Source organism: Acipenser ruthenus, chromosome 13, assembly GCF_902713425.1.
Source record: "Acipenser ruthenus chromosome 13, fAciRut3.2 maternal haplotype, whole genome shotgun sequence".
Lineage (NCBI taxonomy): Eukaryota > Metazoa > Chordata > Actinopteri > Acipenseriformes > Acipenseridae > Acipenser > Acipenser ruthenus.
In genome coordinates this window covers 1727116-1790383 of record NC_081201.1, presented here as the reverse complement: position 1 = coordinate 1790383, position 63268 = coordinate 1727116, and the positions used below count along the sequence as shown (strand labels likewise).

The window sequence follows — 63268 nt, the reverse complement described above, 5'->3', positions numbered from 1 at the left end:
AGCAGACAAATGACTTTAATATAGAGTATAATAGCGTGGGACCTCCACCCACTGCGCATATATATATATATATATATATATATATATATATACCCAATAGTTTTTTAAGAAAATAAAGCACACTGTATTATATTTATTCCACTGAACTATTAAACTACCAGTAGCTGACTACAGTGTGCTATCTGGTTAGTGTTTTCTACTTAATTCCAAGCAGTCACAGACACACACACACACACACGACTACTCCCAATAAACTATAGAAACAGACAATATTCGGCAAACGTGCCAATTCTGCATCCCCGTCTCGCCTTTTTCTAATTTACCCCAGTATCATTGAGAAGACTTACAGTAATTCATTTGAATAACACACACACACACACACACACACACACACACACACACACACACACACACACACACACCAAATCGTCTAATTGCCAATTTGCTGGCTTGTAGTCGATAAAGTTCCCAGTCAGAGCTCTAGGCCAAGAGGATAGTGTTCTATTTGGGTCAAAAACCTTTTGAGCAGGAATGGCTCATTACGCCTGCATTTAAATAATTCTGCTTTTCTTTCTGTTAAAGACACTTAAATGTCACTTTCTTAAGGTTGCACTGTTTGTTTTCTTTGTGCTAACAATGCTGACCTCTAGAGACCAATAGGTAGCCGTGTATAAAAAACTAAAGATGATCAAATACACCAAGTCATATATTTTATTGTTCACAAAAGTTTAGACAACACTGTTCGCTGTACAGCATGCAAACACAAATGTTATCAAGCCACATTACTGCTTTCATGAAGGGGATGCATTTGACCTGTAAAGCGTGTTTGAGAGAATCACATCCTTGGCTCTTCCAGGAAGCTCGTTGTTGTTTATCAGCATGTTGTAGGAAGAGAGACCCAGTGGGATGAGATGAATTGTCACCAACATTTGCAAGCAAAGTCATAGACCTGATCTGCCCTCTGTTTCTGAAATACCAAGAGAAAGCTGTTGCACACCAGCAGATTCCCTCACACTGTTAATAAGAATGTTTACTGGATCCTGCTGTATATTCACACCAAAATAGATTCATTGCAGGACTCTAGACTCACTCTTCCTGCAGCCTAGGGTTATTATATTATTGTTAGTTTCTGCCAGCTGGTTGCCAGTTTAACAAAGTCAAATCTAGCCTAGTTTACAGTAATGGAGTACTGTGACTATAATGCCACCATATGTCTTGCTGTCTCTGTCTCTTTGAAGAAGGGTTTTTTTAAACAGCAAGCACCTTTTCAAGGTGTTCCATTTCTCACCAATGGAGAATGATTCCTTGGAGTCTGTTCTAGGGATCTTGAAGTTTTTAGTGTTTTGTGTTACAGTAAATATTAAGCAAAATGTACTCCATATCTAATCACACCCATATTTGTAATCATGCTTACCTGCTTTCTATTGTTTAAAAAGGAAATTCTGCCACACCCCTCTCATCGACGGCAAGACTCAAAGCAGCATTTCAATATCTGTTGGTCATGCAAGATCTAAATTCATTCTGCATGTATTTCATCACAGACTCTTTTCATGTCTGCTGGCACCCAAATGCAATGTTTAATGAGGTACCCTGGCACTAGAATCTAGCGCCATAGCTCCAAATTTTCACCCCTGTTTTTCCCCCAGTATTTAAGTTATCACTACCTGCACAGTAAGTTCGGTTCATCTCAGCATGCATTCTAAAACAGAGCCTGAAATCCATCAAGCAGTTTTGACTGCTGTACTTGCCCTCCTAAAACAAAACATGTGAATTTAATTGTTTTTCCGGACTGACACATTCTTGTCTCCTCCTCACATGTCCTGTATGTTTTTGGGGAGGAGAGCAATGGTTAATGTTTTGGAAGTATTTTAATGAGGTATTGTTTGTATACAAACACATTGGTGTCTATTACTCCAGGGTCCTGCAAAGTTCATGACATTTACAGCATCTCGGCTTGCTCGACTGGTATTTTCTTTTGAAGGTTAAACTGGCTGGTGTGCGTAATTGCATTGTTACTCCTGCCTATAATCATAACAAATCAATACAAGATCTCCTGGCTTTTTGCAAGCGCAAGGCACTGGAAATATTCACCCCGACCACTGCGACGTGCATAATGGGAAATTGGTTGAAAGCATGAGAGAGCTGAGAGGAAATATACAAAAGGGTGAGGTGCAAAAGAAGGTAGACAGCAAAACGAATGAAATGCTTTCGAGAAGGGTTCTTGGGGGTTGTATATTCCCATTACATCCCTGAATATCAAAAACATAATCGCTATGAGGTTGGACTAGCCAGCGCATGTGCTGTTCACAAGACTGCTGTGAAGTGTGATTGAACACACAATCTGATTGATTCTGGAGCTGCGAGGTGTGATTAAACACGCAATCCGATTGGTCCAGGCGCTGTGAGGTGTGATTAAACACACGATCCAACTGGTTCAGGAGCTGTGAGGTGTGATTAAACACACAATCCGATTGGTTCAGGAGCTGTGAGGTGTGATTAAACACACAATCCGATTGGTTCAGGAGCTATGAGGAATGATTAAACACAATCTGATTGGTTCAGGAGCTGTACTGCAGGGTTTACTGCACTACAGCACATAATAACAAGTTAAGCTTTTTTAATTGCTTACAGATCCCAGTTTGCCACACAGACCCTGCTTGAATACACACGCGCGCACACACACACACACTGTCAATCTGATTTAACCAAAGTGGCGTGCCATCAAAGCGCTTAGCTTCAAATAACAATCTCTCTTCATTATTACTGCCTGTAGCGAATATTCTCATTGTCTCTTAATTGTGCCTCGTCTAATTAGTTGGCAAAACAACTCACTTAAACCTTCAAGCTTTTTATTTTTGGTTTTTATTCACTGTTAATATTTTCTCATTTTACTGTGTTATAGATTAACCAAAAATGCAAAAGAAAAAAAAAAGGTCAACAGCTTTGGTTGTTTGGTGTTGCATCTTTAATATTTAAACAGAGGTGCAGCACAGCCATGACATTCAGAAGGATGAGGGAGGGGGGTATTGGAATCACACCTTATAAGTCTTTACTTGTTACAACTTCAACATTGCCATTGGATTGCAAGTCTAGGGTGAACTGACCTGAGGCTGGGCAATAGGTGCCAGTTGGGGCGGTTGTTTGTTAATTGGTTATGAGTCCTCAAGCAGTCGAGAAGGCACACAAATTCCCTACCCCTTGGAATGAAATGTTGAACATATATTTGATGTTGCATTTTGATTTATAATTTATTACCATTTGCATGCAGTACAAGTCTGACCTATTCCCCCTTCCCCTATATGGCATGCAGGTTAACCCTGGAGGCCCATGCTGTGCCAGAGAACATATTTTAAAGGTACAGCAGCATTTTAATGAGGTTCTGGCAGCCAGAGGCAGTGCCTGTGGTATCTCAGTGGACAGCGGATTGACAGCACAGAATTATTTTATAATTTTGACTCGTTCTGGATCAAAGGGAAAAGTGTTTCACAATTCTCCACTGCATGTAAAACCACAGAGGCGCAGAACACGAAAACGTTTCTACAAATTCTATTTATTACTACAAATCCCCATTACAAGAACAATGCCCCTGTCTGGGATGTAGGCAAAACTTTGTGAGCTACAGTATATATTGAAAAAAAAGTTGATTTGAATCTGCAATACTTCCACGTAACAGTAACAGGGATAGTATTTTAACCTGATCTCATTCACAGGGGTCAGAATCCATTACAGCTTGGATCAGCTACACTATATCAGGCCCCAGCATCAATCACTATTACAATTTGTGTAAACTTGTACATTTCAAATGGCCAGGGCCCCCTAAAAAGAACAGCGACTCCACAGGTTGCACTGTAGAAATACTGTAGTGTTATAAATATTCTTTCATTCCCTTTTGGATGTGATCGTACACAAAGAGTTAAGTTTCAGTCTCTCACTTTACGTTGACACAACATGCTTAAAAAAAAAAAGGAAAAAAAAATTTGTAGTGATTCCTCAAAGACCTCCCTAAATAAAGCATTCAGCGTCTGACAGACGTTGTCACTTTGTTTTTAAATCAAGCACAGCTTCAGGTTTAATTAAGTCCTCTGTTAATTGTATGCTGTGAGCTGAGTTTCAGGGACAGATGTTTCCCTTTTAAAGAGTGTCTTTGAATATTTCATATTTTCTTTAAAAAAATAAAAAAACATTAATACTGCCAACGGGAGTTGGGTATCGCTGCAGGATAACATCCAGGTGCGCTCGGCAGAGATATGGGGATCTCAGTGAATATCCCAGATGGATTTATTCAGAAACTGCCTTTTTGTTGGTTCCATTACTTCACAAAGGTTATTCAAAACAGACAGCAAAGCTAAAGAAGAATTACATTATTAGCACAGCACAGGGTAGGCCCTTTTGCACAAGAACCCTAGATAGCTGGCAACTAAATCATACAAAACAGCCGATGAATGGTTTAAATCGATTTTAATTGGGGAACTGAAAGTAGGCAAGTGTCAGGCTTATACTGTACTTTGGAAAATGGAATCGGGCTGATCTCATTGATGTGGCTCTTCATTTCATTTTCCATTTGTATATGTTGTGGCTGAAGGCTCCTTTTTCGTCATGCGCTTCTTTCATATGGCTGTGGTTAACAACAAAGGGCCTTTCTTTGAAACGTGACAGAATTAAAACGTGGAATGGGAAAGCAACTTTGTAGCTCAATTACCTCTAAAATGAAGGCTGACACTCGGATTTTGCTCACGTCTGTACAAAACAATGCCTTTCCGAATCAGTCTCCCTAAGTGTTCGTTATTAGTGTCTTTTTTTTTTTTTAGAGATCGCAACCCTTTCCTACATTCATTATTAACAGTTTACATATGCTTATTAGTTTGTAAAATGCACTAATAAGACATGCTTTTAGTAACATTGTTTACAAGTTCAATATGAAGTTCAATATGAATATGAATATGAATTTAAAATATCACTTTCTGTGGAGTCACGTCTGAGTGTATTTATGGTGGGGTGGGGTATTTGGACCCGCACATTAAAATGACCCCTGACACCACACAATAATCCCTGTGGTCACAAGCATATATGCAACAAGGATTTCTGGTTAAAATCACAGCACTTCACTGACGGAGCATTGCATAAAAACATGAAAAGGAAAGATCCTGGGTGTCTGCTGCAAATAAATCCAAGGCAAGCAGATGTGCTCGTCACTCGTGCTCTAAAGGACAGAATGATCTTAAGTAAGAGCAAGGTGGAAAAAAAAACCTGAAAGCGAGAATGCTGTGAGATGAGCTATGTATTAGTATATTGGATACAATGGCGTACTTCTTTTGTACTGCTTCATGGGCACAGGTTGGGGTTTGATTGATCTGTTTCTAAATACTTGTGAGTTTCATGCTGTGTTCAAGTCTTTTTCAGGCTTCAACATGTGCAGCAGGTCACAGTGACTTGTTCACAGCTCCTGAGAAGTCTACTGAATGCTACAGCTTGGGGTTCCAAAGCCGCAAATCACAACCAGTGGCATATAAATGCTGGACCTCTCAACATCTGTTGTATACATTACTTTAGAAATATTACAACATGTAAGGGCTTGTCTTCTTTAATTTGCATACCCCTTCCGCCCTGACACAATGGAACTGGTGCAATACCTATTGCCATAGCATACATCTGTGCTTTATTCACAGGACAAAATATTGTTACATTACAATAAAGTTTGACATTTGTTTCAAGCATACATCACCATTTGCATGGTTATATTTATTTATTTATTTATTTATTTATTTATTTATGTGTTTATTTATTAGCTCTTCATATAACAAAACGGTAATCATTTAAAAGCATGTACTGTAAGCTTGCAGTCCCAGTATAGTTGGTCAGAAATTCAGAAATTACACAGTTCTTCTTTTATTTCAGTCCTGTCGATTTGAGTCTTGAATGATCTATCCGATGCTGATGGTGTGATAACGGCAGGAGGAGTCACTGGTTAACTACATTATTATTATTATTATTATTATTATTATTATTATTATTATTATTAATAATAATAATAATAATAATAATAATAATAATAATAATAATAATAATAATAATAATAATAATAATCACACCTTGATTTCATGCCTTGAATTAGGAGCTACTGTGATGCACTGACATGTTTTTTGAAATAGTTTATTTAGTTGATTTTTTAATTTGTTTTTACATTAGTTAATATAAACTAATCGCTATTGCCTTGATCATAATTCATCAACCAATTACTATTGAATACATATTGCGCCAGAAGGCTCCTAATATATGATAGTGGGGAGCCCGTGACGAAGTGACATAATCCTGACTGCATGGAAGACGTCGTTTTAATTTACTGTTCTGTACCGTACAGCTACATACCTTCAAAACTAGTCCCACCTAAAATTGTGTCCCACCATTTCATAAAATCTAAAGTTATAGGGCCTATAAAAGTCTCGGAGCTGCTCAATGACCTCCTGGTCTATCTGGACGTGAGTTCTGCCTTTCGATTTGCCAAGGCAACGGGGTAAGCTGCTGCTCTCTGGCTTTTTCAAGCAGGGGAACCCTTTTGTTTTGTTGAAGTAGAAATGCTTGTCGGTCACAATCCTTTTGAGGCCCAGGAAGTCCTGGATTCTTCCCAGTTCCCCGGCCGGGTCGGTGATGAGCCTCTCCCCACTCACAAAGTGGATCTGAGACAGGGGGAAGTACTGCAGCCAGTTCTCCAGGTGCAGGACGTACATCCCGATGCGGATGGCGTTCCAGGAGGTATCCACCAGCCCCAGGCTCCGGTTCTTGAAGGCCAGGTCCTCGAAACTGGGTATGTCTGGTTTCTTGGAGAGGGTCTGTGTGTAGTCCGAGATGGCTCTGGTCACAGGGTTGCGGACCACCACTATCAGCTTGGTATCTCTGGACAGGTTGGAGATCCGCTTGGGGGCCTCCTTGGTGACAAAGTAGCTGGGGGTCTTCTCCATGGTGATCTGGGTGTCGAGAGTCCGGGGCATTAGACTCCTGCAGGAAGAGGAAAAGAAATACATGAGCATGGGTTACTGCAGCTGCACGGTGCAATTTATTTTCCACTTGGTATTAGTTCACTTAGACACAGCTTTGTGAGGACCCTGGCGGTAAAGTGCATAATTATATATGCTTTTTATATTCTAAAAGGGGTTTTGCATAGTGCCATCAGTGGCAACGTTTTAAGGGTCATTTCTTTGATTTTGATTTTTAACACAGGAAGTCTTCATCATCTGGACATGTTTTTTGCCCCTCCCCAAGTGTAAAACTAAAAAATATCTCAAAACATAGAAAATCTGCGTTTTTACGTGTTATCATAGAAAATCTGCATTTTTTCTTCTTATTCAGCAGCAATCGGATTCCTAGGTTCCCTTGTAATTACTGCAGGGAACAGGTTCCTCATGTGATTTCAATGTTTATAATGAAAATGTTTGCAATGCGTTCTTTAAATGATAAAACACGACTTCAAAATGAAGACATGATGAGATTCCTGAAATCATGGGTGCAGGGGAAATCAAAATGCAGTGAAAGTCCAACTTTAAACACCCAATCATAAATTCTACTGGAAAACTTTTAGATAACTATTGATAAGTCAAGGGTAGGACCTTCAACAGTGTAATACACGTCTGTCTATTTGATTTATTTTAAGCCTGGTCTTGTAAGAAATGTGTTTAGATGCACCTTGCCAATACATTTCATATTAATTTCAGAATTTGATAAAGATTAAGAAAATAACCCTCTCCCCTCAAACCTTAATTGGCATACCACTAAGCCAGATCACAACCCACATATATTTAAATAAGGTAGATATCTATTGCTATACTGTAAAAACAGCAGTAGGGGACTTTTTCTTTATGCAATGCTTTTACGCAGTGAAACAGTTAAAGAAAAGAGAACCTTCCATGCTGTTGTTTTATTAATCATCTTTTTAAATGGGGTTTGCACTAAACAGCTCCTCTCTCACTGACACATAGACATTCCTTTGGAGAGGGTGACCAAGGACCGTGCTGGAACTCCATTCATCTTAGCTATCAGATCTGCAAGCATTTTCATTTTAGAGAGGGAAACCGTCGCTCCAAAAGCGCTGTCCTCTCAAAGAACAAATTTACTCAGGCTGTGCTTTAGACGTGCAGGCGTGTTTGCAGCCCCTGACGGGCGCTAATTGCTTAATAATTGATATTAGCTGCCTGCATGTTTATTTTACTTTCATTTTAAATGCATTAATAGATTGCGGCCTTGGATATATTTCTACCCTGGGGGTGAGAGTGATTTATTGCTGCTCAGCACTGTGAAACATGACAACGTGAATCTCCCGGGAAACAATTATTTACAGTAAGGAAGGGAAACATTTTCTCAGAAAAGGCAGTACAAACTTTAAATTGTGTGGTCTTTAAGCTCAGAGTCAACTGGGGCAGGAACCAAAAGCGCGAGTGCCTTTAAATATTTATTGGAATGTGTCAGGAGCGCACACAGGAAAACCCTTTGTGCATTGTTTATTACTTGCATCTGCCGCTCGGCCAATTGTTTATTAATTGGCAGGAGAACCAATCCGCACACATTCATGATAAATCTGCAGTGCAGTGCTATAAACAGAAGGGTACATTATTCTTAGGAGCTGTTTTATTAAATGATCTAGACCTGCCAATACAGAATGTCTGGCATCAAAAACGGGTAGAACAGGAAAGAGAACTCCAATAAAAATCCTGTAATACACTGACATGTTTGTCTATGTGTCAATTTTTATTTATTTTCAGCATCAGACCCAGGAACCATTTAATTATTTATTTCTATAAAGTTAATAAAGTTACTAAAAAGTGCTAACACAATACTTATTTCAGATATGCATCAGACCTGCATCCCAAACCATGGTCTGTGTTACTTTTCAGTAATAAAGAATGGTTTGAAAATCTAGAACATCTACTACAGTATACTATAAATCACTTTCTTTCAGATCTTCATTCATCACTGGGCTTTTCCTATGTATGTATGTATTCATTTAGCTGGTATCTAGTCCCTCCTTAGCTGAGTTAGTTGCTGTGTCAACAAGCAGCTGATTTTAAAGGATAGCAAAGAAAGCATGAAGGCTGTACCTCCCTGTGGCAGTGCGAAAAAGTGTATGTGTTGTTGGTATGTGTTTGCTGGTTAATAAACGTGTACCCCAGCACTTTAACCTGCAGCTTTCTGGTCTCTGAGTCTCATTCCTGACGCTATCCTGCTACACTCCCCAGTTCACCCGGAAAGACAGACATGTATTATATAGGGGAGATTTACCCTGAGGCTTGGGGTATTAGTATCTGTCACACTCTGCTTCTCTCCTGATGTCATTATTATACACCTCATGGTTTCGATGCTCATTTTCCTCTTCTGTCATTGGACTTGATATTATCCACATTATTAAATGAAGAATCACAATAAACATTCTGCCAATGCATAATGTCTTAGGGATTCCCCTGTTGGGATCAATAGGGTAATAGATATCCCTCATACACGTGTACCATCGTGAAAGCATAGGTAAGCACTGTAACGCCCAGAGAGGTATGGTAAAGTATATTGAAAGACATGGCAAACCAAGGTAAACTATGGTAAGACATAGTAAAACCATGAGAGACGTATGAGAAAATTGCAAAATTACCGTGCAAATTTACCGCGGTAAACTTTTATGAGGGCGACCACTGTTACCACCTTTGCAATAATGGTAAGTATTTCTGAATCTAGATTCGGTATGTACATACCACTGCTCTCTGAAAACGTCCCTTTGCAATTCTATAAAAAGCACAGACCTGCAGAGACTTAATTGAAGTTCTGTTCTTCCTGCCTTACTTGGATTTCGTGTCAGGAAGTCAGTGCTAATTTCCTTGAACCCTGCTTGAGAGCGGCGCCTCACAACCACACTATTTCACTGCTGTCATGTGTTGGAGCTAATTTACAAGTTCTGTTTTTAGATTTTTTAGAGTTTCCTTTAAATTTAAACCCGTGAGGGAACAGTATATCTCCATTATTAAAAAAGTAGTACCTATATATATATATATATATATATATATATATATATATATATATATATATATATATATATATATGCAGAAACAGCAAACATATCCTCTACATATCCAACAGGCTACTCATCAATCACGAGAAATATTGATGAAGAAAAAAAGAATTGAAGCATTGTAGGTAATTAATCACTATTAAAATGTATTAAAACAGTGAGTTTTCAGTTTATCAGTTACTTTTTTTCTATACACACACACAAACCTGTATAATCTCTGTGATTTAATCATCATTAAAGTACAGTAGTTCCCTCCTAGGCATTTAAAAAAAAATGCATTTATTTATTAATATAAAATCACATACACTGTTAGCCATTCAGTTTTTCATAATACTCGCCTAAAAGGCTATTGTATAATAGTGGCCAAAACACTATAGTGTACAATGAGGACTGCAATAACATACTACAGTATTTCAGATCTGCCTGTTCAGAGCAATTGTGATATCCCACTGCTGACCCGGGGTGCACGCAAGAAAGGGAGACAAATACAGGGACATGAAACTAAAAGCAATCAGGAGGCGGGGGAGATGAAACAGGAAGAAAGAAGATTAGAAATGTAAAAAAAAATAAAATAAATCAGGGCAGGGGGAAATGAAACACTGGGATTAAAAATAAGATTGGAGCTCTTAATGAGCTTGGACAATGCAGTCTACAACACAAAGACGTTTTATGGATTTAAGGTTGCATCTTATTTTTAAATATGCATGACTCAAACCCATCTCCTTGACATGGAGATGGGTTTGAGTCATGCATAACTAGGGGGTTCCTATTCACCGTAGGCACTTCACTCGAGAGCTCGGATTATGTTCAGATCTGCAGGAAAATGATTTAATCCTTAATCAGTGAAGCCTCTGGAAGGCACCTGCTGCGGGGTGGCTTGAGAGGCTGCAAGCTTGCACACAATGCCGGCTCTTCACTGAGCTGCGTGAGCCGGCTTATAGCTGCCGCAGGAAATCTCACATTCCTGTTTTCAAAAACATGACCCCATGCCAGTGCGAGCAGGACCCTGAAAGTCCGAATGATCTGATTAGTTCCCTTGAGTCCCCAGGGTTCAGCAGAAGGAATGACATTGAAACAGTTGGGGTGCTGAAAAACCAGTCATCCTCAGGGGTAATTCTGCATGCAGGACCTGATTTTATTACAACAGCACAGTGCATATCGATTTGAAAAATGAACCACTTTTCTTTTTCTTAATTTGGACTGCATGTCGTACTAGTTCAATGTGCTATGAATGTGTTTCGCTTGGTCTTACTATTGCCTGCTATGTTAAACTGTTATATTGTTATACGACATGTCCCAATTGCCTGGTCGTTGATATGCACTATATTTAACATGCTGGAAAACCCATATTCTGTTTAGTGCAGTCGCTGAAAATGAAACCCAACTGGTTGAAAGCAAGAAGGCATATGATATTTTTTGAATATTTTGATGATAAGTTTAAAATTTCAAGAGACCCATGAGCAGAATAAAAAAAAAAAGCACTCACAAAATGTAATCCCCCACAAAAGGATGCTCTACCATACGAGTAACTTTCCTTAACGAGTAACTGGCAGTATTTGATGGAGGTAAAAAAAAAAAAAAAATAATGGTAACAACTGCCCTTAAAATGACAACATTTATTGAGAAGCGTTTTTGTGCACAGTATCCCCTGAATTCCCATATTTGGACCAATATTTTTTACAATACCCTATGGAAGGCGGTGGGAGTCATTGGGGTCCATAAGAGGAATCTAGACATATCCCATATGTTTAGGAGTGATTAGAGCAACAGAGAGGGGAGCTTCTGATTGAAATCCTACAGCATATCCTTTAACACTGTCTCCACTGTATTCTGGAATAATAAGGAGCATGGGAGTATTTAACGCACCACTAGATAACTCTATAAACTGACGAGACCTAGTAAAGCTTTTATTTCACATGAATCACTAGCTTTAATCGGTGGTAATGTCTCTCAAAGCCGAGCAGTTTCTGAGCAGTAATACATACCCTGGTATACAAGTTCAAATACGTTTTTAAATGGAAATCATTCATTTGATACAGTGTGAGAGCTGGGATTCAGAGAGTTCTTTAGATTAAAAAAAAAACTCTAAAGGTTAGTTTCCAACAGATTATTTTTCTGTTCATATTTTGGAATCTATTTTAACCTAACATATTAGTTTTTATTAGTTATTAAGCCTAGCCTAATTTGTGCATCACATTAAGAACACTGCAAGACAGGGACATATACTGTAATCTATACCCCAGGAAAAAAATCCCACATTGTGATGAGACTCATAAACTACAAAAATTAAAACCTGCTTTAGAACCTACTGCTTTATAACCTACTTCTGATTAACTTTTCTGACCATTTTTAAACATGTTGCACTGAGCCCCATTAATTTAAACAAAATAATTTTTCACACACTGTAAACCCTTATTTACTAGATTAATGACAGCTTCCTGTACATTAGCGGGATGTTAATTGCAGCTATAAGCATAACTGTGTGATTTAAAATGACAAGGGATTATATGACAGCATGGAACAACGCTTTGCTGCAATGTAATTCCTAGTGATTTACTGCCTGGGTAATTGTCCTGCCAAAGCAAAGGTCCAACCCACAGCTACCTGCTCAGTCCCAGAAATATTAATCAATTCATCTTGATTAATGAATCTTGTGCTGATATGCCAAGTAAACTCTGCTTGTTGTCCCACTATCTTGAGACCACTCAGAAGCCTCAATGTCCCCACTAAATTCATTTCAATGGAGTCAGGGCTGAGCTATCACTTTCACAGTTCTCTTTGCAATCTGTCAAACCATCTGCAGATTTGTAGTAACCAATACGTTGCATGTGCATATCCGAACCCCCTTATTAAAAAGTGTACCGCTTTATAAAGGGAGGGAGGCAATCATTTTTTTTACAGGTTTTTAAACTACTCAGAATGCACAGAGGATGGGCTTATCAAGGTAAACAGATCCTGTATTACATCCATCGTACTTGATTTCTTACAGGTCATGGTGATGTAAGTAGAAATGGAGCATGAGAGAGAATCTGAAGAAAAGATAGATTACAATGTTGCACTCAAGTGGGGCCGTGCTCCGAAGAGCTGTCGCGTTAAACATGCTTGAGATCACTTCCCAGGAGGTCGTTATCCGTTAGTGCTTCGGCTTTATTTGGATGATGCCTTTACCTTGTTTTAATTTCCCGTTCCTCTCCAGTTTCTCTGAGATACGAAATGTACCAGCTTTACATTTTTTTTTTTTTTTTTTTAAGGTATTCTCATTTTGTTGCTCATTAATGAACATTTCTGTACTGTGGGTGTTGTTGAGTTACTGAAAACGAGACATTTTGTGTTTGAATTGAAAGTGATGGTCTCGAGGAGTCGAATGGGTGAAAGTTCAAGTATATTTTCCTGTAGAGGAATTATCACATTTTGACGTCACTACTGTGGTATTATGCCTTTTTCTCAAATGGCTCAGGATGCAAATATAGCCTTCATCCATATATATATATATATATATATATATATATATATATATATATATATATATATATATATATATCAATCATTTTAAACCCCACTTTAAAAGTAATTTTGTAGACAGTTGTTTAAAAATAGGACTGTGCTCTAAAATGTATTCATATTGATGTAATCTCTTCAGAAGAATGTAATCACAGTAATGAAGAATAGCCTGAATTTCATTAATAAAGTTCATATTAGCATTTTTAAACCAATGACTACAACTTCTATTTTCCAATCTGTGATCTCAGTTGCTGTAAATACTGTTAGTCGACTGGCATTATAAAACAGTATATATGAGATTTTTTTTTACAAATATAGGAGTATTCTGCAGTGAACAGAATTAGACGGCTTTACTGGGTACAGTATTTTAAGCAGCTTAAAAAAGACTCTCTATTGTGACATTTCCCTGGAGCCTGCCACACATAGAAAACCCTTTGAGTTACTAAAATGAAAATTTTGTTAATCAATATTACTGCAGGCCACCTGTGACTTTATTCCCCTCCATTCCTCTGAGGAGAACCAACTGTCTGCTGATTAAACTGCATGGTCGAATAAACAACAACAACAACAAAAAAAAACCCTCACAACCTAAAAACAAAACACACCAAAGAAACCATGTACTGTACATTCCCATGGCCTGTAAGTGTCGCAAACCATTCTTCTTCTTTGATGTGCGTCAATGGCTGGACGCGTTAGCCAGTAATTAACGTGGTAACTGGAAGCCACTTGGCAATCAAGACATTCCCTTAACCATCAATTAGACCCGTCAAAAAACTCACAACTACACTGAGGTCTATAAAAAAGTATATTGGTATGGTAATCTAAAAATTGTCCATACTCCTTCAATCACTTCCTTCCTGTGTCATTAACCAACCAGAGTCTTTACCTCTTCACATGCCAGCGACCCAAAAGAGACACTACCTGAAAGTAGAGTATTCAAACTGATATATACCGTATATATATTTTTAATTTCCACTCTGATTTATATTGTGGTTAATTCTCTCCAAAAACACTTATCTTCAAGCCCAGCACACCCAAGATGATTTTATAACCTGTCTGAATATCTTCAAATAAACACTTCTGCTGTTCTCAAAGTCCTCTGACCAGGCCCTGTCCCGGTCTCCTCTCTCAGAGCCCCCGGCCATCTTTCTTCTCAGAAGTTTACTGCCTCAGTTGTTTCCTATATTACTTTAACTGCAGGCACACCACAGCATACCTTTTCTATTCCTGAGATTTCTTCAGCAAGCAGCAGGGAAAAACAAACAAAAAAAAACTTGTTATTTACCAGCACTATTTGGAGTTGCTATTTCATATAGACTAAAGCCTCTACTTCCAAGACCTAACAAACCGTATCGGCTTAGTTTCCCATCCAGCCTCTGTATTCTGTTTCATCGTACAGTAATAGGAATTTGAGGGGTAAGAATAAAAGATGTAGCCACTATAAATGATCTCCATATGCAGTACTTTGTTCATCAGCTGAAGGTGAGTGGTACTATATTTTGAACTATGCAAGGTAAGACATTACAAAATGCAATTACAAAATCCCCCCCCCCCCCCCCGGATGATCACATTAGTCACAGCAAACAAGAAAGCTGTCTGCTCGGACTCCTGTTGTTAGCAGGTCAGCGCCTTTATTCCAGACCACTGCTTCACAATGTACCTGGGCCACAAGGCCAGAGAGAGCTCAAGGGACTTAAAAGCAACCACAAAAGAGCAATGAAACAGAGCAGCGAGTTCCCAAAGAGACGTATTCATCGCAAGATGAAGATATCTGTCTCAGCTTCGTGTAGGGCCTCCTTCCCTGTTTTCTGCTTTTTGAAAAGGATACTTGCAAAGATCGTCTATAGATTGCAGATGCAGTGTTTGGCAGGATAATTCCATGGGGTACGCTACTCACTTTCCATCTGCATATTGCTTGGGATTAGATTTTGAGCTAATATATATATATATATATATATATATATATATATATATATATATATATATATATATATATATATATATATATATATATATATATATATTTTTAAGAACCAGTTTTTCCACGACCCACACTTATCGAACAAAACATCACAAAGGGTTTTGTTTTTTTTATTGTATTTAAGTTTGCCACAGTTAAGAGCAATACATAGACCCTATGTGCTTTTAGCAGCAAATGTGGTTAAGATCCCCTTTTTTATAGACTACCAAAATATCAAACTAGCATACACTGTACAATACCTCTACCACATAAATAAATGAAGCCTGACTTTATGACAACTGAAAACCAGGAGAGTGAAATGAAACAGTGAATTGCAAGACACCCTCAGAGAGGCAGAGCGGGATGAAGGAGACACTTGAAAGCTGGCTGAATGATGGAGATTAGTCCAGTGATCAACTTATACAATGTACACAGGCATGCATTTTAAGGCTTTAGGTTCTTAAACCAAAAAAAAATGCCACTTACTCACTTCCCTTGGGCACTGTTAAATATTTCAGCAACAAGAAGCGTGTCTCAGCCTTACAATGTGGGCGAACCAGGGACTCGAACCATTGCCCTCCGGATTAATTTACACTCCAGAAAGCCCCAATGTACCTGCCAACCTGATGGATTTCAGAGCTTGCTAGAAACCAGTGCCTTAGCACTGCGGCAGCATTAGCACTGGCACTAAAGCAGCTCATTAGGCAGGGAGCTCTCTCTCTCTCTCTCCTACAATTCACACCTCTTAAACAGTTAATATAATGTACAATTTCTGCCGGGCATCTCTGTGTATGCTCTGCTAAATGCCAAGTCTCCTGATGTCGCTGTAAGGCGGTCTGTTGACCAAGGTGAAACTAGACATATGCTGTTAAGAGAAATTACACAGGCCCATTAAACCGGTTTAGTGAGATTGTTAAACACTGCGCTGGTTCCTTAGAGTGGCATTGGGCAGACAGTGTACAAGCATGGAACGAACCTGATCAGCTAGGCTGTCTCCTCTCATTGCCAGCATTTTGTTTTGTTCTAATCTGCTGCTATAGCTTTTTATATAGGAGTGCACATGCAATCCTAGCGCTGCCACTGTTCCAGCTTATGCTGCTTAAGGAAGAGATTAAGTTGTCTCCTCACTTGATTAGAGAGTCGTAGATTCACATCTCGTGCAAACAAGGGGATTTATAAGCCAATGCCTGGTATAGCCACCCTGCTAAGACCTCACGTGCAAAAATTAAATACAATTCTTAAGCTTTGCAATCTTTGTGAAGAACTCATGAATTATTACCTCCAGTAAGTAGGTGCAAGTTCATTTCTTCCACATTGCTTTTGACTGTCCCCTTCTCTTGCTATACGTGCTGGATACACACATTCCCGCTGTTAGTACAGTGGTGTCGAATGAATATAAATGAAAGAGACTAATTTGCAGGGAGGTTATATTATGAAGGAGAACGTTTCTTGTTGGATAAAGTATGTCAAATTAGTCTAATTTACTGCAAGAGAAAAGTACCTCTTCCCTCACTCGATCACCAAGTTTTCACAATCAATCAAGGCTAGAAGGATTCATAACTGTTTGCTATTAACAGAAATTGGTAAAGCTGCTGTTACATTAAGGGGACATCTTCATACTTGTTACACTTTCATTACCGTGGCCATTAAATCCGTGTATTTGACAAATGAAGTCACCTGCTCCAATCAATTATGAAAAATGAAACAATCCATTACAATAAATTAGAAAAATGAAACTGGAGATTTCCAATTAACTCTCCTGGATCACTGGCTGCGAGCTTCAACTTGCTGAAACAACAGAAGCCCTGTGATTGGAAAAGATTAATTACAATGTAAACTCAAATATCTGCCAGCAGACTAGTTTTCAGATTTATGTTTATATTCTGTGTAGATACTAAACTTCCCAGTATGTTTAAACCCTGTTACGACATTTCTTTTCAGGGATTAACACATGAATTTATAACAGGTTCAACCTTTCCCTACAGTACAGAGCTCTAGCCAACAGATTTGCATCACTCTATAGTAGAGTTGCCACCAGGGCATATTTCTCAGTCAGCCTTGGTCTATCAAACCTGCAGTATACTGTAATACTGTTTAACACAATACCACCAGATCTTGGTACAAATCAATAATCATGCCGTATACACAGTATTGTGCTCTTGATATTTCTAGCAATGCAATTTCTAAAGCAGCAATCCTGTCTACCTGGCTTTTTTTTTTTTCCAGACAGTCACTGGATTTCTGAGCCTGAAAAGCCTGTTTGTTACGGTCGGAACTGTTTTACAGCTGTTGTGTCATGGCACATTTTATAATAAATATTAACACGTTAGTAATAGATGTTAAAAACTATGGCACTATCGGTTGTGTGTTGGTGAAAAGAGACAAAATTAGTCAAAATTTACTCAAATTTGGTTTGGGTTACTAAAGGCTACTTCTAATAGAATGTACAGATCAGTACTAAACAGTACATTTCTATAAGATAGTGGAAATCCTTTAAGCAACTAATGTACCGTATAACGGGAAAGTTTGGCTGCTATTAAATTAGCAGATTTGTTACCTTGGTAGATTTTGACTGATTTTGAAAAACATTCAAATACCTGTTTACTTAATGAAATGTGTCTGCTAAAACAGTATCTCATTTACAGTAACCAGTTACAACATCTACAATGTCATTGCAGCAACTTGGGGAACAACAAAGAAGGCCTTCTGAAAATGAGTTATTTATCGTTCTTATATGGCCCTTCAATTTGGAAAGGATGACTAACTGCAGTACACTTTAATGATAGACTCTTGCTAACTCTCAGTTTTAAAACTTAACTATGGTTCACTAACATAACACAGTGGAACGATTACAGTATCATGTATGACAGCATTGCCATGTGTGAAAACTTTAACAATAAAGCCGAAACTAAAATGTTTCAAATTTAAAACTGGTTAATAAGACTAGCAAGCACTGGCAAAATCAGCTTTTTTAAAATACGGTACAGAACTAATTTATTTGAACATATGGTTTTGGACGTTGCGATACCTGCACGGTGGGTTTCTATAGTAGTATCGACAATAACAATCCAAAGCAAATTTGCACCATTTTGTTACAGACTTTCTAACAAGTCTGGAATAAACCATTTTGGATGTTACTTAATTAACCCCTTGTTAACCTAATAAAGAACAGTCCTACAGGTACCACAGTAGCAGTTCCCACTGCCATTCTCATATTCACTTTGACATCTGACGCATTCTTTCCCTTGTCCAGCACTTCTGCTGCATACCACTGGTCTGTCAGATGGCGGGATCGCACACTGTATGCCACACTGTGATTGGTGGAAGTATTATTGCCTATCCAATCCAAACCGCCAATAAAGCTAAAATGAACACCTATCCAAAATGTCCTGTAATACGGTATGTCACAGAAGCTATTAAAGGAAGGTTGATTTTTCTTATGTGCTTAACTTAAAACTGGTGGCAACCCTACCCTATAGAATTAACTCATTTTGTTTATAAAGTCAAATGAAATCTGCTGAACAATTTTACGTTAACATATTGAATTACATACCGCTTTGTAGTTTTCCAGATACTTAACAAAAAGATGTTAAATAAAATATCTAAATTATGTTCACGTATTTTTTTTTAAAATTTTGTTTAGTATGTTGTATACATGTTGTATACACATTTCTCTACCATGTTACATATTGTAGCAACACAATGTTTAACTATCACATGCATTGCCAGACCATAGAATTTAGAACTACAGTTGATCGCAACCATGGTCAGCAATGGCTTACCAAATGTCTGGGTTCAACCTTACATTTCATAGACTTTTCCATGGAATAAAACAGTGAACGAAGTATACTTTCACTAGTGTTAGTTTCAGAAGTAAAGCACCAGAAGGTGAACCTCATGCAATCTGCAGCTCTCTTCCAAGCTGCACCTCAGCGCCAATTAGTTTTGTTGCAATTTCTTCTGAAATACTGTAGCAGACCGGATTCTGCTGGAAACGAAAACACACAGGACTGGAGGAAATGCTTTAGATGCCGAACGTTCCCTAAATACAGTAAAGGAAGCTGGTGCCTCTGTCTCTGTGCTTACTAGCGGGTCTTAATTAGCTCGGTCGAGCAGAGGTATGTCTCTGCTGAACACGGTCTCCCTGTGACAGGTAGCTGTCCACCTAACCCTAACTGCCAGTCACTAACTATGGATACGGGATACGTTATCTATTAAAAATGAACAATGCTCAAAATATGCAGAACAAAAAAAATCATTAAAGTTGTAATTGCTGTTTTAGATTAAATGTCAATATACTCAAATGTTTGCACTAAATGTTTCTCTACGTTTTTCTTTGGTTTAAAACACTGTGATCTTTCCATTTTGTTGCCCACCCTCTTCCAGATATTACATCTGATATGAAACAGGCAGCAGCAGTCTGAGTTGACAATCACTGACTTTTTATCTCTGTATAACTATCTAGCTTCCTCAGTTGCACACAATCCAACACTCTAACCTTAAGGTTCTGCACAGTATCTTTTAGTGAAATCTGGCTGCCACATGCGTCAGGATCTCTCCTCTGTAATTGAAGTATTACCTGCTGCAGACTGTACTGTGGGTTACACTGTGCTCCTTTTTTTACATGTTCTTTTCTTACAAGGTAATGATCCTCCTGCGAGAGGAATGATAGATGTACGTATCTAGCTCTATCTCTGTACTGACATTGTACTGACATTGCAAAGGACCAGGCTCTAAGAATAAACCTGGTTGCATCCTGGAAATATCAGTAGGTAGGTAAGCCACTCCTAGCTTTTTCATTGAACCCCTATTATTACACTACTCTAATATAAAGTGTAACCAATACCACTGCTTATCTGGGATTTTTACAGTCAGCGATTGTCGCCTTTTTACATGATTTTAACAATTTCATATTGGACTCTTGACCGGAGGGTTGTGGGTTCAATCCCTGGTAGGGGACACTGCTGCTGTACCCTTGAGCAAGGTACTTTACCTAAATTGCTCCAGTAAAAACCCAACTTTATAAATGGGTAATTGTATGTAAAAATAATGTGATACCTTGTAACAATTGTAAGTCGCCCTGGATAAGGGCATCTGCTAAGAAATAAATAATAATAATAATAATAATCTGCAGTGGCCTTCACCAGGTAAGTGCAGTTTGATGGTGTGAGATCAACATCCCATTAGAATTAAAACCTGCCTAACTTTTGCAACCGCAGGATCGCTTCGAAACACTGTTGCAGATTCATGGGCTATTTAGTTATTGCCACGCCAATGAAAAATCCCAAATTCAATAGAAATAATTGTAAAAGTTACATGCCAGACATATCAGCAAGAAAATATCACAGGAAAAAAAAAATGTTTGTGCTGGACTTACTTAGACCTGTCTAGCACAACTCTACTAACCTGGCTACACACGATGGTCTTAGAGCTCTCCATAGTCTGGTACATTAATGTAAGCTGATGGATGGGGGGCTCCTGTCAGTGTTTTGGGTAACAGGTTCATGTAATCCAGGATGCAAAAGCAAACCTGACCACAGACTGCTTTTTATCTCTGCTTTAGCAAAGAATGTAGTGTGTTGTGAGAGTGACTGACACATTTATTGATTCCTGTTTGATTGCAATCCTACAGGGCTACACCTTGCTGTTTTTTATTGAGTTGAATGTAAGTAGAAATTGATCACAACTCAGCCAACTTTAAATCTGTATTTCTGAAATATAAATATATAAATATTGCTCAGAAGAGCCAACTATATATATAATTATATTACGGCTTTATTTGACTTTATAAAGCAAAATTACTTAATTCTATAGGATGATGCAAAACTTTTGCCCATTGCTGTGTATTATATATATATATTTATTCATAATTTGCATGGTTATCTGAAATGATAGAGCTTGTCAGTGGAAGATTTATAGGACCAATTTCAGTGTGCTGGCTTCTACTAGTTATGGGTGACACTGTAAATACCTTGAGTCACTGTATATTAGTGCCTATGGCTTGAACAGTTTGCCTAGTGAGGATAATGGGTTGCTATTCATGGATGTTTTGAGAGCGAGATTAAAGAATCCTTGAGGGGTTTCCAGGCTGGTTGTCACTTACAGCTGTCTCTGACATTTTGAAGGGTTGCGGCAATGGACGGTATGATCTGCCTATGAGCTGCAGTGCAGGAGTGCTCTGTACCTTGCAAGTATTGGAGATTTTACATATTCATACTTCGTATTGTTGGCACTATACTGTACCTCCCTCTGTTCATCGTGTGTTGGTCACAGAAGCGTTTGTATTGACGTGCTTATAGAGTTTCAATCTTGAAAAACAACTTGCTGGATATTGTATTTCTAATTTGTTCCGTGCCACCTGTTCCAATTATCTCTTCTGGTGCTACGCTCCCAGGCGCCTGACAAATATTGGTTTTGATTTGGGAAAAGTTGGGTTTGTATCCTTCTTAAAACTGCATATGTAAAGTTATCCCCTGGGGAATGTCCAGGGTGGGTTTTAACGGTGTTAGATACTTGAATTGTCTAACACCGTTAGACAATTCAACACATTCCTTGAGTGTGTCTGAACTTAGTGCCAAGAATACTTCAGCCAACAAAAAAAAAAGAAAACCTGCTAAAATGAACGTTTGCTTCATCGGTCTAATGTAAAGACTTTAAACAGCATGTTCTGTCTATAAAATGTATATTTTATCTCAATTTCTTTTCACTGGCTGTTCCACAAGAAGCCTTTTTCAAAGGGCAACAATAAAAGCAGAATATCTTTGAAAAATATAAAATATAAAAAATAGAAATTTCATATCGTGCTTGTAGCTGCCTTTTGCCTCTCTGAGAGAGCTGTAACTGAAAGGCATTTTTCATTCTCCATCCAGGAACCCTTAATTGAAAAGGAAAAGGAAACGGCATCTTTAATTTATGCACCCTCAATACAGTACTATAAATATGACAGCCAGTGCTAGAACGGTTAACTATTCACTACCTCTCCTCGTCTCTCTGCTCTGAATTATTAATTAAGCTCTAATCTGCCTTCTGGCATCCCGTGGCCCGTACATCTCTTCCACATTAAAGAAACAGTCTCTCTCTTGCCAGTTGTGATCCTTTGATGTCACACACACAAAACACTGCGTTCTAGGTCTGGCACTGCCATGGATAATTGCCTTGAAAAAAAATGTTTTCATGTCTTCTGCATGTCGTTACAATAGTGGTCTGGGCCTGCAACCGAGGAGAATACACTGTGTGCTTAAGCTGTTAGGTAATTGTTGGCTCATGTTGTGCTTTGTGTAAAAAGGGTTTTCACAGCTGATCCCTGGCACTTGGCCTAGGTATTACATGAAAGCCTATGTAATCCTGTGTCTTTTTTATGCTTGGGCAAGTAGGGGTAGTGTCAATTTGCCAGGAAAATGTACCAAAAATGGGTGAATACATCTACTGTCCCATACCACCTATGTCCCATTGTCATAGCATTGGTATATGCTGTGCATAATGTTAGCACTGTGGCACCATATACAAGTGACTCATTCCACTGTTGTTCCACTTGTGTTAAGTTCAAAACTATATACATTGCCTTAAAGATCATTCGATAAGAGTAAAATAATCATTGTCATTTAATGATCGTTTTCTATGGGACAGTGGCATATGAGCCAGGCTCTAATGATTCCTTACACACTATTATCATTAAGCTACCTGTTCCCATTAAAACTTCCAGCAGAAGCTGACAATAGGCTGAGCGAGAGAGATGATTAAACGGTTCCTGGACGAGTTGGCTGCATGCCATTATTTGGTATTCAAATTGGAAACCTTTTGCTAAATCAATCATGAAAATCACTGACGCAGGCCACTGAGACAATGAACAATACGGAGCTGCCCGGTGTGTGCTTAAAGTAACACATGCATTGTGTTAAACAGTTTCTCTAATTTGAGGACAGGGAACGAAATGTAAATTAATTGGATTTTTAATGCTAAGGCTGTCAGCTCTCCAACAGAGCGACTTTTCAGTGGCACGGTTAAATCCGAGGGTCTGCAGCCACAGGGCCAGCCCTATCATAGGTGCTTCGAAATTAATACAAGGAGTTCATTAGACCAGGATAAGGAAAAGTATCATTAAATATTAATTCATAATTTATGGCTCTCAAGCAGTATTTGTGGGACAATTACGATAATTGGTATGCATGCATTTTTCCGTGTTTATAAAGTACCCCTGAATGATGTCTGGTATTGAAATGATAGATTATGTCACATTTCATTCACTCGGAATCTTGGTAAGTGCCCATTAACAGTAAAGTGATGCAGAAGAAGATATATATATATATATATATATATATATATATATATATATAAGTATAATCAGAGCTTCAATTTGTTATATTTGTTACTTATATATATATATATATATATATATATATATATATATATATATATTAAAGGGTACGTTTCCATGCAATAGGTCACGCTGTGCTACTTGTAAATACATTCACAGCAACACAGTAGTTAAGGGAGCAAAATCCTCATTTACTATCCATGATATTTTTACTTGCATTAGTAAAGGAACAGTATATTGCATTGGCTGCATCAAATGTAACAAGCTATATATTGGTGAAACAAAACGACGCTTGGCTGATCGCTACGTGGAACATCTGAGAAGTATACGAATTATCTCTACCTTTTCCTGTCGCCAGACATTTTAACAGAAATGACCACACTATAGAAGACATCACAATTTGTGGGATGGTTCAATGTTATGGAACTAATGCTGTCAGGAAACAAAAGGAATGTGAACTTATTTTCAAACTAGGCACTTTGGAGCCACTTGGAATGAACATTCTATTCTGAGGTCATCATCATCATCATCATCATCATCCTCATCAACATTCTGGAATTTTGTTTAAAAGACTACTTGTTTGTTTTTGTCAACTTCTTAAAGCACTGTTTTTTTGTATTCAGCTGATGATTGTAATCAATTATTTTATAAGATAGACATCCCTCTTCCCCTCTCCCAACCCGCTCTCCTTCTCGCATTTGGTTTGCTTGTCTGTCGCTTCGAACTGAACTCCCGACCGCTGTTTAACCAGGTTATTTATAGTTTAAAAACTGCTCATTAAATTGATCCATGAGTGGGAATGTTACCTTTTGTTTTGTTTTTTTTTGGTAAAAAATATAGCGTTGATTTCATGGTGCTTTATGCATGGTTAATTCACGGGAAGTTGCGTTTTCACTTAACTATATGTGCATTAGAGAGAGAATCTAAATAAAACTAAAGAATGCATGTGGCTGCCTCAGTGATCAATATGCATACTACAGATTTAGTTTTCAATTTAGAGAAAAATAGACTGCCATAAAATATAAAAATAAAACCTCAACAGAATTTATTGATTAGAAAAAAAGGAATTCCCCATATTTACATTAATTATTATTATCTTTTCTTTGTTTTGTTACCAAAGACAATAAACATACAACAACAACAATAATTATATGGCTAATCCACTATAAAACTGATATAATCGACATGGAGTTAGCAATCAATTAAGTAACTATATTAAAGCAATTTTAGATACATTCCCTTTGTAACTGAGGCTCTGAGGTGCACTGATTGTGAAATTGTTTTTTAAAGTTTCTTTTAAAGCTACGGATTTAACACAAGCTGTAATAAAGAATTAATTAAAAAGGCATTTTACTCTATACAATTTATCCAGCCCTGAATGAAAGCTCCTAATCAATTCATATTGTGGTTACAGAAGCCATGGAGATAAGGAAGATACAAGCTCCAATTATTTATATTCATGAGAAAATATATTTCATTAAAGAAAAAGAAAATGTCTATTTTAAAAACTGCGAATAAGGCTTAATTAGCACAGTTTGTTTCCCTTTTGATTGCCAGAAGCATTAAAGACTACTCTTGGCATGACTCATTTTGACCCACAGGAAAGGAGAAAGAGTCTAAAAAGCCTCTAGAGTTTAGCTCCATTATGGGAAAATACTTATCTTCATATTGCCCATTTAAACTGAGCCTTGAGAATGTGCAAACTGAACACAGTCTCGGAATTAGCATACTAGAGCAAAGGTTATACAGCTATTGAAACACCCTTGCAAGCACTGCATTCATACATGTGTCAGGTTAGTATGCTGTGCATTAAAAACAGATCTCCACAAATGTACCATTTTGTTCTTGGAAGACGTGGCAGTCAGTGTTGCCTGTTATATAAAAATCGCATTTTTAATTGCTTTAGGTAAAACATTTTTAAAGATTACACATTTATATCCATCTTCACTAATTAGCCAATTAGGCTTACCATTGCTGCAAATCATGGCAGGACGGTCAGAGTGTAAAGCTGTACTAAACTAAAACTTAAAGAAGGTTTTTAATAGGGCTTAGAAAATAAACAACTTCTGAAACTGTTTGACGCCTATACACACACATTTAAACCAGTCTGCAGTATATAGTCAGCAGTCTTTATACCTGGGGGTGATTTTACATAGTAAATACCTATACAGGGGCATTCGTCACAATAGACATGCAGTATTTCTACAAGATTGTTCTGTAACCTGAGGCTCATAAAAAACGTAACATTACATTTTCTAACACCATGCTCAGTGTTTGCTGTTTTATGAAAGAAAGTCATCAGACTTTAACGGTTGCCTGGAAACCGCCTGAGGAGAAGATTCAGAGTAGTGGCCTTGCTTTTCCAACTCGGATCATGTTGCACTTCAATCAATGAAAACTGAAAGCCTAAGTACTTAAACAACGTGAAGCCTTGCTGTATAGAATACTTCAGCACACTGTCATAGGCTAAATAAAAAACAGAGCATGCATTTGTCTACGAAAACACAAGAGGGGGTGGGGGGCTGCTATAATGCAATCCTATAAAACAATACTTTCATGTTCTAACACTTAGCATCAACACTGGATTCATCTGTCTTCAAAAAGGAACCTTTTTAGAATCTTTAGCCAGAGGCCTTATATGAAATAATCGAAGATTAGTGCTAATCCAAGTCTATAAAACCAGATGATGAAATCCAATTCTCAGTTAAAGACAACGGCTCTGAAATATCTTCAGAAATGCATTTTTACACATGCAACATTATACAGTCAGAGATTAGCGCTAATGGGTGAACACAGTCGTCTGCAGACAACTGCACTGAAATGCCTTCACAAACATAGTACTTTAACTTGTGATTTAAAAGTACAAATCCATCCCAAAAGTATTCTTTAACACTGTCATTTAAGTATAATTCATCCTTTAAACAAAAAAGAGAACAATGCAGATTGAAGTACCTGATTGAAGCCATTGCAACCCTGGTAATAACCCCAAATGCAAGCATGTTGCAGGATGAATGCCTGACACTGATTCTCGCGCTGCATTGAAGAATTGCATTCACTGCTGCGGCTATCACTGCAAGCAATCAATAATGGATAAACCGAATGAGGGCAACTCGACATCACTTAAAAGCATCCTGCTCATAACAATAACACATGTTTTAGGTCATCATTTATTTTATATTGTTCAAATATGTCCAAAAGAAGACAAGAAGAGAACATCCTTCATCCTAAGAAGGTCAGTTTGCTGGAAGGGGATAGGGAGCCAAGTAATGATATGCATACATGGACCACTTGAAAGAATTGTGGTAATATTAACTAAATTGAGACAGTCAGATGTTAAGAAACCTAAAACTAAACTGGTAAAAGTATATAAACTACAGTGGGATGAGCACAGAGCACAGAGCATGCTGAATCCTTTGCAAGGCCAGTCTATGGCTCGAACACACAGGCACTTATTTTTTTCTATTAATGGGAATTGTGAATCCTGCTCTAGATTGTCTTATCTGGCTTTGAAGTCAAAGCGGTTCATCAATAATGCACACAAGGTTCTGGGCTAATAAGATCACTTGGTGGGGTGTCCTACATTTCCAGTTAAATGCAAAATGTCCTCGAGTCCTTCATATCTAACCCTTCAGAGAAACTGTTTATGAGTTGCTTTTCTCCCTGAGCCAATTATGGCAGACTGGGCTGGTACTCACCATTGCAGCATTTACTAAAAGGCCCTGCTGTGAATCTAACCACTGCCCAGCAGAAACCCAGTGCCTGCGAATGTAATGCCTTTCACGTCTGTAAAATCAATAAAGCTGAAATGCACATTTTGTTCAATTCTATTCTTGGCGTAATCTCCTAGAATTGAATGTGTGTCTGTATATATATATAAAATAGAAATGCTGGCGCAACAAAGATGCCTCAATCAATTCCAACACACACAAGGTGCTTCGTACCAGGGAAAAAAATGAAAGAAAAAATACTTCTTATGATTTTTCCACCAGTGAAGAGTGAAGAGGGCATCTCTCGCTTAATGAAAAACAAGGTAAAAATAAAAACTAAATAAAGCTAAATGCGTTTCGACATATTGTCTTCATCATGGCAATTTTTCAACATGCTCTGATAAAGACAATATTTTTTATTTTTATTTTCACCTTGTTCTTAATAAAATATGAATAATTGAGAGACATATAAGTTTTTCATTAAGCGAGAGCTGCCGTCTTTACTCTTCAGTGGTGGAAACATCATTATATATATATATATATATATATATATATATATATATATATATATATATATATATATATATATATATATATATAAATGGAAATTAGGTCATGTGATCCAACCACTGTGATCATGGGGGGAGTTTTAGTAGCAAACACTGTTCAAAGAACTCCACATCAACCTCAACAAACTCCTGTTTCTCTGTGTGTCCCTCTCTGATTTTTTTTAAATTTTCTTGTGCATGTCAGACAAGCTTGTTCGGACATCTCCGAACACTCAGGTGGGTTAGACTGGAGCACGACGGGGATGTGCAGCCTGTTACAATCTGCAGTGGAGAAACTCCATCTGACTGCCCTGATATAAACAGACAAGAACTGTTTCTGTCCAGTACAAAGAAACAACATCAACAAAAATGTAGACACACTTTTTCTACATAACAGCGTTACCCGAAATAAATAATGCAACTAATCATTTTGCATAACAAACAAACATACTTTACAACAGGTGCACATTTTTTTTTGCCACAGATCGCCCCCTGTCTGTGGAATGTAATAATGTGTTCTGAAGTTGCTATTGCCTTTGCAGACGATCAATAGAAAGAACACCATTAAGGCACATTTAGCTTACCAGCTATTGGAAAAATAGTTTAATCATTTACCAGCTGTCCTGATCAATATTTCCACGTTTCTGGTGGGTGATTTACCAAATGTTTTAAGTCACTATCCTTCTCAGCTGGGGCCATTATTCTGCATGTTTTATTCAGCTAATACTGCACATCCCCCTACAGTACTGTATGGCTTCATTTGCTTAGGTTTTGGGGGCATCTTAAGAATGAACTGAAAAAAGCAGCACAGTATCTTTGTTTAGGAACTGTGATAGTCTCTTTCTTCACACAATTAGCATGATTATTATTTAACATACTACCTGTCATGGGAATCAATATGTTGTAATAATAATTTGGGGGGGGGGGGGGGGATACAGCTGAGTCCCTCCCGAAGTGCTCTCAAAGATTGTTGAATAGTAAAGGGAGTCCATACTACCTTAATGTGTGCTTTCTGTTGTAATTTGGAACCCATTATAAAGGTGCTAGTTTTTTTCTTCAATCATAAACAGCATCATTAAACATGTACTGTACACCTTCAGTGCAAAAAAAAAAAATGATCATGCCTATAATAAATAGATTTTACAATGGCCACATTGCTGGGTTTTCAAATTTTCGGCTGCATTTTAAAATAATTACATTCGCTGGTTGTTTTTGATCATTCGGCTCAAGGCATCTAACGGTTAATGGTTAAATAGAATACTGGTTCCACAAGACAGAGTTAATGCTGCAGTCCACTGTATAAACTAATTTAACAAGCACTGTTCCTACTATAGCCAGCCTTTCTTCTACCCATGTTAGCATACTGTATGGTACCTGATTGGATCTGCATTTTAGGAACCTCAGCTCGCTACTAAACGATACACAGAGTGACTGTGCAGCTCAAGATAACATTCATGAATACCATTAACTTCACTTTCCTTTCTCTCTCTCTCTCTCTGTCGCTGAAAGTATTGACACCCATCTATTAATTTCAATAACATACTCCTGACTCAATGTTGGTTTTGATAGTCTTTTATTTTCCAACTCTGAAGACATTTGGTTGTAATATATATATATATATATATATATATATATATATATATATATATATATATATATATATATATATATATATATATATATATACTGTATACACTGCTGTGCAAAAGTCTTAGACATGTTGCATTTTTCTACTCTGATACATTAGGAGCATCAACAATTTACTCAAAGCCTCCACTTGTTTTCTACTATTATAACAACCTTGACTTGCATAAGAAGGAAAAACATTGAGTGAAATAGCTTGCATCACTCGATTTTCAAGGTGTGGTATCCAAATTGTTGTCCATCAAATCAACAGTACGAAGGTCACTCTTGACATCAGGACTTAAAGGATGTGTTGCAGTAAGAATACCTCTGTTAAGAAAAGGGAACAAGACTAAAAGGCTAAAATATGAACACAGAACACAGAAATTGGACTATGGAACAATGGTCAAAGGTGCTTTGGACTGTTGATGGATGGACAACGACACCTGTGCCTTCTGCCAGTTCTGTTGTCAATTCATCACTTGTCTTCTTTCTATTCCTTAAGGATATTATCTTCAAGTATTGCTCATCCTTGTTAGACAGCTTTTTGGGTCTTCCAGTCCTGGGTTTGTCAATTACAGATGATGTTTCTCTGTACTTGTTGATTATTCTTTGGATACCACACCTTGAAAATTGAGTGATGCAAGCTATTTCACTCAATGTTTTTCCTTCTTATGCAAGTCAAGGTTGTTATAATAGTAAAAAACACTAGTGGAGGCTTTGAGTAAATTGTTGATTCTCATAATGTATCAGAGTAGAAAAATCCAACATGTCTAAAACTTTTGTTTGGAGACCACTCCTCTGAACAGATCACTTTCAGGTGCTCAACTATATATATATATATATATATATATATATATATATATATATATATATGGTTGAAAGTGATCTGTTCAGAGGAGTGGTCTCCAAACTTAAGCCTAGATACAGATAAATCTAACCTCAACCTAGACAAACTCCTGTTTCTCTCTCTGTCTCACTTTTTTCTTGTGCTTTTCAGACCTGTTGTTTGGACATCTCCAAATGTAGATATGACTCCAGGACTCATATTGTTATTGAGATACACAGGGTGAATGGGTATCTCTACTCAGAATCAAGACTTTATAAATAAATAAACAGAGAATAGAATAGCTGCTTTTATATGTGCAGTACTGTATAATAACATCGTCTTATAACATGCCAATACAATGTTGCCGGAGCCCTAAGAGCTATCTGCTCATAATCCCTGCAATTTAAAAAAAAAAAAAAGATTAATTTGGCAGGTGGACAAACTCAGACGGAATAGCTATGAGGCTGTGCTCCCCAGTTTTATTAAGATCTTGCAGTATTGAGGTGTGCTACAGAACATAATTAATAAGAATTCCCTGACTATAGTTGTTCCTATAACCTCAAGCTTGTGAACACATCCCTGCTGAGTTCATTATTCTGTTCTGTGTGATTTAGGACAGTCTGCTAGAGAGTAAAAAACATCTCTTACGACTACTCGAAAACAAGGACAGCGCAATGCATGTCCCTGTCAGGGTTAGGCCATCAGTGTGACTGCGAAACATAATGTCTGGCTGTAGTTATTCAACTGGATGTGCAAGTGTAATATTCTTACTGGCAAGTGGAGTGTTCTTACTGCTAAAAATGCTTGAAATAAGAGTGAAGATAACATTCCCATGAAGAACACTGTCTCTATTTTAATGTTCTAACTGACAAATTAAAATGCACTTCTGGAATATATATATATATATATATATATATATATATATATATATATATATATATATATATATATATATATGCCAACACCACACATACTGTATTTGCTGAATTTGCATATGACTGTGTGTGATACATTGAAGACTGGTTAATCACTATCCAACTTATTTAGAAGTACAGTACAGAATACAATTTTCTTTCCTACTACAGCTATCAGTAGCTCAGTGACTGAGCGCTGATTATATGAATTCCTTTTACTTAAATGGCAGTTTATGGGACTATACCAATGAGTCATGTTTTTTTTTGTCTTCATCCCTAATATTAATTATGTAAAGCCTTATATATGTAGCATTGGTTACATACGTAATTATGTAGCTTGATGAAAAAAACATTTTATGGACCATGAAATTGTAACTTCGGTTGGCAGGTTAAAAAATGAATGCACAGGATAGAAATGAATATGACAAAACCTGCAGATTTGCTGGTAAGCGGCAATCCACTCGGGCCTGCCTCTGTCTTAGGGGTATCGCTTCTCTCTTCTCATTTCAATTGTGAATATTGTTATACCTCTAACACTTCTGTTACAGACCCACCTAAAGCCTATCTTGTACAGCAATGTATTCAAATCAACACCACCTTATGCAAATGGGATTGTGTATCATACATCATCTGTTGATTACCATAGGAAAGGAGATCTGTGGTCAACAAAGGAGAAAAATTAGCTCCAGGGGTCTACCAAGCTACTGTCATTAACCTGCTCCAGACCACTATTGTGCATATACTGTGCAAAACCAAGACAAAATACACTAGATAGTATATTATAAGCAAAATAGGTGCAAAATAGATGTATTCATGGTAGTGTGCTGTATGCATCCCTCCTCTTGCTTGCATTGGTGCCAAACCATCTAATCAAATCGTCACTTATCAAATGCTTTAGTTTGTGTTTAAGGCGCGGTTAAGGTGGGATTGTTCCCTACACCAGTGCGATTCAATATAACAATAACAGTGTGAGACACCGCGTTTGACAAATTACACGCGTTTCTGGAATGCATCTGCAGCCCCACAATAGCTGTCGCTGTCTTTATACATGGAAGTCAAAGAGTATTTAGGACTGATGTGATCGTCTAACTGCTCAGAATCCAATCAGATAGTCTTATTGATTATCGAACTACAACTGATCGGAAGCATAGATTACATTGGAACACAGTCTATTAATTAAACTCGTTTTTTTTTTAAATTTCATCTTGAAAGTAAAACCTGCGGCATCAAAGTGAAAACCTATTTCTCTCTTGCTTGTCATACAATCCATATTGTGCATAATTGTTTTCCTAACAATATTTCAGCCTATAAAACCTCAAGAAATGCCCAAGGCATTGAGGAATTATTTTTTGGATTTGACAGCAACATCAAACACGGAAACAAAAAGAAAGTGTAACACAGTACAGGATGTGTATAATTAATATGAATGCACGCATGCTCTCTGTACCCATATAACCAAATGCAAACAAAAATACAATACTACCTGTTACTAATTTCAGTTTAACAGCATTGCATTATTTTGTTGCGTATTATAGCTGAATTCCGTGTCTTTAACCATAACCTTTTAAGGAGAGTGTTAAACTGTACCACCAACCTGTGGATTTCTATTTAAAAAAAGAAAAGAAAAATTGTTCAGATAGAAAACTTAATTGGATATCATACGTTTCAAGCGATACCGATATGTCCTTTAAAAATACCGCTGTAAGCATAATTTTAAATGCTCCCTTAATTTCGCAATTGTGTAACTAATCCAAACATTAATTGATAAATAATTAAACAAACAAACAAACACATACACGAATAAACAAAGACATTAAAAACAAAACAAACAAAAAAACCCACAAGAGTTTGCTATAATAATGGGAAGTTTTAGGGCGTAATACAATATATAACATCTAGACGTTTCACCTCTTTTGAAACTCTTACCTGTACCAATCTAATCCCTTATCGAAGTTCCTGTCGAAGAAATGCGGTTCTGTGCCCATTGCCCGCACATCTGGATGGACCCGGATGAACTCCAGCACAGCCCGCGTGCCCCCTTTCTTCACCCCAACAATTATAGCATTGGGCAACTTCTTGTTCCCAAATTTGGGGGTGCCATTGTTGTTATTGGCTTTCGGATCCCGGGCAGCAGTACTCCGCGCGGTGTTCAGGAACGCTGCAGAATGTTTGCTTTGGTTCTGGGATGGGCTTGGTCCCTTGTGAGTCAAACCCACGTTCGAGGCAGCATCCCGCAGCCCTTTCTGGTCCCCCCGAGTCATAGTGCAGTAGTGGGACTTCTGAAGAAGTTTTTTACCCCCCACATTCTGGAACAGCAGGCACCTATGTTGCTCATAACTCGGGCTTTGCATAGTGGTGTCAGAGCAAAATATGAGGCTGTAACATAAATAGGTGAACGACAAAGAAAGCGTGAAGATGAAAAGGAATCTTCTGGTTAGCCTGTTTGAAGTTGGCACGACTCGGCTGCTAAGGAACCTATATGCCATGTCTCCATGGGGTAAGAGGGTGCATGTTTTTCCTTTTGGATCTTGTCTCGTTTCCTTTGTTATCCTGTAATATCTGTAGGACGCAGCAGCATTCCAATTGAATATTGATGCCGAAACAGGTGGCGAGAGGAATATTCGGTATCGCTCACTCGACTTCGCAATTTAATACTGTCTTTCAAAAACTGGCTATAGACCGAGAAGCGACCACAGAACTGGCTGTGTTTCTTCACACAGCTCCTCCTGCAAAGCCATGTCGCTTTCAAACAAAACAGAAGAAAAACTCTCCAAAGTTAGTTTATTTTCTTCAAAACGGTATGACAGAGACACTTCAGAGACCTTTAAATACATTACGCTCTTCAGTGCCGTCTTGCAATATGCATGCATTTCGTTAGATCACACATTCATTCCTCTTTGGGTTTTTATTAGCCCTTAAAAATACCAATTCCTCATCACGTCGAAGAACTCCACAAATCCACTTCAAAAATGAAACAGGAAAAAATAACTACATTGTTTTCTGCGATTAAGGTTTTTTCTTTCCTCCTTCTATCTTTTGCCTTTAAACCAGTGCTGCCTAGTGCTAGTTGGTGCGTCCCCTCTCAGTATGAGTGTATGTGCAAGATTTCAGCGCTTCAAGGCTGTGCATTTCAGCTACCGCTTTCACAAAGTTCCCAAGAATGCCTTTTCAGCAGCAGCACAGGGCTGACGATACATATTTAAAGACGCCTTCTGACGTCAGCTCCCATCCTAGGTGCGTTATTTCATAACAGGAATACGACTATTTCAAACTGTGTACAACACTGACGCATGGCAGAAGCATTAATAGCACACACACACACACACACACACACACACACACACACACACACACACACACACACACACATATATATATATATAGTGTATTTGAAATGTAAAACAGTTTTTTTCTCACTACTTTTGTTTTCTCTTTCATATACTAACCACGTAGCCCAGTTTCCGTTGTCCCTCTCAGTTTATGCTGCCGTTTTCTAAAAAAAGAGTCACTTCTTATCTTGCCAATAATGTACTTTAATATGCATGATTACAAAAATATATGCACTGTTTATTGCACTGTTTATTTTCAAAAAAGCTACCTGTAATTCGAGAACTTGGAACAACATGCTAGCATTGGGCTGCTGCTTATCTAACATATAGGGGACTAATTTAAGCTTTCTGTAAGTATTCAATTGATTTATGATATATGCAAAACATAAGTGCATGCTGTATTTCTTTAATGGGACTGTGTATAACCATGCATCCCTAGCTTTATAAAGTATTTCAGTGGGATTGTCTGTGAAGCCAAGAGAGAGAGAGAGAGAGAGAGAGAGAGAGAGAGAGAGAGAGAGAGAGAGAGAGAGAGAGAGAGAGAGAGAGAGAGAGAGAGAGAGAGGAAAAAACAGCATTGGGAAGGAGGATCCAGCCTCTGAAATGAACAATCCTGCTCTCTCTTTCCTGATTGAGAGCTAGTCTCTGATTTAATAGACCCTGGTGGATTTCCTACTCCTTCTCTAACTCCTCCTGCCTCTGAATCTCTGATGCACAGATATTTGCGTTTGAAGTTTCCTTGTCTCATCTTTACACATTATCAGACGCCCTCTAGTGTTGGAATGCTATAATAAAGATGAAGCCGAGGTGGACGTGCATTATATGCAGAATCACTTACAACTTAACATCTCATTCGCAAAATGGAGCATAAGGAGGGTAAGTGACTTGCTCAGGGTAACAGAGTGAGTTAGTGGCAAAGGCAGGATTTGAACTGGTGACCATCAGTGGGAGAGGTGGGATTTGAACCAATGACTTTCTAGTTACAAGCCCTGGACTTTAACCACTGGACCACACTGCCTCCTATATCTATGTAGTATAGACCCATACACCTAACATTGTGTGACTGGGGTTCTCTATCATAATTTGCTACCAATGATGTGTAAAAATACAACAAAGTTATACTGTTAAAATAAGTTATTGTTCTATCAAATACACAAGAGCTGGTATTGCTTATGTCTGAGGCCTAAAGCTGATGGATTTGCTAAACCGGCTATTTATTAAAAGAGCATCAGTGTGCTTTCTTTTGATATCCATGGCCCCCTTTACTCTGTGGCATCACATTTGGAATGTGTTTTGGTGAATGAAGAGATCAGTGTGGCTGTCAAAACAATTAAAATGCATTAACATTTCAAAATTACTTTTTGAGGTGTGATAGCCGATTGCACTTCTGATAAACATACCCATCCCTGAGATCTCCCAGCGAATTGGATTGTTCTTGAAGTCTCAGCGTGAAAGTAAACAATGACATTGCCCCCAGATTAACATTTCTGCTGATTCAAAGCCACCCAAGCAAGAAACCTTTGTGTTTGGAGGAGTTTAAGAACACAGTGTCCCTTACTTCAAAGTCTTCTTGCTATAAACAGATTACAGAAAGGTTTGCATTCTATGAATTGAAATGGCTGGGTTTCACCCACTGAAACCTTTGAAGATGTTTTTTTCATTATTATAACATGTGTGCCACAGAAGCAGCAGGGCATTTTAAAGTGGGAACTTAAGGAAGACTGAGGCTGTTTTCCGCTTCTCTTGTGTCACTTGAGATCCATTCCATCTTAACAAACTTTTTAATAATTTTGGGTGAAGTCAATGGTGGGAGTTGGAGGTTAGTAGTGCTGATAGGTTACCTTTAATCCTCTCTACCGCACAGAATGGCTATGTAATGTCTTAAGTGTCCAGCAGGTGGTGAGAGTGTATATCTAGTTCATCATACAAGGCAGATTGGCTGTAATTTAATTATTTTGTTTAATACCTAACAGATGTAATCACTTGTTTTTCACAGTCTGGAGCTGTAATTTGATTTGATGATGGTCACTCAACTCTAGAAGCTATTAAAACACTTTGGCAGGCATTCAATTTATTGAGAGCTTCTTTGGCAGCTATTTATTTATAAATTGTGTTATTTTGTCTCTGGGCTCAGACAAAGCACCAGTGGAGAATGACTGTGCTGCACCATGCTTTTTATATCAAGGCTTTGAGCTCCAGTGGCCAATTGATGCTACAGCAGAGCTCTGGGATAGAGTTGCTGGGAAAGAGCTGAAATGTTGAGGCTGTATATATAAATAATTCCGAACACTACACCTACACTTTATTTAAAATAAAAATCTGCACCTTTGAAATAACTGAAGTGATCTGGACTGCATTATTATCCTGCTGGATAAGCCATCCCGTTACAGGAACACAATGTTTCTGTACTACACCCTGACACAAACCTTTGCGTTTAATGGTTAAAAACATGCCATTGTGGACATGTTAAATTTTAATCAACAATCACCAATCATCAATTAAACATTATTTGCATGGCATGATGGTTCATATTTATGTATATGTTCTGCATATAGCATGTTTTTAAGAATCACCCTGTATAATGTGTTTTAAAAAAGTACTACTGACATCAGCCAGCGCTGTCCATAGTCCTGAAAGTGTGGTCAACCTCATGTGCTGCCGCATTCTTTAGTTTAGGTCACTAATGACTCATTTCCATTACCTGGTGCTACAGGCTTTGACTGTACCTAACCTATGCAGTTACTGGCTTGTAGGAAAAACCTTTTGTGTTATGGCTCAGGGAAAGGTTTCTGAAAGGTGTCCAAGAACTTGAGTTTAATTTCTTCTTTATAAGGTCAAATCTATAAACACTGTATCGGGCTCCTTGGTTAAAAAACAACAATCCAATAAACAACACTGGTTTACAGATTGGCCTCCAGCTGGCATATGTGTGTGTGTGTGTGTGTGTGTGCGTGTGTCTGTGTGTGTGTGTGTGTGTGTCTGTGTGTGTGTGTGTGTGTGTGTGTGTGTGTGTGTGTCTCTGTGTGTGTGTGTGTGTGTGTGTGTGTGTGTGTGTGTGTGTCTCTGTGTGTGTGCGTGTGTCTGTGTGTGTGTGTGTGTGTGTGTCTGTCTGTGTGTGTGTGTGTGTGTGTGTGTGTGTGTGCGTGTGTGTGTGTGTGTCTCTGTGTGTGTGTGTGTGTGTGTGTGTGTGTGTGCGTGTCTGTGTGTGTGTGTGCGTGTGTGTGTGTCTGTGTGCGTGTGTGTGTGTGTCTGTCTGTGTGCGTGTGTGTGTGTGTGCGTGTCTGTGTGCGTGTCTGTGTGTGTGTGCGTGTCTGTGTGTGTGTGTGTGCGTGTGTTTGAAGGGCTGATATAGTGCATTTAAGAAGAAATTACTTTTCAAGAGAAAACTTTCGACAGAGAAGCGTAACAAAACCACAAACAGCACCTCCAGGCCCAGAGTAACAAGCATAACTAATTTTCATTTTGACAACTGCTTAAGATAGTGGAAGAGATAGATTGTGTTAGATTGCTATTTTCTTATGTTCTTATATTACATCAACAAGTTGAGCCAGTAACACGTTGCTGTTATAAGTCACTCGGGGTTCTTAATATTCCCTTCCAATGCTGCAGAAAATCAGTTTATTCATTCTGGCTTTATTTTTCCTGTGTCCCGTTTATTCCTTTTAATAAGGTTTCATGCTATGAAAGGATCACAGGATCAGAAGCCTATCTTCAGACATCAGCATGCACCCCTGAGGATGGGATCATTTCATTTTTGAAGTGCTTGCTTGTTCCGTTCCATTGAAGACAGAGAGGTAACTGTATTTGTCACACTTTAAAAAAAGACGAATGGCATTTTTCAAAATTAACACCTCTTATCAGCTGGCGAGAAATCAACAGTGAAATCGTTTTTTTATTATTTATTTATTCATGTTAAATAATTAACTCTAACTACTTTTTTTTTTTTTTTACATATACAGTTCTCATACAAAAACATACACGTCCCCCCATGTGAGTTTCGGATGCAGAATACAAACAGGTTGCTGTTGCTTTCAAAATGACCTCCTGAGCTACTCATTTTCCCTCATTAGAAACTAGCAACAAGCAATGTCTTGCATGGGTTTAGTATAGGTTTGCACCAGGCTGGCATTCAAAAGCAACAATATAACTAGTTTAGGGAGTAGGGGGTGTGCTGATCCTCGTACTCATACTCATAGTTGCCTTTAAGCAGTATTTATCGACAGGCGTTAAATAAACTGGTTCACAGCCTTGGTACTGCAGTACTGCAGGAAAAACGTCAATGGAATCTGGTCACCAAGTCACTAAACAGTAAAAGATTCAAGAGTTAGGGTTAGAGTTCAGGTTAGGGTTAAGGTTAGGTGGTGGAATAATGACAGCTCTGCTCACACACAGTCTGCGTGGTTTACAGTTAATGTCTTAAGAACAAATGACAAAGTATCTTGCAGTTTTGAATTGGACCGTCTCAAGCAGTTTGAACAAACTGTGATGTGTTTGCTTACGCAGCATGTCTGTACGCTTTAAGTTTTTAAGTTTTTAGAATCCATTTTACTTACTGCATGTGGGCTAAAATGGAAATAATACCAGCTGCTCTGAGGGCTGCTAAGTGATACTAATAGTAGGACAATGCATCTCTGATCTAAACATGCCCACGCTCCAGGCACTGGTAGTTTGTCTTGTCTCTGTGTTGTTTGCTCCAGACGGCGGCATATTTGACTATAAAAACTATAAAAATGTATTAGGTGTCATAAAGGTTAGCTTCATATATCAAGCATGGCTTTGCTTGTTCCTTCCACGCATTTCAGAACTTGCTTTAAACTCCGGTTTCAACATCAGGCAATGCACAGTATAATCCTTCTGGGATCCCTGCTTACTACAGTGTAGGTTTGGGTTTTCAGGAGCAGTAGAAAAGGCTTCAGAACAAACAGCAATGGAATATGACATCAATCCAGCAAGCTGATGTACTGCTCTTGGGGGTCGAAGAACTTTGGAGAGGAATTGGTTCTTTCTTTCTTTTAAAGTCTGGAACGCAATGATCAACACCTGAAACACATGTAAGTTATGGTAACGTAATCCTCCAAGTAAGTTCCCTTGTAAATTATATTTCTCCTAGATGTAACGTATGAAGAAGAACTGCTAGCTCAGCTGCTCAAGGCAGTAACACACATTATCACTTCGTCTCGATTTCAGCGTAATGAAAGGAGACCTGGCATGTGGCAAAATCCTGTGAAAAGTATGGAATAGATTTAACTAGCTGGGCTTATTTAACAATGATATCGTGTATCTGGATCTCACCTTGAATATTACAAGCATGCCACGCAGCACTTTGCTTAAGTCAAGAAAGGGTGCACTAGATAAAAGCACTTGCATTAAAATTATAAGCTGTCATTATCTGGTGTCACTTCTACTATAGTAAGTGCTGCCCTACTGATGTCAATTAAGACCTACTGACCTCTTTAAAACTACTGATCTGGTTTTCTAATAAGACATTTACTAATGTAGAACAAAGGTGAAGTATCCAGCCTGTTCTGAAGATAATAGTTATATCTTTGAGGAGCTAACATTTTGCTATATATTTCCAAAGGATTAACAGGGCTTTTGGAAAAGCAGAGGATGCAAACTACAGAGACGTCTAATGTTACCTTACCCATCCGCTACTGTCCGCTACTGTCCGCTTCTAGGCTCTATCTTCACAATGTCACAGAATGTACTTTCACACTAAACACTATCTTATATATATATTCTTTTCTGCCTGGGAGCTGCACTTTAAGCCTGCATGACTTCCCAGCGACTTAATCACTTTGGAAAAGACTCTGAAATGAGGGGATACATATACTAGTCTGGTATTAATCTTGCTGAGTAGATTACTAAAATTGTTTATTTTAATCTCTACATATCTGTCACTGACCCAGCAAAGTAATAAAGTAAAAAATAATGTAGATGATGGTGAGGGACCAGTAGCACTGACTACAGCCAGCTATGGAACTGTTCTTGGTTTGTGAGGCTGCTGTCGCTGTGCTGACAATGTGACCCGTTGTGACGTTTTGCTCATCCCAGCTGTAATGTGTTGTTTTATGCCTCTGGTCTTATATCGTATGCTACTTTACATTTTGTCACATGAAACTATGACCTCCTGTAAAAAATCATCCCAGAGAGAAATTAACAGTTGAGAGACAAGCGAGACAGGAAGACCTGAGCATGTCCTTTGCATAACTTAATGGGGAAATTGCTGGAAGGTGGGGACAAAAGTGCTGGGTTTCCAATCGTTTTCATTTATAATTTATGATCACAAACTGATGTATTGATTGTACATTTTGTTAGCTGAGTAAATTCCAAAGCAGCCTTTTTAATGAGGAAAAAATGTTTAATATTTCTGATTAAAAACACCAGACCCATTCTAATAGCAAATATAGTTTAATGCATTCCACATTGATCCTGTCTACCACAATAATAATAATAATAATAATAATAATAATAATAATAATAATAATAATAATAATAATAATACATAGACAAAAACAAATGAAATTGGATTCCGGATGGAACCTGAGTCATTATTTTGGGTTGTTACAGACACCGTGATATTGATCTGTGCGTGTGATAACCCTTGGTGTCCTGAAGCTGAACCGACATGTCTTTTATTGTAGCTGCTGCCTGTAGGATACATCTATATCACTGCCAATTATTTGCTGGCTTCTGTCAATGCTTTGATGATACTATTTCCATAATTATTGCACTGAAGTCGATTATCACATGGTGATTTTGTAATGATGTTCATTTATTTCCAAGGGTCTATGATTCTAATCTAGCAAAGCCCAAGGTTAATTTAATAAAGTTAATTTCCTGTATAAGCTAGCAACGCCTGACTAAATCAATTTAGACAAGGAGACAATGAGAGACAAATACCCCTCGACTGCACCACCAGATCTAAACCTAGAGGAAAGAGTTAGTAATGAAAGCCAGGAGCTAAAGTGCCAGCTAACTGTGAGAACTGCATTCTAGCTCCTAAAATCAGGCTGTGGCATAACTAGGGAGTAGGGTGTAATGATTTTGTGTCAATGAAACTATCTTTAAACAGTATACAATATCATTATAGAGACATGTATCATGTACCATGGCATGTGATCAAGGGACCACATAGATACATGTAATTTCATAAAATGACAAATGAGACTCCCAATAGTTTGACTCTTTTTTTCTGTATTTTATACCTAAAGCCGTCTGCAAGATTTATCTTTTTAATATGTTAGCCCTCTGTATTCAAGCATGCAATACTGCATACTGCTGTGGGGAAATTAATTTGGTTTGTTTAGCTGGTGCATCTTCAAGGTCTATAAACTAATATTTCTTTGGCTTTTTTTAAAATCTGGAAATGTTTATAGGTTGTGTAATTCCCCTGACTAAAATGTGCAAGAGCAAGTTGCTGCTGGTGCAGCTTGTAATGTAGGTGTCCCATCGGTGTGCTGGCTTCAATTCACAGGCAGTGTACCTTCACTGGGACAGAGTAAATCCAACTCACAGTGACAGGCCAGATGTGATGTACATCAATGCTACCTTTCTGTCCACTAATTTCATTACAATTCTATATATAGAATTGTAATGAAATAATACTAAAAAAAGCAAAACACTGTTTTTGCAAATTAATATGCAGTTGTGTTCTGCTCATATGTTGCCACTATTATTTGATAATTTTCTAATATAAACGAAACCTGTCAATCTATAAATATCTGTACACTGTAATATAATCCAGCAGCATTAACACTGTAAAATAAACTCTTCTAATCGGAAATACCTACTGTCTGTATTCAGTTAGGTTAAAATAACCAAATAAACAAGCAAACAGAAACAAAACGCAATGCGTCTACATTATTAACATCGTGCTTGAAACTGGCAGGAATTTACAGTCACAATAAACTAGAACCCATTACATAACATGTGAAAATATTACAATTTGCAAATCTGGTAAAAGCCAAATTGCTTCCCTGCTGGGTGATGAAATCCTTCTGACACCCTAGCATGAAAATTTAGCATCAAGTTGGACACCGTCTTCTGCATTGCGCTGTAAACATCGTAAAGTGAACCCTCGGGTCCAGTGCTCCACGTTAAAAGGCCATTGTATCATTCATGGGGAGGCAGCCTCGGTTTCCTCAGTGCCAGCTGGTATCTTCACACTCATTAAAGGATGGGAGAGAGGCAAGGCAAATTGGTTGCTGTGATTTAGCATCCCCAGTGAATGTGTGAAAGCAATCTTTAATAAATCTGAGTGGGTGTTGATTATGAGACGGTTCTCCGAACAAGCAACCACTCTTGAGGAAACTGTGTGACTTGCACTCTTCTACAAACTGGGAAACCTACTGCTGCTCCATTAAAACCCCAGACAACCTATCAATCCTTGTTACTTTGTTAATAGGCAATTAGCATAAATATAATGCATACCTCTAGAAAACCTCATGTAATTCTTCCCCGTGACCATTATGGATTCTTATACAGTAGTTTCCCTGAATGCATGGGGGTGGGGCGTTCTAAAGACAAAGCAAGCATGACTAGATGTTCTAGCATTTAATGGGTTAGGTAACACTTTATATTAAATGTCTCTAATTACTGTGTATTTACACAGTAGTTACTTAGTAAATACATATGTACTTAAACATAATTACAGTGTTATTATGCATAGTTACAATGTACCAGTACTTAATGTGTAAATCTTTCTGCATGATATATCCTTAACCCTAACACTAAACCTAGTCCTAACCCCCATAACCCTAACTCTAAACGTAACCCTAACCATTTTCTGATACAATTGTACAATTGTGTACTTACATATTAACTATGCATAATAACATTGCAATTATGTGTAAGGACATGCACTTTATTTACTATGTAATTAATTGTGTCCATCAGTATCTATATTTCTGGAACAGTTTGTGATTGGATGTGTCTGGTAATGTTTTCCCCCATGATGGCTATGCTGTTAGATATTCGGCTCTGACGATGAGTAATATTGCATTATGAGTCTGCTTTACTAGAGCAGCATCTTGATGCCACGTATGATATCCTTGTAAACTAGTTACTTTCATCTCAATAAGTTTACCTCCAAGTGAAATAGCTCAATTTAATTAAATCTACGTAGCTATTTCGCTGCCAGTGCCCAGTCTTCAAACAAAACTTCATTAAATGAAAAGAAAGTGATGATAAATATAGCAATACCCTAATCCTTCTGTGTCTGTTCTGCACTACAGACTCATAAATGCTACAGCAGATTCAATATCAATTTGTGTGGGTATATCTGGAACAGGGGCAACCCACTTTTTAGATTGCATGACCACACACACCAGCATCTCTTCTGTGTCTTTAATGGTTTCCATACAGCTAAGCAGTGAAGGAGCTCATCAGGCAGATGTGGGATACAAAATAGTTCTACACTTTACCCTTCCTGAATCCTAGATTCATGAATATAACTCTACAGGATAAAAAAATACAGGGAGACAAGTTATTAAGATTTCCCACGGTTAAAACAATGAAGCATTTCAGTATTTCATTTTTACGACAATGATGATGATTGTGATGACACACTGATTTACAGCACTTACACACATTTCAGTGAAATACAAGTCTTCCATAACCTTTACATACAGTACAGGCACAGTAAAATGCACACCACTTTTAGATAGCTCTTCTGGACTGTCTTATCCTATACAGAGCATGTAGAGTAGCTGTAGATTTTAATTACTGTTAATAAAATGAAAAGTATTTTGAGGACTCATTAGAACTGTACTTGGATAAACTTCTTGCACATGCAACATAAGTTAGATAACTGAAAGAAAACTGCAGTCATTCTTAAGTGGCTGTCTGCTTGATATCTGTGTACCCTGGAGAAGACCAGAGCTGAGCCTGTAATTAATCTCTGGGAGAAATCTAAGTCTATTAATTACCCTTGATTAATTATAGTACACTGTTTAATTGCACGCCACAGCTGAGGTGTTTGGTTCAATAGGCACCCCTAGTGAGCACCTTGCAGTGGGTTTTTAAAACAATTAGTAATTTAAGCAGTGACGCTTGCTCCAGAAACCCAAGAGCCACTTTGTTATTTCTAAACTTTTAAACTAATAGTGTCTCTAATTACTGTGTAGTTACATAGTAAATACATGTGTGCTTATACATAATTACAATGTCATTATGCATAGTTACACTGTACTTGACAGGCCAATCTTTTTGCACGATATATGTAAGCACACAATTGTATCAGAAAATGGTTAGGAATAAGGTCAAGGTTAGGACTAGGGCTATATCATGAAAAGCATGGCTCTTGCTCTTTTTCAAATGCTTTAATGCGTTAAGGCTGAATGATTGTTAAAACCTTTTAAAATGAAAAGAGAGATCAATAAGCAGAATTACCCTACAATATTTATTTATTTATTTATTGATTGATTTACAGGGGATGTTTTAGTCCTAAAGCATGATTTGGCTACCTGCATCTGGTTTATATTAGCCCTGTAGGCTTTGTGATGTTCAGTTAATTAAATAAGAATATTGTACATATAAACACGTGCATATGTCCAATATGAATTTAAGAAATATGGTGGGAACGTTGGTGGAATTGTATTGGTATTAATTTAACTTAATATACAGTTATTCATAAGGGGGGATCTTCAAACTATCCTGACAGAATGACAGCATCCCTGACAACACTGGACTGAGAGTTCCACAGCCACTCTAACATCCTAATAACCCCCCCCCCCCCCCTCCCCCCCCCCCAAACACACAGTAGAATGTTCAGGGACATGTAGAGGGGTGACAGAATCAAAAAGACCAAACTGGACTGAGAATATGGAATGTGGTCATTCAGTCAGTATCCTACCAGAACTTATACAAAACAAAGAATAAAAAACAATAGATGTTAGGCCCATTGTGTGTATTTTCAGAAAGGTGAAAAAGACTGTCCATTTCGAAATAAACTGAAAATGTACCCCTTTGTTTATGATGATGCTTAAAACTACAGCGCACAGAAGCACATCTTATAAAAAGAAAATGGCTTTCAGGCAGACTCAAAGAAATCTAAATTAAGTGGAATTATTGCTTCAATTTTCTTTGATACACTTAAAAATCAATATTAATTACAGAAATTAATTGCAAGTGAAAACTAGGAGCAGGCCATTTGTTTCTATGGGATTACAGTGCTAGTTTTTCAAATGTTAATAATCACAGTTCAATTCACAATTATGATTGGGGACTATATACAAGTGTAATGTGTGGTGATTGAACATCAATGGAACTAATTCATTTGAATGCACCTCCATTTACACCATGAAGTTGTACAGATCGCTCAAGTAGTTTATTATTAAATTAGAGCTGCCTCTAATTCACTGCAAACAGCATTTCTATATTGGATGGATGCCTTTGCAAAGCATTAACAATGTCATTTCAACTAACCTCAGTACCAACCCAGTGACTGCATTTTTCAAAAGCAGATAAGCATATAATCTAATATGGACCATGAATTGGAATTGCATTCCATTGATCCAAACAGAGTCCTATCTTAATAGCGACATCACTGACTATCTAACCCCACACAGTGTCCAGTGCTAGCCTTTAAGATCTGTCTTCTTCAGGTAAGATTTAATCAAAATAGTTTTATTCAGGAACAAAGCAGATCCAAAGTACAGGACACAATCGCGACAGCACTGCAAGCAAACTTATACGTTTTGACAGGTGGTATTCGAGCTGGCGTCAGTGTAGATGTAGCTTTCTGAGCTACCAAGGCCCAGAGTAACTGTTACTAGCATTAATATACTTAGCAAATTACTGCCCACTGGGAGTGAAGCTCCACCTAGAAGGTGTGGCAATCTCCTACTTCCACCAATGAACAGTTGGCCCCCTTTACTGGAGATGTGTTAGTAGAGGTTCCGTGACATGGTACCAGAAGTATAGCTTGTCACTTTTAGCAGGTTGTGGTTTAGAACCAGTTTTAGCTAGGTTGATTGTGGTTCAAAAACAGCTTTTTAAGCAGAACACCTTCTGTGAAAACAAGGGTCATCCATCCGAAGTCATAGCTCCACTATGAATCATGAAATTTCTTATCATGTTTTTCAGGCATGCATGTATTCCGGGCTCTGTGCAAAGCTACAGAGCTACAAGGTCAGGACAAGGTTAGGCAAGAGTTCGAAAAGCCTTACATTAAACACAGGAAAATCACAGAATGTTGACAGATTATTTCTCACTTCTTTACCATTTAAAGGGGCACATAACATTATTACAATTAATATAAAACCGTACATGTCTTTCATTTAAAAAAAATAAAGTTAAGATCTGCTACTGTTTAGATCTTAGTTTTTTTGTTTTTGTTTTTTTTTAGGTCATGTTCATATAATTGCTCTTGGAAGAGCAGAAAGAACTTGTAATTACCCAGTCATTACACAGTTATTACATTGTTATTCATGCCTTGTATTCTACAGCTACCGGGTCATTTGGACATCATGTGTTGTTCACATGTTGTGGAATTTACAAATAAAGCTCAATATGTTATTCTTTAGCAGACTGCAGATATGCCCTCAAGAAAAATAAAACAGTGTCAGCAGTGCTTAAAAAGCATGGAAAGCACAGAGGATTACAGTCTGCTCAAAATTGTTCTTGTGGCTTAACATCTGTTTTTTTTTAGATTAGGAGATTATTCTATATTTGTAGTTTTTATAATAGCTTTTTTTTTAATTGGTTATAAAATCAGGCACATGTTTGAGGGAAAACATTCTTTTCAGTTTTACAGACGATCTTATGATCCATTATGTAAAGTTGTGTCTATTATTAACAAAAGGGTAGACGTGTTTGTTATTTTAATTTGTATCTTCTGCACAGTTACACTGGATCACAGGATTTGAGTCTGGGATGTAGTAAAAAATCTTATGCTTAAAAAATATCCACTTTCTTCTGTTGGTAACTATTGCAATTGTAAAATAATAGCAATAGCATATATACATGCCTGTTTTCCCATTTCTCATTATAATTAACAAGATTCATCTATAATGTAATCTTACTTTCCAGACCCTCTTGCTAATTTCCGCAAGCAATGATAAAATGGCAAGTGGAGGGACCATCACATGGCAGGTTTATTTAGCTATGTCAACCTTTTGGGAGTCTTGGTTAATCTGTTGATAAAGACCATAGACCATGATCTCTGTCAGCCTCCAACCCCAGTGCATGCTGCTGTGTGGACAGAGCAATAAAGACAGAAAACTGAATGAGCACCATTTATCACACTCCATCTGACGCACACTGCACACATCGCACACTGCACACGAACAGACCCTCATCCCTCTGTGGAACACACCTTGTACGCTCTTCATATATGGGATATAAATAGGGAAGACAAAGCTGCAAAGTATGATTGACTGTGTACTTGCTTGTGTTTAAAAAGAATGAAACAGGGAAACTATAGGAATTGCATTAACAGACATCCATGCTTTTTCATGGAACAGTGTATTGACAAATACATTATGAGTGCATTCACACACAATGCGCAAATCAGCAATTGGCAAACCAGCAAATGTTAAAATGCTGCACTGTAATTCCACAGCAATGTACACAATGTACTGTGCAGCTGTAATTTAGGACATAACATTGGAAACATTTATTTCGGGATAATAGCTTACTGAATTATTTAATCTCGATGCGGTTCACAGTACACCGAGAATCGGGAGGGGGGAACAGCACTAGTGAGCGGCTAAATAATGTAACTGGAAAAAGACTAGCACTGCTATTTCCTCCTGTTTGGTCTCCAGTGTTTAGATCCTTTAAAAGGCTTTTCTCCCTGTTTCCAATGTTTTTGTGTTCGGGAGAGTGACATCCCGAAAGCCACTGGAAAAGCTGATTAAATGGAAGTGAGATGGACAGCCAGCCTTCATTTACTCGCTATGAGACCACTGAAAGATGGATCCTGTGAGTTCACACACCATCAATTCAGGCTTGGACTCCTGACCACCTCAAACTATATTAACCCCTTGAGCTAAATTAATGTTCTAGAACTGTTGACAAACAGTGGAACACATGCAGCAATGCTGGAAATTTGCACTCATATTATGCTCAAAGTGCATTGGTGCATTGGCAGGCATCAAAAGAGAACAACAGTATACATGTGATATTCCTTTTAGGAGAACTGCTGGGATGTTACTATGAAAGTCTGATAACATATTGTCTAATATGGAATTAGTGCAACAGAGTATAAGGCTGACTAGCCCATTTTCCCAGTACAAAATCGTCAACACACAGTCGTTCTTTAGTACGCTAAAGACCTAGGTAGGTAAGAAAGGTGCTAAACTCAGTGTGAAATGTCAACTGAGGTAATGCACTCACCAAACCAAAATCAATGACTGTACTAACAATGCAGTATGCTTGTCTTCTCATCTCATACCTGCTGGTTTTATAAGGACATGACTCACAAACTGCCTCCATAAAGAATACAAATAATTTAATAGCGACTATAACTGCATCTGTTTCACAGCATTGGATCAAAACATGAATCACAATTTAAAATCTATTTACACTAATGAAATTGCTGATGCAAAAAGGGTGCATTATTTCAGCTTCATTGTCTTTGTTTTTTTTCTCTCATTCATTCCAAAGCTAGCCTTTTGGAGGTTGTAAAACAACTCTTGTAAATAAATTATATTTATACAGGTTGGTGTGTAACATGTTCATCATATGGTTCCCCCCCTTTTTCTTATTATTAATATTTCAGATGATCAAATACAAGCTGCCGCTCAGTGTATGACTTTATATCATTCAGCAGAACAAATGATAGAATTATCAGAGAGTCAGAAAAAAATTACTTTGCAAGACTGGAAATCTGCTGCAATGTGAGAAGCTGCGGCTGCCAAGCACTTAGTATTTCAATCAGGAACCTTTGGCTTTTGGTTCATTTCAATATATATATATATATATATATATATATATATATATATATATATATATATATATATATATATATATATATATATATATATATATATATATAAATATATAGCTGTGTCATCCGTCAGTCAGTTGACGACTGACTACAGAACACTAGAGAAAAAGCCAAGAACATTTACATATTGTAGTTATGGACTGTCTGCATGTGTATTATTATTATTATTATTATTATTATTATTATTATTATTATTATTATTATTATTATTATTATCATTACTGTATAAACTAACTCTGGGATGTGTATTGTAAATGTAAAACTGTACTTGCTATTCTTGGTATTCATCTTGTTTTATTTTTTATAAACTCATTTGTTTACAGATGGTAGACCTGCTTACTTTTCAACAATTCATTACCCACATTAAACTTGATTGATATAACTCAACAATGTTTGTTCCTTGCTTTAGTATTTTTTGTTTGAAAGAGAATTGATACATTCAAGTAACCAAAATGTGTTCCATTAGACAGAGCTATCAATAATAATACATAATAATGTATAAGTACACATGCATTTCCTAAGTAACTACTATGTAAATACCCAGTAATTGGGGACACCTAATGTAAAGTGTTAGCAGTTTTTCTCACAAACAGCCACGCCTCCCCGTGCATGTACTTGCTGTACCTGCTATGATGATTCGCCTCTGAGATGTCTGTGAATCCCTTGGAGGTTCCTATAAACCATTTTTTTTCAGGACACTTTGAGCAGCATCTCACTCCACAGTCTGTTTGTTTTGTTTGGATTATTAGCTCATGCCACAATCTTCTTCACACGTCCTTAAAAGATCTTGGGTTTCAAAAAAAGTGTCATTTTTTGTTCTCTGAAAAGCACTTTCAGTTGCATTTCAAGGTCATTTACCATAAAAACTCCAAATCCTCACAATAGAGCATACAGTATATTGCATGTAACACAACATAATAAACCTTGTGTATATAGAAACCCATGCTACAGATTAGACATCCAATAAGGAATTACATAACAGACTTATATATGACTGGTTTCACAGATGCCGATTAGCACTAATCTTGAACTACCTGATTTTACCTAATCGGGGTCTATGAAACCAGCTTAGTTAACCTAGTTAACGTCATCAATGAAAATGAAGCTCATCCACTAGTAGATGATATACTGTATATTTCCATTGCATTTTGGAAACCAGCAACGTAAAGCTAGTGGAGTGAAGGTCACCATACACTTTTGAATGCAATGCTGTAGAGAAGGTTATTCTCTTAGTGCACATTATTAACCCAATTTAACCCTGCTTGCGGACGATAACAGTAAAATCTTATTATAATAACTCCATCACTGAAAAGGACATTTTAAGTATATTAGCTGCTTTTTGGACCCAGTATATCTCTTTTGAAAGGGGCGGCTGACCCTGGCCAAAACGACATTCCCATAACAGGGTTGCCAGTGTTATCTATTAAAAGCTTTTAAATGGCCTTATATGGGGAGATTTAATCTCTTATATTAGGTCAGAGATTCCGCAGGTCTCTTTTTATTGCCCATGTAAATCAGAGATCTCTCTGTCAGTGACCCTGGACAGAGTGGAAGGCACTTGTCTATGAAATTGGTTGACACAGCCCATTGATTGCAATTATAAGGGGTGATTTGCTGCAAGGCATGGGCATGTTGTTTGGGGGAGACATTGCCGCTGTGAATTGGGGGTTACAACCCACATTCCAAATGTATAAAATGAATATCCAATGAAAACACAATACCCAGGACCGCTCCTGTAAATATTACTGTTGAGTTCACTCAAACAATTCTCTTAACTGGGATGCCACATGCACACAGACACCGATCCGAAACTGCTGGTAACATTTTAAGGAACCCCTGGAAAGAAAACAGCTCCAGTCAAATTGTACACATTTTCACTTATTCTTTTAAGTATTAGGATTTGTGATTTAAGCCACAACCATACAAGTTTAGTCATAAGTCAGGGATATAAACATGGGGTCTGCGCAAAGGGCTGCCTCTTACACAGTCTATTGCAAAGCCTTCCAAGTCTTCTAATTGGTTTAAAGTGGCATGGTTTGAGTTTTAGATCCTTGGGTTCATGCACACCCTGAATGGATGTCTAATTCGGTATTCTTTGACATTTGTTTTAAGGAAAAATTAAGCTAAATGCATACATAAATGATCATATTATTAGTATTTCAGGTTTATATAAGTTAATTGCTTACAGCGACCTACTCAAGAACCTTTCTCTGAAAGCAAGTTTTAATAATTCAAATCTTCTGTATTAGTTCCCTGAAGACTAAAAGTACATTAATCCAAATTAGCCAGACATTGCTTCTATTTAATCGAATCAGTCATAGTCTGCTAATGAAATACAGTTAAATGGCAGACTGTTGCATGCACTGTGCATTGGACAAGAGGGAAGTTTCTTTATACAGGTCTTGTAATTGTAATTGTTTCCACAAAGTGCCTCTATGAAACCACCATTCTCCAAATACCTGTATCCTGATTATAGTATTTATATGAGGCCAGTCTGGGATTTGGCACCACAGAAAACATATGTACAAATTAATGAGCCATTAAGCACAGATTTACACCTTGTTAAACTTTAGTGAAAAGGTTTGACAGGAACGCAATTTAAAGGCTGCAGTGCTAATGGAAATTACAACTGTGTCAACATTCAGTGTGATTTTCAGCTCATAATACGGCATATTAAAAAAGAATGCGTCCGAAAATGAAAACGATACACAAAGAAGCATGATTGTTGCCATGTCAATAAAATGTTGAGACCAAAGGGTTTTCCAGCTCTAGCAAGCTTGTGTTAATGATGGATTGTGGACTGTCATCGAATTAATGTGGTGTGGTTTCTTTAGAGGCTCTTTAAAGAGTACAAATCATGATAATCAATTACCTTTTTTTGTTGTTTTGTTTTTGCTTTAAATGTTTCAAAAAACTTTTTTTTTATTGTTGTTGTTGTTGTTGTAGGATTTGTGAAAGGAAGTGACCATTCAGGTCTTCCAGTTTTCCAAACAGATGCTTCTCTGACACAAAATGTAGTGGCTGATAATGACCCGTCTTGGTGTGGGTGGCAACTGGCCAAACCCGATGAGGTCAAATGTGCGGCAGGATTCGTGGTGACTCTGGAACTGTCAACACCCTGCCAGGGGAATAACAATATGACACATGTGTAACATACTCATTTTGAGGTCTCTACCCTAACCCTGCCATGTACACTGGTATGTATAATAATGCATACTGGCTAACTTCTGGTTGTCAAGTGAAATCTGTGCTGACAGGACATGTCACAAAAGGTCTCATTCATAGCACAGAGGAGCCTGCCATTGAATGACCGTACTGAAGTTAGACTCAGAGCAAAAGCAGCTCAGCATTTTCTTTTATTGAAATCCAAGAGGAAACACCAGCAGTATCTAGAGAATATATTAGGATGTATTACTAATCATAAATAATCATATTCGGCACTGAATAAATATTTTTTAATTTATACATCTGTTTTCTACTTTACACCTGCTCCCACCTGGTTTGTGTAGAATTTATAATCTGAAACACTGACATTTTATTCAAAGCTGTCTAGTTATTTAGTCCTTTGTAGCACCAGCCCTTTGAACAGTTAATGGCTTTGTACCAGAAATATAATTTATTCACTACGACATTTTTTTTTTTGAGTTTGTGTTGTACTGGATTTTCAGATTTCTTACTATATTGAAATGATACTTTCAGAGCTGAGGAGAGCAGTGAATTACAGTAAAGGCGGTCAGTTTTACAGAGCAATAGGATACAGTACTGTAGGTCTTAATTGAATTATTGGTATTAAAATGACTAGGTGTATATAAGTCTGATTTGAAACAGGGTGGAGGCTGGACATGAACCAGGGAGCACACACCCTGCAAATGAGCATCTTAACCACTATGGAAAAGTGCCAGGCTGTACTGCATGTGTGGTTATAGAGCTTTTAATATCATCTCACCGACAAGAGTCAGAATCCGTAACAGCACTACATCACACAGCACTGCCCGTTATAGATGCTGAAGATAGCAGTTTGACAGGGATGAAGGTAGCTACATTGTAGGTTAGATTTTATTTAATGAATGATTAACATTTCTGCACACCAAGAACTGAATGCATATGAATTAGTTACTGGACTACACCACTGATATTGCCATGTTTTCATAAACCTCTGGGTCACTGAAACACAGTGTGTAATTATCTGAAAGAAACCCTGTGACTGAAGACGGCTGCGACTTGCTTTTTCTGGTTATCCTTATCTCTCACCTGGTTACCATAGAAACCTAGTGAAGCTCAACAAGGCATGAAGGAAGCCGGGCTGCCCCCATGGACAGTGCTGCTTAACTGCATGCAGTTTCTCAGAAAGGAATTCTAGGGACAAGTACGCTTGCTCTGAAGAATAGCAAGGGCCTTGTGAAGCCAAGCTCCCTCGCTCTTTTCTGCTTTAAACAGGTTGAACAGAAGGGTTTTGAGGGACAGTGTTTCAACTAAAAAAATTAATAAATAAATAGGATGCTGCACACAGAAGAATAGAAGAATCACAGCACTGCATTAAACATTGTACATAGGGGAGCTTTCAGAGCATCTAACAGAATGAGCAAGCTGAAGAAAGTCTTATTTAAGCAGGTTAAGACTGAAATCACTGTAAGAGTTTTGAGCCCCCAGGAACCAAGGTAGATATATTTATTAAACACCGACTAATGCATTCTGCGTCACATTTAACAGAAATACAGTCCCCAGTTCAATTAAAGCTGCTGTCCTTACAGCCAGCCGCAGTGACGGGCTGGTATGCCTTAATTACACTTTGATTGATATGGGATCGGAAGGCAGGCTGCCTGTTTTCCAATAACATCCATTTTCTTTTAATGGGATTTTTTTCCCCTTACATTTCCAAGGACCATACCTCTAGCTATTAATAAAGAGCTTACAACTGCATTCTGTTATACACAAATAAAAAGCCCCTTGTTAAATATGAACAACTATTTCAGTTTATTTATTTTTTTACATTTAAGGTTCTCCATTAAATGCATATTGTTTTAAGAATTCACAAGCAATTCTAAAAAGAAAGTAATCAAATTTGCTCTTGTCTGCTAAACTGATCAATGGTATGGAATACTGTAATTTCGACTAATCCCCAGTATGGGTACATCTATTACTTCACTGAGATTTATGTATTTGAACAGCATGTCAGACACAGAAAAGAAATCACTTTGTCAAAATGTTGCTTGTCTGCTAGTTTAGGTTGTCTCTTTATTTCTATTAAGTGTCAAGCTATGTGACCTGTTGAAAATCTAAACCATGCATTAAACCCCTTGCTGAGATCCTTACGTTTTCCAGTAGCAAGCCTTAATAGACTAGACTAGACTAATCTCAGTATTTAACAGAATAGCACAGTGGCTGTAATTGCACCAGTTGTAACTACTGTACTGGAATAGGGCAATCAGAAACAGTCAGCCATTCCTGCCCCCACTGGTAATGGCACAGCGCTCACACAAAAGTGGGAAATAAATCCATAGTTTAGAGGAGGAGGAGGAGGGGAGGGAGGAGGAGGAGGAGGAGGAAGAGGAGGAGGAGGTGGAGGAGGAGGGGGAGGAGGAGGAGGAGGAATGTTGTACGTTCACTTGCACTGACATCACTGGACCATTTTGAGTGCCCTTCTTGTCAAATGAGATGCTTGCCCTGATTTGGGGTTGTACAATTGTAGGTTGGAAAACTTTAGCAGTGAATTATCTGTAGGGTAAAACGAAATGTGAGTTCCCTGCTGTGTCACACGGAGGCCAGATTTGAGCCAGGAACAGGGGAGAGTGTGAAAGAGTTTAATCTTGTCAGAGCTGTTAGGAAGACAGGAGGGAATTGAGTGTTCAGACTGTCTTCTCTCAGACAAAGCACAGGAGCTGTGACCAGCCAAGTGTGTCCAGCCATCCGAGAACCATGGAACAGATGCAGTATCCCAAAAACCCTTGGAAACACGCTGACAGCACGGCATGCTTTTTCTAAAGAAAAACAAACAAACAAAAAAATCACACACACAAACACACACACACACACACACACACACACACACACACACACACACACACACACACACAAAACCCTGCTATATCTGGTTTAAAAAATAAGTTACATTTATAATGTATTTTCTTATGAATGTTTTTTCACAAACGTCTTCAACTCATACGAAGCAAACATACATTATCCCTGTTCAGTCAAAGATTATTAGGTACAGAAACTAAGGGGGTGATTGATCAACCAATACCATGTTGTGCCAGACAGAGATCATGAAGGAATCAAGCATGTTGTGCTAGACAGAGATTGTGTAGAAATCAAGATGAAACGCTCTCCATCACTTTTTTTATTGCCAAAAGAAAGCATTTAAAATCATTAAAACAAGAGAAAATATGAGCTAGTGAAATGAGAAGGTTGACATTACCCAATTCAAGGGCTACGGTTGTGATACGGATTCAGTGACATGCTAGATTGAAACAGTCAAGAAGCTAAGCTTGTAATAATGGCATCCACAACATAAAGTGTCAAAATAACCAGAGTGAGCGGAGAAGCCCTGATAGCTCTGGTAATTATATACACTGCTTTCAGACGAAATCTCTCAGTTTATTGACAGCAGGGGGGAAGTCAATTATTTATTGAGGACAGTTATGTGTTTGAAAAACGTTTAAATACACCACTGACTTCACACATCATCCCAACCACAATTGTTATTGTGCAATAGACAGCTAGCCAGAAAGATTCCATCATACCCAAGAGCCGAGGCTATCAAATTAGGCCTTATTTACAGTTTGGGCTACAAAGCTATCGCAGTCCTGCAGCAGCAGAGCCCCAGACACCTTTCCTTCCCTCTTTAACACAATCCCTGATTAATCTGACCCTGGCTACAGAAACTCATTACGTTCATTAGGCACCGAGTCAATTCCCTTGCGATCCCTGCCTTGTTACAATTGATGCCAAATCATTTGACCTTGTGGTGCATATTTGTGGTATTTTATTGTGTGGCCTAGGTCAGGAAGTACCGTCACACCCTATTCCTGGCAATTAATCATAAATAATTCAATGCTGTGTAAGAAGAATACCTTCTGAAACTCCTTCTCGCTTGGTAAAGGTGTTAATGCAATGTCTGAGGCTGCATGCAGTATGTTCAACCCTGCTAAGCCTCAATGTCAACCACACCAAGCTTTGGGACCAACGACATTTGCTAGTCTAAATTAGAAAGGAATTCATATTGTAGGGATCCTAGGGGAGCTGCCCATTTGAATCATGTGGCTAATCAGTGTTTGGGCACTAGCTTCCATCTATACAGTACAAGGCTTGGCTGGGGGTGTTCATTGAATGGTCATTGGAGTGGCCCTTGTTAAATTAATCCCTGGGAGTTACTTTTTATTATGCAATGGCTTTGGGTGTCAATCACTAGCGAAGCACACAAAAAATGAGGGCTATTGGCTGCTAGACATATGATGTCACTCAAGGGGGGGGGGGGGGTTGGGTATACAACTTACATCCTATTAGCTTTTTTGTTTACATTTTAAGTGCAGTTGTTTGCAGTGCTGTAAGGGGAATACATCAGGTTAATGGAGAGGCCTGACATTGCTCCCCTTTGGTTTAATCTGGCTTCGGCTGTAAGACTTGACTGTCGTGACTACTCTGAGTGAGTGGGCGTTTGACTGCTAGAGATCTGATTGATCAGTTTTACAGCATTTAAAAAGCTGGTAAATGCACTGCTTTGCTTGAGTTGAGCTTTGTTATTTTGGGAACAAAACATTGCATTCAGGCTTAAACTGCTGCCACTTTGAATGGCCCACTTGCCTGCTTCTCTTTACGCCTGCTTCTCGACACTCTGACGCTCTCATAAAGCCGTCAGCATCATTATTTGCTAACTGCTAACTGTGAATTCCTAGGATAGTTTACAAAGTGCTACAATGTAAGGGAAGGTTAAAACAATGGTTTTGTCTAAGCCGTAATATATCACTCACATTTTTGCTGACGCCCATTTTTCATATACAGCAGATCATAGTTCTTTATGTCAAAATATGGGCCACTGCATCTAGTACTGGCAAGATATCATTGCTCTAGCACATCTGAAATGGGATTGATCAATGCACTATTAGGAATGAAAGAGTACTTTGAATTGCTTTGAGGTTTAATGTTCTCTGTCTGGGTATTGTGCCTCAGTGTTACAAATAAGAATTCAGGTTAAAGTTCATCATTTCCATGAAATGTACTTCTTTAGACATGTGGATTTGAGTCTGTGGCGTTACTGAAATGTAACTGATGATTCAGCTGCAGTGTGAACGCTGTTTTTGCTGGAATTAATTTTGTAATGTAAGGTTAGATTTTTTGAGGTTTAAGGGATCTTTTTTTTTATTTCATCAGTAAAATACTGTGTAAATAAAATACTACACTTTCATTCAAGCATATTTGTATGATTAACTTCCATGACTTCGAATGTCAAAAGAATGCCTTTGGTATCCAATTTGAATCCAGTTTGAATACAAATATGAAAATAATCTTAAATGAAGACTCCTAGCTGCACCAAGTTGCTGATCTTGGCTGGGGACCCAAAGGGAACACTGCATTGGATTTTGAGCTTCCATTGGCGAGGCAGGAGACTCAGCTAGTGTTGGTTCCTCTCACCACGCCTCAGCAGCCTCTTCAGGCTGACTCTCTCCTGAGTTCAATAACTGGACTATAGGCATCAAATCAATCCACTTTAGTCCTCTTGTGTCGGTATGTGGGTTGAGGTCGTGAGATGACATTTTAACATAATTTAATTTCGATAAACCTTGGCACATCCAGTGCCCCTATATTAATTTAAATCTAGGTGGTATTCTCCTATTCTGTCTTTTTAGGGAAGGCATCTGTCTGTTTACACAACACTGAAATACTATTAAGTGCATGCATTTGATATTTACCTAGCCACCCAAAACACTGCTTTCACTAAGAGGGTCCCCACTGTGAGTATTATCGCTAATATACATTTGCTTAAGCATCATCAATAGGAAGATTGAACTGCTGTTTAGGGGCGGTGAGCTGCTATCCGTTGGCTGTTTGTCATTCTTGGAAAGCAAATGGATGGTACTGACTCCTAAATAGCGCCAATGCTAACCATCCTGTTTATTTTAGTATTAATTTGATCACAGGGACAGCTCCCATTAATTACTAAACATAGCTGCTGGCACAGAGTGATAAATATATACTTGGCAAATAAGAGCTTTGGACGGTGGCTGGGAAATGATTACTGACCTAATGCTCACAACCCCTCCATATTACACAAACAGGCACTTTGTGAAATCTGCAGCAGATGCAAAATGAAGCTATAAACAAAATAAGGATTGCCCCATCTTTGAATAGGTTGAAATACAGTATATGCTGCAGGCTCTACATATAGTGAAGTTTAGATTTGTTTTTTAATACTAAATTGTTTGCTTTTTACACACAAAAAAAAGCTTCAGGGCATTATGCGTTTTAGTGAAGTATGTTAAAATGTGTTCATACTTCCCTGTGAGTAAAATGAGATGTCAATTCTTCGCAATTTTTTTTTTTTTTTTGGTCTATTGATAATTGCTAATATCTATGAAAGCATTCAGTAAAATGTAAATTAGACGCTTCATAATAGTAAAAAAAAAAATGAAAGACTTCAGAAGATCATTTCAGGTTTTATATTGCAAAATATATATATACAAAAATATACTTTGCTTTTAGAAGCAATCACGGAACAGAAGACCATTACAGCTTTTACTGTCTCGCAAACCTCTGTGAAGCTCCTTGGAACAGATCAGTTGAGCACTAAACTGCATCCATAATTCATGCCTGGAGGGGGCATTTTAGAGCTATCTGAGGTTCTGTAGAATCTATTATTGATGTAAGGATCCAACTATGCTCTTCTTCGTATTCAAAACTCATTTATTCTTTCACTCTATCCCATGGATGGCTGCAGCACATTTATCCATCAGAATCAAGTCTCAATTAAAGCCTTTTCGAGGATTTGGAAAAGGGATTTAAATAAGAAGCCAAATGACATAAAAATGTAGTGGAAAATACCCTGCAATGCTATGACTCCCCAATGCTAATCAATCAATACATGATGTGCATCCAAACATTATACTGAATGTTGTATGTATTTAAGCAGCAGGGAAGCTGTAATAATAATAATAATAATACAGGAAGCGCTAAGAAAATCACAGAGAGGCGGGTTTGGGTCCAATATATAAATATGAAATTTAAATCTGTGGAAACAAATGAAGAAAACATTTAACATTTTGAACGTAGCTCGATTCTGAATCACTCTGAGACCATTTCCATACTCATCTAATTTTAGCTGCTAATTTAAATATTATTCACTGACAGCCAGTGTCTGCAACGAGAGATAGCAGACTCCTCGGAAAAGAAATGGCTTGTGTCCTCGTGCTTGCCATGCACGTCATTATATGTGAAGGGAAATCAAACCTGCTGAAGTGGGCACAGCACTGCTAAATATATATATATATATATATAGAGAGAGAACACAGTAGTTCAGAAAGACACAGGGTTGCTCACATGGGACAGCTCATAAATTAGAACCTGTGGTTTTCTCTGTTTTATGTGGCTGGGATCTTTACGGTTCTAAATACATAGGTATTGCAATACTATTTGGTAGCATTTTCCTCTGCAATAAAACCGATTACCCTCTATCAGTTGAAGGAGCCCAACAGAAGGCATGTATTTGATGATGACTGCCTGCAGGGCAATAAGAATGTGTAACACTCAGCTTTGCTCTAGGAACCAAGAAACTTGCTCAGCAGCTCAAACATTAGAAGAAACATATGTGATTCCTATTTTAAACATATTGCACATGCTAGTGAACTTGTGTTATCCAGTTGGGTGACTAGGGAAGCATAGCAGTGTTTACTTTTTATCCATGTTATCTTGTAGTTTACTATATGCATGTTTACTTCAGACAGCTTGAAACTGGTTCATTTCCAGCACAATCAGGGACACACTTTCATTTCTGTTTATAATGAGATTATTATTATTTGTTTATTTAGCAGATGCCTTTATCCAAGGTGACTTACAGAGACTAGGGTGTGTGAACTATGCATCAGCTGCAGAGTCACTTACAATTACGTCTCACCCGAAAGACGGAGCACAAGGAGGTTAAGTGACTTGCTCAGGGTCACACAATGAGTCAGCAGCTGAAGTGGGATTTGAACCGGGGACCTCCTGGTTACAAGCCCTTTTCTTTGACCACTGGACTACACAGCCTCCTATATTACCCATAAAGCATATTAATAAAGGTAATGAAGAAGCATTAATCCCTATTGCAGCCTACATCAATTATCTCATGCCACATATATACTATATAATAATAATAAGCACGTTTGACAGTTTGGAAATTTTGCAATTGGCCCATTCATTCACTAACTATACAGAGGTTCTTGAAAGGACTATGACTGTAGAGCCCCTGGAGTTGCTGAACACCACAGAGTCATAAGCATTGCTGGACCAAATAAAAGCATGAGAATTATCCTCTTCTAATGAGCCAAATTTTTGTTTTATGATTTGGTTTTCTTTTTTAATGTGATTTACTACAAACCAGAAAAATATATTTATTTGCCATGGATCACAGGCATTCTACCACCTGAAGCAAGTCACAGATAAGCAGTACAGCTTAATAACTTTCCAGCATCATATTAAAAATCGAAACACAGATTCATACTAAGGATTGTCTTTAGTTCACGTGCTCCAGTGTGTTCTGTAGAAGACCATGCATAGATTTTTAACATTGTAAACGCAGGCCTCACCAGAATGATGCATTACGCAGCGGCCTTGTAATGTATTCTATTCAGATAACATGCTACTGCTGCAACCATGATGAGCCCGTCCAGGAAAAACAATAAAGGACAGCAGACCTTGAGATAAGCGCACACTATATTCGAACAATCTCATTGGAAATGACTATAAAAAGCAGATTAGTAGGGAGTGTCTCTGCTCTTGAGGGTTTTGATAATCAGGTCTCTCGAGGCTATCCTCAACAGTCATGTCTTCAAGCCCTCGATTGCTCTGAAGGCAATCGCTTCTGGTCATCCTTCTTCAGACCAAAATCTAATCTAAAACCCTGACTTATTATGCTCTGTAATACTGCAGGTATTATAGTCTTATGTCAATCACTACTTATTATAGTTGCAGATCAAACATCTATTCAGCTGCTCATCAGTTTACCAATATATATATATATATATATATATAGAGAGAGAGAGAGAGAGAGAGAGAGAGAGAGAGAGAGAGAGAGAGAGCTAGATAGATTGATAGACAGATAGATAGATGAACCTATTTTATATCACCTTGCTTAATATCATACCCCATTTATTATCATGCAACTCACAACAAAAAAAACACCAAGTGCAACGCCTGATAGCTTTCATCAGTTGACAATGCATGCCTTTTTAAGATAATGACACAAACTGTTTCGTTCCAATTAATTATACAAAACGTATCCTGTATTAAACCATATGCATTTGTTTAAATGTAAAGAACGACTAAGTACAGTATTAAAACACTGCTCTTTAATTCTCGTTAGGTTTCTTATTTTTTTGCTCGCACTTGTAATGGGCTGTCACAGGCAAACTTGAAATCCGGTTTATATCATGACCCGCTTTATATCACGAATTATGCCTGCACGGCAATCATGATATAAAGCGGGTTCATCTGTATATACATATATATATTCTATAACTGTAGGGTGTCCACAAAGACTGAACTTAAACACAAACCATGCTTTGACATGCTTCTGTTCTGCTTTTACAATTACTTTGCTTAAAGCGGCTGTGCGCTGCAGTAATCTTTCATAAAGGGTAGAAACTATTTCAAGGGCAGTTTGTTTTGAAGCCTCAGTTATATACAGTTGGATTTCCCTAGTTGAACACATTCTAATCAAATCTTTTGTGAGAGAAAACACATTTGATCAAAGTCACTCTGAAGAGCAGAATGGCAAAGGGATGACTTCAGGAGGTTGCAGGAGTAACAGCTTTGGTCAAAACAGATCAATCCTTCGAAGGGCTCTGCGCCAGGATAAAAGCCATCAAAGAAATCCCCTACCATTAACACACAGTAATGGGTCAACGGGCAAAAAAATAAATAAAAACTTCTGATGATCTAGGGAAGAAATACAAGGGAGATAAGATCAAAAAGTGCAAGTAATCCCTCTGTATACACAGCTTTTGAATTTACAATACTATACTCTAATCCCTCAAAGTCTGGAGCTGTAGTGTTGAAAATTGGATTTCAGCAATGATAGTACCCACTGGCCAGGCTTGAGATTTTAATATAAACATTTTATTGCACACTGTTATTTGCTTGGAAAAATAAATATTTTTCTGTGTGCCCAACAGGTCCTCCTATAGTATTTCTGTTGTCAGCATTGTGAGATGTGCTGCTGTCATGGATTTGGACCCCTTAGACAAATGCAGACTCTGTCTTGCATAGTGGTTAAGACACTAGCTTGTGATTGCGTGGTCGTCCATTCTGTTTCATTGGTGCTTCTGTTGCATTGGTACTGTGACTCAGATCTCATAGAGG

General features: G+C 37.9%; 1 protein-coding gene across 1 annotated transcript; it reads right to left on the bottom strand.

Moving 5' to 3' along the window:
- Window positions 1–2988: 2988 nt before the first annotated feature.
- On the bottom strand, window positions 2989–34642 carry LOC117418104 (heparan sulfate glucosamine 3-O-sulfotransferase 2). Its single transcript, XM_034030699.3, has 2 exons — window positions 33365–34642; window positions 2989–6993 (listed from the first exon to the last, which is right to left on the bottom strand). The coding sequence occupies exons 1-2, from the start codon at window positions 33922–33924 to the stop codon at window positions 6375–6377; spliced, it is 1179 nt and encodes a 392-aa protein (XP_033886590.3). The 5' UTR covers window positions 33925–34642; the 3' UTR covers window positions 2989–6374.
- Window positions 34643–63268: the final 28626 nt, after the last annotated feature.

Excerpts from the sequence above, each read along its gene's own strand:
- LOC117418104 (XM_034030699.3), bottom strand. The coding sequence starts at position 33,924 with ATGGCATATAGGTTCCTTAGCAGCCGAGTCGTGCCAACTTCAAACAGG. Across the intron at positions 6,994-33,364 it reads AAGGGATTAGATTGGTACAG|GAGTCTAATGCCCCGGACTC; the intron begins GTAAGAGTTTCA and ends CTCTTCCTGCAG.